This window comes from Schistocerca piceifrons, chromosome 3 (genome assembly GCF_021461385.2).
Source record: "Schistocerca piceifrons isolate TAMUIC-IGC-003096 chromosome 3, iqSchPice1.1, whole genome shotgun sequence".
Lineage (NCBI taxonomy): Eukaryota > Metazoa > Arthropoda > Insecta > Orthoptera > Acrididae > Schistocerca > Schistocerca piceifrons.
Window position 1 is genome coordinate 470214909 of NC_060140.1, and position 72089 is coordinate 470286997.

Consider the following 72089-nt stretch of genomic DNA (forward strand, 5'->3'; position numbering starts at 1 on the left):
GCGTGACCGCTACGGTCGCAGGTTCGAATCCTGCCTCGGGCATGGATGTGTGTTATGTCCTTACGTTAGTTACGTTTAAGTAGTTCTAAGTCCTAGGGGACTGATGACCACAGATGTTAAGTCCTGTAGTGCTCAGAGTCATTTGAACCTTTTGCAAAGCATAGTTCCAAAAATTTGTAATCATTTCACACTTTCTGCAAAAAGAAGAGAGGAATTGAAATCTTTTTTTTCATTTCGTGGAACTGGAATGGACAGAGAAACTGAGACAAGTCCTCACACGATGGCTTTCTTTGACAACAGCTGTAAACAGGATTCTTCTGCACTGTATGCCATCAAGAGCTATTTCCAATGTACTGGTGAGTGTCCAAAATCTTTGAGGTCAGTATTTCTAAATGAAAACTGAGAGGAGGATATCATGCCAGAAATATACCACCATTTTGTCAGCAATGTTAGAAATCTTTTGGATACTGTTAAGAGAACATTAGAAGGTTGTGATTTGAGTGTCTTGGAGACTTTTAGACAAATGCATTTTCTAACTGATAAGTTTAAGTACAGGTAGAAGTATGGTTTTTATGGCTGCAAGACAAAGGAACTATTGGGTGGCTTTTCTCCTTATTTACAAAAGAAGTTTCATCACCAAATGGAATTTACTGTGTTTTACGTCAGTATCTGGAAAAAAGATATTACCGCCAGTAATCGATATGAAAGCAAGCTGGTTTTTTTCTTGGAAAATGAAATTGAATGTGAAGTATTTGAAACTGCAGTGGAAGTTCTTAACGTGAGAGATCACGTTTGTATTGATAGCTTGCATAAAGAATTCTCTGAAATAACTTGCTTGAAAGTGTGAACAACGACGGTAGTGGTGTATCGTAGTGGTTACGTTTCTTTTCAGCTGTACAAGAACGTAAAGTGCAGTATATGTATAAAATAGTGGGGTTCTTGTTCAGTATACCAGCATCTAATGCTTTTGTGGAAAATATGTTCTCATTAATGAATTACAAAAATGTGCGTGAAATCTTGTAGGACTTAACTGCTAAGGTCATCAGTCCCTAAGCTTACACACTACTTAACCTAAATTATCCTAAAGACACACACACACACACACACACACACACACACACACACACACACACACACACACACCCGAGGGAGGACTTGAACCTCCGCCGGGACCAATGAATAAGAAGTGGAATGAATCAAGAAGTAATGTAGTACAGAACTGATCGACACAGTGTTCCAAATTCTGGTGAATTTCAGTCATGTAAAGAATTTTTTAATACGTAAACTAGATCTTGCATTATTGAAACATGTGAAATCATATAAAAAACATCATTAAAGGTTAGATGAATTTGTACAAATGTCTTTCGCATTTGTAAATAAATCTCATTATTATAATACAAAGTGATAATTACACTGTACAACAAAGAACTTTTTTCAGTTACAGAGAAAAAACATGGTGGACCTAACTAATATGGACTTTGTGAATCTGAAAATGCAGTTAGATTTTCGGCATCACCCTCCAGTTTTTTGTGATGGAGGTTTTTAGAGGTCTGTCTCTAAAAACAGAGACTAGGGTGGTCTACACTAAATTTAGACAATATATAACATACTTAATGCCAAAAAAACTATCTTACTCCAGTGCCCTGGGCCTAATGTACATTTTTACAAGAAAAAGTGCAACATTCATTTGCTCGATGATGATGTTGATGGTGGAGGTTTGAGTCTTTTTGATGACAACTTCCTTCTGTGGGATATATATCCTTCACGCTTCAAAAACCAACAGAAGTCACTTAAAATTGAAGGGTTCCATCTACCTTTATAGTGGCTTTCAATTCACAAAATGTCCTGATGGAACCTTTCTCCGTGGTCGTCCCTAACCGCTCCCAAATTCGTAGGGAAGAAATCTAAATGAGAATGAAGGAAGTGCATTTTTAGTGACATTCTGCATCCAAGATTTTTTATAGTTCTGTAGAAGAGTTTCCACTAATATGTCACTGTTTTCAGCTCTTGTATTCCCTAGAAAACCTTCAACGACATCCTTAAAAGAACGCCAGACTGCAAGTTCTAACTGGCTTCATTTTTCTTCGAAGTTCTTATCCTGCATCAACTACCTAATTTGTGGCCCAAAAAAATTCCCTCTTTCAATTTGGCGTCACTTAATTCAGGGAACATTAGCATTTTTGTCCATTCCCTTGACAAAATTCTTCATAAGGCCGAACTTAAATTGCAGTGGGGAAGGAAAAACATTTTGAGAATCCACCAAAGGTACACATTTCACATTTTCTCTCCCTGGGGTCAATTTCTCTTGTGGTGGCTACTGTTTAACTGTATAATGGTTATCAGTTGCACGGCCGCCCCAAAGACAAAGGGAAAAAGCAATATTTCGTGAAACCACTTTGGAGACCAATTAGTAAACCAATCACCACATATTTTCCAATTTTCTTCCAACTGATCCTAGAAGATGGATCAAGGAAAGGCAAACCTACGTTTCTAGCATTTGTAGACTTAGAGAAAGCTTTTCATAATGTTGACTGGAATACTCTCTTTCAAATTCTGAAGGTGGCAAGGATGAAATACAGGGAAAGAAAGGCTATTTACAATTTGTACAGAAACCAGATGGCAGTTATACGAGTCGAGGGGCACGAAAGTGAAGCAGTGGTTGGGAAGGGAGTGAGAGAAGGTTGTAGCTTATCCCCGATGTTATTCAATCTGCAATCTGTATATTGAGCAAGCAGTAAAAAAAACAAAAGAGAAATTTGGTTTAGGAATTAAAATCCATGGAGAAGAAATAAAAACTTTGAGGTTTGCCGATGACATTGTAATTCTGTCAGAGACAGCAAAGGACCTGGAAGAGCAGCTGAACGGACAGTGTCTGGAAAGGAGGACATGAGATGGATATCAACAAAAGCAAAACTAGGATAATGGAATGTAGTCGAATCATATCAGGTGATGCTGAGGGAAGTATATTAGGAAAGAGACACAAAATAGTAAATAAGTTTTGCTGCTTGGGGAGTAAAATAACTGATGATGGTCGAAATAGAGAGGATATAAAATGTAGACTGGCAATGGCAAGGAAAGCGTTTCTGAAGAAGAAAAATTTGTTAACATCGAGTATAGATTTAAGTGTCAGGAAGTCGTTTCTGGAAGTATTTGTATGGAGTGTAGCCATGTATGGAAGAGAAACATGGACGATAAATAGTTTGGACAAGAAGAGAATAGAAGCTTTCGAAATGTGGTGCTACAGAATGCTTAAGATTAGATGGGTAAATCACATAACTAATGAGGAAGTACTGAATAGGATTGGGGAGAAGAGAAGTTTGTGGCACAACTTGGCTAGAAGAAGGGATCGGTTGGTAGGACATGTTCTGAGGCATCAAGGGATCGCCAATCTAGTATTGGAGGGCAGCGTGGAGGGTTAAAATCGTAGAGGGAGACCAAGAGATGAATACACTAAGCAGATTCAGAAGGATGTAGGTTGCAGTAAGTACTTGGAGATGAAGTAGTTTGCGCAGGATAGAGTAGCATGGAGAGGTGCATCAAACCAGTCTCTGGACTGAAGACAACAACAACAACGACAACGAGTATTTTTTTTTTAACACATGCATAGAAAAGGTCTTAAAATACCTCCAACTGCAAAACCTAGACGGCGAGTGTTTATGAGAAGCGAAACTACTTCTAACTTTACTAAAGAAAGTGCAATAAGACCTTATTTCCCTTTTTAATATATTGAAGTTATTAATCAGTCAGACTGGGCAGTGCTTTCAGATCTTTCTCCTGAAGCGTTGCTGTGTATAATTTTTTAAAATACTCTCGGTCATATATGTATCAGAAATGAGCTTTACACAACAAATTTGGTCTACAGAAGTGTACAGCATCTCTCAGTGTTACTTGAAGCCCCCCACACATTGATCAGAGCCTCTGAACGTCGTGGCATGGAATCAAAGAGAACCACGGTATTTCCCTGAAGAGTCTCATTCCCCACTATTTGTATGCGAGTCGTAACATAAACATCATCAGTGGTTACTAGAGGACCTAGCAACCAATCGTATCACAGACACTTTCGACGGGCGACATCATGCAAACCCGCAGATCAGGAAAGTCGCTGTACACGGCGTTCTTTGAAGAAAGTTAGCAAAACCCGCGGCAGATGGGCGGGCTGTTGCATTGTAGAAACGTAATGTAGAGTCGCCTGAAGGAGGAACTGTAAATAAAACTCTAAAATGTTCCTGATGTAATCTTCGCTATTCATATTGACATCATTACTCTCGTGTGGGAGCCCCAAACTATCGTATTTGTATAGGAAAATACACTTTACCACCGAGCACACCATCACCGGCGCCCATGTGTCAGTGGCCGTCCGAGGTGTTTGTGGTTTCTGGACAATGGCTACCGACATAATCCATGCATGCCACCAATCGAGACCGCTTCAGGCGTCGTGTCGTTGAAGAAACAATAGTGCACATCTGACTTCCCGATTTCCCAGCTTTTACTTAGTTGGCATACGTGGCTAAAAGCACCGGTTTTTATTGCAGAGAGGAGGGACTTTCACCTATGATACAATGAAAGTGAAGCTGAAAGAGTATCACGTAAGTTAAACGCGGTGGGAAAAGGGGTTAATTACGCGTAACTGCAAAAGAATGAAATGCCGCGTAACTGGGTGGTCGGAACCTCCGTAAGGCGGGCCCCAGACTATGCCGGTGTCTGTAGGAAGATGGCAACGCCAGAAGACTGTAGCGAAATGCTGGAAGAGCTGCAGAGGATCGACGTTTGGTGCGGTGACTGGCAGGTGTCACTCACATTTGAAAACATAAAGCCGCCTTCAGACGATACTTCCACTTTTTTTTTTTTTTGTTGAAAGGATAGCCTTACGAAATGCTGTCCATTTTCAGCAATTGAAGTCTTGACTCTAGAAATGTTTCCCAAAACGGAGAAATAGCTGTGCGCTGTAGCTGCGCGCACTTTTGTATTTATGCGACAAATCTGCAGTCGTATACGATGTATAGTTCCTTCAACTACTCAGCGTCTAACACTCGACGTGGGCATATACCATTGGGGTACTCCATCTACGAACCAAGCACCCTAGTCGCGCTGTACGATCGTTTCTGGCGATGCCGACGATGCGGCTGTCATCCCGTGCTGTGTATACAGGGTGTTACAAAAAGGTTCGGCCAAACTTTCAGGAAACATTCCTCACACACAAATAAAGAAAAGATGTTATGTGGACATGTGTCCGGAAACGCTTACTTTCCATGTGGAAAGTGTGAGAAGGCTGCCGGCCTAGCAGTAAAGTAAGATTACTGTAATTATTTTGGCTGCCACCCCCCGCCATTCACAATTACTTCGTGTAAGAACACGAGTAAAATTTCGAAAAAAAAGTCACAGATCTGTGTTTATTTCAAAGCGTAATAGACATGCAAAGAACAACAGCTTCCCCACTTTCCTATTCTCTTCCTACTTCTCACATCGACAGTCGAATTAGCGCAGGACCTCTACACAGAAAGAAAAGTAATGAAAGCACCAATTCTCAAAGTTGAAAGCACCATTGTAAAGGTACAAAAGAATAAAGATTTAGAGCCGCTTCAGTGCAACCAGTGAAACTTTTGCTGCATACTCGAAACTAGCTGCCAACAAAATGCCCGCCCACATGTCGCCAAGGTTGTTTCGACTACGCCACAGACGTTTCGTTGCGAAGTCTTTACACGTCCTCCATACAGTCCAGATCTCTCCCCGTGTGATTTCCATATTTTTGGAGCCTTGAAGAAATACGCTCGAAGCCGCAGATTTGCTCCTGACGAAGAGGTGCACGCGAGACATTCATGGTTCCTTAGGCAACCGCAAACATTTTTCCATGAAATCATAGATACTCTTTTCTCACAGTGGGATAAATGTAATAAAATTTATGGCGATTAGTTTTGAAATAATACACAGTTATTTTACTTTTTTCCGTGTGCCACGTATTCGTGTGACTGCCTCTTATATCACTGAATAAAAAGCGCATCTGTGGTGCAGCTCTAATGTTTTCATCACACCCCGGAAGACGCCCCAATCGCCTAAGACATATGACGTCAGCTGAAACTATACAACTACCGCAATCCTTGTAGTTTACTCTCTATGAAGGAGTGGATACTACACGTCAGCACCGTGAGATGTCGACTTAGGGGGCGGGTAAGGAGACCACTCGCCACCCAATCCGTTATCTTGAATCCGACGTGGACGGCAAAACGTCTCCGTTTCTATCACTGAACGTTAGACACTATAGAGATACACAAGGCCGTCAGTTTAACTTTTACACAGTGATCTTAGTTTTATACTTCAACAGCTGAATTTTGGTTGGCTAGTTAACCAGTCGAGTACCTAGTACGAAACATATGAAAGTTTGATTACTCTTAAAAAAATTGACTAGATGCGAGTAGTACTCGTGCACTAAGGGTTCCGCAGAAAGTTAATTCTATGTATAGACAGTTCATCCATTCCGGGAATCGTGAATCTCGACAATTTTTGCCTTTTATTGACATTGACATTGGTAAGATATCGGTCGAGAGACTGCAAGATTTTCGAGAATGTTTTAATTTTAATAATATAAATGTGACATCAAGTCACTCAGGGGGCAGGCGACCATTATTTCAATGCTCAGTAGTTCTTCATTCAGCTGACCGGGTCTCTATGGTAAAAGTCAAACATCGGGCAAGGTATGACTTCATTGCTCATGTCAAGCGTTCCGTAATTTATCCATCATCAAATAGCCAGACTAGTCTGCGAATGTTTGTTTCGTATACATCTTGAAGCGCCTTATCTGCGTGCAGCAATCGCTCGTCGATATCTGGTGATGGATAAATTCCGAAACACTTCATATGAGCAACAAAGTCATTCCTTGCCTGATATTTGACTTTTACCATTGTGACGCATATTGCCTGTATGCAGATGTACTGATTGTTTTAATTTCAAGTGTAACGTCCGATAACAAATGATAAAAGAAATATTTTTTCGTGTGATATAATTACAAATTAACAGTTTGAGGATTCTTTCGTTTACTTGTACCATGAAATGTTGTTTTATGTCAAATTTCATGATTCTGGATCAGCGGGTGCCCTGTAGGTTATGTGAATTTTCGTGTATCGAAATTTCTGACATAAACGGCGATATCTTTTGATTGCATTGTCTTAGAAGCTTAAATGTTTTAATCGCCAAGGGACCGTTAACCTTAGTATGTGACATAAATTTCAACTTGATACCTGTAACCGTTCCTGAGAAAAAGGGCTTTTAACAAAAATGGCTCTGAGCACTATGGGACTTAACATCTGAGGTCATCAGTCGCCTAGAACTTAGAACTAATTAAACCTAACTAACCTAAGGACATCACACACATCCATGCCCGAGGCAGGGTTCGGACCTGCGACCGTAGCGGTCGCGCAGTTCCAGACTGTAGCGCCTAGAACCGCTCGGCTACTCCGGCCGGCTGGGTTTTTAACAGTCAGACAGATAGATGGACAACGAAGTGACGCTATAAAGGCTCCGTTTTTACCGTCTCGCACGCCATGAGACGGTGGACGGACTAACTATCATTCATTACAGTTGTTTTATGTTTACTATCATCGTCATGCTCTCGTACATCGTGACAGGGGAAGTGTATGGCAAGACATATGGAACATATTTAAAATCTTTATGCATACTAATATACACAGGAATGAGACGAGAGGAAGTGGCGAAAAGTGTCACGACAATCCAGTATTGGGACCATTATTACGATCCAGTTTCACGGGGAACAGCATCATTGTAGTGTGCTACATTTCAAACTGTATATGCTGTAACTCATGTACGCACTTAGGTGCAGCGTGGCGTCTCAGGAGTCGTAGATGAAAGCCGAAACTGTCAGTGATACCCGCCAATCCAACCTCCTTGCGATCCGGTTGCTCTTGACCTGTTTCCGAGGCTTTGCCGCCACCAGCGGCACCTGTAGGAAGACGCCTTAGCACTGTAACTAGCCTGAACTCGGGTAGCAAGACATTGTCTGAAGTAGCTTAAAACACTGGTTTAAAAGGAAAAAAAGGAAAGTTGACAGAGACAACGCTAACTCGGAGAAATATTACAGTTTGCAACACACAATAAGACAAAAGTTAAACATGATAACACGTGTACAGACAAAGAAACGCAACGCGTGCTTAGAGCGTGTTATTAAAATGTACAAACCGCATGTTCCAGATTGATATATAGGATGTGTAAAGTCACAGCCGAATGCGATTACTCCCATAAAAAGGAAGTGTGATGTTGCAAATTATGATGTCTTGTGAGTCCCGTAGGAAGTGAGTACTATCTTCGCCACACTCCAAAACTGAGCTGACCGTGGTAAGGCTCTAGGGAGCAGAACTGCAAGCGGTAACACGCCTCTGGAGAGCGTCGCAAACATCCTCTTAGGCCCCTAGAAATTATTAATACACTGGTGTGCAAATTTTAAAAACGTAAGTAACTTCCACATCATGTGTCACTGCCAAGTACCGTAACATAGCTCTATGAAACTTGTACCCTGCATATAAAGAACTGCTACAGTGTAGTGCAAAGAGGTAACAAAGAAATAACCAATGGGACGAACAAAAATGACATTTTTATTAAAGTCAATAATTACGTTGAAGTCTCCGCCATTTATGATAATCACTTGGGTACACGGTTCGTAATAGAATGTGAGATCACCATGAACGGCAGTGCATGCTCTGCTGACAAGAAGTTTGATGCCGAGTTCTTGTGATAGTGCATTCCATTGTTCCACCAGTACGGTTGACGACTGCTGGGTGGTCGTTGGTGCATGTGGACGTGCATGGAATATTTCTCCCCAATGCATCCCACATGTGTTCAGTGTGATTTAAAACTGGAAAAGGGCAGATCAGTCCATTCGCCGAATATCCCCTCGTTCCAAGAGCTGCAACACCTGCGCAGTCGAATGCGATCGCGCGTTGTCGTCCATAAAAATTAAGTCAGGGCCGAATGTAATCCTGAAAAAATTCACATGGGGAAAAAGAACTTTGTCACAAATACGTTGAGCAATGAATGTACCGCGTTCAAAGATTTGGACGTTACTACACCGACGCAACATTACCATCCCTCTCCATACCAAACCGATTTTGGACAATGTACGTGGGTGCATTACGTATTCCCCTCACTGCCATACAAGAGTGAATCACTACTGAAACAAATTCTGCTCTCATCCACGAAAAGCTCGTGACTCCACTGCTCGTTGGTTCAGTCCCTATACTCTTGGCTCATCACAAACGGTACTGCCGATGCTGGTGTCAGCGGAACACAACAGAGCCTTTTTGCGTGAAATCTCAAAAAACACACGTAAGTGACAGCAACTTCATACGCATTCACCATTGTCACATGCACTCGACGCGTAGAGTTACGCCGCAGGAACTCTAGCTCGCTAGAGGGGTCGAGGGAGAAGGGGGGTATGTGGTTTTGTGGTGAATGACCATATAGTTTTAAGACACACACACACACACACACACACACACACACACACACACACACACACACACAACCAAATATCACGTAGTATGCTATGCAAATGCATTACAAAGTCAGTGGCCGGTGTGTGTGTGTGTGTGTGTGTGTCAGTGTCATCGGTCTTCTCACTGGTTTGACGCCGCCCGCCTCGAATTCCTCTCCTGTGCCAACCTTTTAATCTTAGAGAATAGCACTTGCAGTATACATTCTCAGTTATCGGGCTTGAGGTATTCCAATCTCTGTCTTCCCGTACACTTTTTTTACCGTCTACAGATCCCTCTAGTATTATCAGTTACTCCCCGATGTTTTAAAGGAACTCCTTCATCCTGTCCTTTCTTCTTGTCGGTGTTTTCCATATATTCCTTTTCTTGTAGATTCTGCAGAGAACCTCATCGTTCGTTAACTTATCAGTCCACCTAATTTTTCAACATCCTTCAGTAGCACCACATCTCAGATGCTTCGATTCACTACTGTTCCGGTTTTCTCACAGTCCACTGTTCACTACCATACAATTCTGTGCTCCAAACGTATATTCTCAGAAATTTCTTCCTCAAAATATGGCCTATGTTTGATATTAGTAAACTACTCTCGAGTGCTAATCAGTATGTATGTATTGAACTGGGGACCTAGAAACGACGGAGAGGCTTCGTCCCCACAACAGGCTACAGTAGTCCACTCACCCCACTGCCGCCCCACACCGAACCCAGGGTTATTGTCCGGTTCGGCCCCCCAGTGTCCCCCCCCCCCCCCCCCCCCCTCCGCGGGAACGTCTCATTCCAGACGAGTGTAGATGTTTGCGTGGTAGAGTAATTATGGTGTACGCGTACGTGGAGACAGTGTTTGCGCAACAATCGCTGACATAGTGTAACTGAGGGAACCAGCCCGCATTCGCCGAGGCAGATGGAAAACTGCCTTAAAAACCATCCACAGTCTGCCCCCCCCCCCTCCTCTGAATTCTAATACTGCACTTGAATCTTCCTTTTATTTCCGTCATTGCTGCTTCGCTGTGTAGATTGAACAATAGGAGCGAAAGGCTACAACCGAACAATCCGTTCTTGACTCCCACCTCTTATTTTATTTGTCCCAGATTTTAGAAAAGGGTATAGAAGAATTTTGCTCCCCCCCCCCCCTTTCCCCGCTAAGTAACAAAATTACTTTAGTGAAAATGGCGTCAACCGCATTTGTGGTACTGTATTGATACTAATCCCGGTTCCCTTATATACGTGGTTGCTACATGAAGTCCATTTCAGTAATAAGTAGAAAGTCTGGAATCTTACCTATAATCCTTTCATCAAATGGTAGTTACATCTCATTAGTATGTCATTATTATGCGCTGCATGAGCATTGGTTCACAGTTTCAAGTGTTTCAGACATGGAAGCTAATTAATTATCGTGTGCATCGTTGCCCGAAAATTAACTACGAGGTATAATTTAAAATATGAGTTTGTGTGGTGGAGATACATGTCACAAGGAGAGAACCTAACTATGGGATCGACTTTTTGAAACCAAACGCTTAAACCATAATCTAAAAATCTATTGTATGATGGACAAAGTAAAGCAGATGAAGATTTAAATGAAATACGGTTTTATAGGTAAACAAAATTCAAACAAAATGGGAAACATGTAAAGAACGCCATAATGTGAACGAAAAAACAAGGGTGACAAAACAAAAAAAATTAAATCGAAACTAATACATAAAATTAATTTAAAACGCATGAACTAAGATTTCAAGTGGAAAAAGAATGATAAGAAGAAAAATGAGAGCAAAAGAAGAAGGTATTACGATTAGGATGATGTGACAAAGGAATAAAAACAAAAAATTACATTTAAATCAATTAATTGAATAAAAATTATGATCAAAGTCATTTCGATAAAGATTTAAAAATAAAAGATCTACTGAAGCTGGCGAGATTCGAACCCACAACCTCCTTCATATAAAACTACTGTCCTATCCATTATACCAAGCAACCAAACTATGTGATGCAACTTTTTTGACGCAATTGTCACACAATATTCCGAAATGTTTTTCATCAATTATTCGCAAATGAGGGCCCACCAGGGTAATGGCTACAGTGTGTGATACCTGGGCTCTTAACCTACGTAACCGTATAGATGGTTTCAAAAAGTCGATCGCATCGCGGGGGACCTCTCCATGTCTGTGCAAAACAGACTCTGAACGTTTATCAGCGGATAGCAAAAGGAAAGTGAAATCATTAGAGACAGAGGATAAGGAGGATATCAACCGCAGGATAACCAATTGGAACATCCCAAAATTCATCTTAAATAATCTATCCTTACAACACGATGCATCTAAATTGGAATGGCTGGATGAAGATTTTCAATACCACATGTTCCCAATGCGAATCCACTGCCTCAACCATCGCATCATCTCGCTCGGTAAAACCCGGCAGGCAGGAGCGAAAGGGAAAGTAAAGGAAGATGGAAAAAAATGAATTTAACAGAGAAGCTGCTGTGCGGATGTTCGTGGTTTTGCAGATTTTCATAGGTTTGTAGCAAACGTATCTCACATGCCACTGGCACTCTCAGAAGAATACACTGACTTAAGACAACCGTCATAAACTTATTTCAATCACGGAAATATTTGAGGAGAACTCAAACATAAAAAACATGGACTCCTGAGGTACAAATATAAGACAAGCAGTGCATCGTTTCTGTAATTTTCAATCTCAGTTGGGAAAAATAGTTAGGTTCATCACAGTCAATTAACTGTGGAAAGTGATCAAACAAGCAGATGACTACAGTGCCTTAATATACATTAGAGCACATTTAGAAGAATTGCGTTACAAGATTGACGAAGTTGCACAGAATTGGGCTCGTATTTCAATACGTTGTGACAAAGAACAAAACCAGCAATTATAGGAACAGTAAATAACGCATAAAAAAACTTTCGAACTTACTTAAGGTTTGTATGCTTGGGAAGAACGATTTCGGACGAAATTAGAATGAGAGACCGAATCGAAGTACGTATAAAGTTAAGGAAGCAGTCTTCGGGAAGGTGTGTGAACAATTAGAATTTACGGGTAGAGAAACAGTAATTCATACCGTCGAAAAGAAAATACGAAATTCAGTGATGTGTGTACAGCCGTGACAAAGGTCTGACGGTCATGAGGCGAAATAAACGTTTACGCTTAAATCAGTTAACAAGAAAGTTACATAGACACGAATAACATCCTTTATTTTATAGGGCCGTTAGGCTTTTTGCGGTTAATAGGAAGAGAAGCTAAGTGGTCCACATAGCGGTGGAAGAACATAGAGAAAGGCGTTTTGGATACGACAGGTCGTAGTGGTGGGAAATAGAAGTCACAAAAGAAGTAAATACGAAGTTGGACATGACCCAAGACATTACCTGCGTTGTTTGCACAAGGGAAGGAACAACCGCTATACATATACATCCTGTTACACATGATCGCAAAAATTCAGTGTTGTTTACTAAGAGGTAAATTATTTTGTGTAGTAAGTGTGGTAGATCTGTTTCAGAAGACTGGAGCTGGGGAAACAATGATACCTTGTATCCTCGAACAAATTTCGCAACTTGTATTTCCACCTCTGGCAGTGATTTGTTAAAGTGAAAATGATCGAGTTGCAACGTTGTTTGGAGTCCAACTTTAAGAGGTACCCCAATCACTGGCGGGGCAAGTTAGTTTAAAGTTCGCAGGAAGGCAGGTGCCAAGCAAAGCTTTGCTATGTACAGCTTTCTTATACAGTAAAGCTTCGTTAACACGAATCTGAAGGTACCGAAAAAACAGGAGTTCGTGTTAAAAAAATTCGTGTTTAGTGAAAACACAGAAAAGTATACATGTACAGCAGTACACTAAAGTGTAATATACTACACTATCAATCACGTTATTGTAGACTTATAACACTATAAAGTGATTGTAAAGTTACAAGTACTCACAAATTATGTACGTTACTTTCTTGGAAAAAATTCGGTCATGGTTCGCTGACGTTCATGGGAACGATAATATTTTGTAATTTCACAACCAATTGTAATGATAGCGTCTGTAAACTCAACAGTGACGTCGGATGTTGAAGCGAACCGTTCTACAGTCCAAGGCTGTAAACATCTCCTGACGGGTAGGTGGAATGGTATCTGTATTCTCTTCCTCTACACTTTCTTGTGATGGACCTTCTTGCACCTCGTTCACAGCTTTTGGCACATCCGATTCCACAGAAGCACGTACGGCAACATCGTCGTCTACACTAATGAATTCTTCGAAACTAATCCCAGGGTTCGCAACGTCCTGCAGAACTGTCCCTTCATCAGGTGAAGTGGCATCTTCTAACTCGTGGACATCTTCAGTGTTGCTATGTCTCCAAGCTGTGTTAAAGCACCCCCCTGTATGATGTTGCGACACTGAGTTCCAGGCTGCTGCGATGGCTTTTATTGCGTCAAGCAGGTTCCAATTTGGGGTTGCACTATTGTTTTCAGCAGCACGAATTGCATCTCTTACAAGTCGCTTGCGATAAGCTCTCTTTGTGAGAGAAATTGCCGGCCGGTGTGGCCGTGCGGTTAAAGGCGCTTCAGTCTGGAACCGCGTGACCGCTACGGTCGCAGGTTCGAATCCTGCCTCGGGCATGGATGTGTGTGATGTCCATAGGTTAGTTAGGTTTAAGTAGTTCTAAGTGCTATGGGACTGATGACCTCATGTTAAGTCCCATAGTGCCCAGAGCCATCTGAACCATTTGAGAGAAATTATGCATTGGTCCAAAGGCTGAAGGCGGCTTGTGGCGTTGGGTGGAAAAAACTGAACCTTTATGTTGGATAGGTTCAGATCATGAACGTTATGGGCAGTTCATCTGTCCAATGTAAGAAGAACACGTCTATTTTGAGCAACCATTCGACTGTTGAAACGAAGAAGCCACTTACGAAATGATGTGCCATCGATCCAAGCTTTCTTGTGGTGAGAGTAGATGCAAGGTAAAGTGTCCATATTCATGTTTTTAAAACAACGTAGTTTCTCGGATTTACCGATAACCCAGGGACGAAACTTCTCACTGCCGTCAGCATTACAGCACAGTACAACAGTCACACGTTGTTTGCTTCGTGCTCCACCGTGACACTTATCACCTTTTATCCCCAGGGTGTGATTTGGAAAAAGATTGTAGAAAAATCCAGTTTCATCCATATTAAACACATCACACGAGACATATTTTTCCCTCACTCGGTTGAATTCATGCAACCAGCTGTTGGCACTTTCTTCATCAACTTTATTTGCTTCACCACAAATTTGTACAGATGAAATTGAATGTCTCTTTTGGAACCGATACAACCAACCAGCAGAACAACGGAAGTCTTCGATGTCCATATCTTTAGCAATATCATTTGCTTTTGAGTGAATCACAGGGCCAGTTAAAGGTATGTTAGATGCACGCATATGATTGAACAATTTTAGCTGTAACGTCTCGATGTCTTCATAGTTGGCGGTAGGATACGAATTTGTTTAGCTTTGTTTCCAGAACCTGTTGCCAAAGCATTAATAATTTTTTCTCGATTCTTAATAATCGTACATAAAGTAGATTAAGTATTCCAAACTGCTCTGCAATTGCTGTTTTCTTGGTACCACGGTCCACTTCATCTAGAATCTTAAGCTTTAACTGTACATTTAGAGCTGTCTGTTTTCTCTCTGCCATTTTCGCGTGCTACGGCACCGGTTGTGACTGTAGTTTTTATTCGGGATTCCAACTCGATACGTCTACGACTAACAGAACACCTGTGAGACTTGGCACTGAGTTCGTTCCTAAATGCTGCTGCGCACACTATTGAATGTCTTGCAGTGTACACCATACGCTGATTGTAGAGGTCATAATAACGAGTCAACAAAAAGTATAATTAACTTTGTAGCTACATTTCCTACATTCATTTCGGAAAAAAAATTACGCTTTAGATTACACTAAGGTCGGAAGTTTGTGTTACAGTGAAATTTAATTACGCTAGGAACTGAAACAAGAGTTCGTAATTCGCCTTAACCGAAATTCGTGTTAACCGATAAAACATACCATAAGAACTAATGTATTCCTGGTGGGACAAATTTTTTTTTTTTTTGCGTTAACCGCGAGTTCGTCTTATGCGAGTTCGCGCTAACGAGGTTATACTGTATTTGAATTTCTGTAAGTCAAAAACACAATGCTGCATCATAATAAATAAGCGAAACACAATTTTGAAGGTTCTTCTAGACAATGACTCATAATTAACATGTTGGTGCACTGCGAAAGTCATTACTAATTATAAATAAAGAATCCAAGATCTAAATTTGAGAACGACCCAAATGTGAGCAGTACCCACATCACTCGCATCACATGAATGGAACGAAAAATGACCTGACTAATAAAGAAAAGGGACGTTATTTTCAGCATATTGTCGGACAGAGTCGTTTTAAAACAATAAAATATTTTGCACCCTGAAATATGCAAAAAGTAATTGCTCATTCTTGATCCTGAACTGTATACTACTCACGAAAGCCGAAAAAAATAAATTGCCTCCTGTGAGGTTTGAACTCACGACCCCTGGTTTACGAGACCAGTGCTCTACCACTGAGCTAAAGAGGCCGATGCAAAGCGTAGGGTGTGCGCTAGTTGTACTGGAGGCCGCACAAGAAATTTTACTTACATGATAATGGCGAATTTTTAATGCGTGATCATTATTTATAAATAATATACACCAGTAAAATTTGAGAGTGATTGGTGCTCTTACATTTGTATGGAGCAATTTAATGGTCAACATTTCAAATATCTGTCTTACGTTCGTCTGCCGAAACGGCGAATAGCTCATACAGCCAAAGTAATACTAGGAAGCTAGAAACCAGTGTTTGTATAGATGAGCTAATTAATGAATCGAAGCTGAATATTGCAGAAACGTATGTTGAGAGTACAAAAGTGCCATCACAAAATAGTTCTTCGATTAGTACATAGTTTTTCATCTTCGAAGTATGGGAAAGTACGGCCGAGGATTTACCGAACGCCATTTTTCAGCGGAGCTGCACTATTTGAACCTCTGTATTAGCAGAAGGTAAATGTTTGTTCATCATCAACGCAGATAAACGTTTTCCTCGTCGTATTTGTTGCACATTGTACTGAAAATAAAGCTATCCCTGAAATTGCGCACTAAACACATATATTGACATCCTGCAACGGCTGTTCAGTGTGCTACAAAATAATGATTTACTGATGTATAATATCTCGACAAACCGAACCAGACATGACTTCAAGAAATGAAACGGAGGATCCAAATATCCCGCTGCCGCATCGTTCGGAAACCCGCATCAGAACTGAATACGCCCAGGGAGATAACGGAAGCTTTCACGTGTAACGCATGCACAGCAGAGAATTTGTAAGGATAAGAATGCAGGTCCTTTTTGATAACGTTCTTAAACAATGAGGTCTTAATTCTCACACAGCCATCAGGCGTTGCGATGTTTTGGAAGTTTACGTCAGGCTGTTCTTAATTTTAACCATGTTTGCTGTTCGGACTCGTTCTGGATATTTTTCTCTTTTTTGCTGTTTAGATTAAGTTGCCACAAAATCCCGAAAACACTTCTTTGAGCCAATTATATTTTGGGTACGTTGTGGTACATACTAGTTTCTGTTGATACCTTGCCATTCATTCCACGCCTCGTACTCGGCACAAATCCAGCTAGGAATCAACATATCAAAAGGTGAAGGTTTTAATGATACATGGGAATGCATGTCTTGGTAGTGTTTCAGCTTTTTAAATTATTCAGTATTGAAAGCTTCCGAACGTGTACTTTTGTTAAAATCAAATTACTGTCAAATATTTATGATCTAGATGAAAGTAAAAGTCCCACTAATACGATTGACAACATTAAGGTCGACGCTTTGTAGCTGTATTTTAACATGTCGTCACATAGACAACCAGACATAACACAAAGAGCGTTCAGAGTGGTGTCAGGAGACTTTGGTTCATAGAGTGCATTCGTAATTCGACCTCTCCGAATTGAGCGCAAAAGCATTTCATTGATAATACGATGCTCTTCAGAAGAGCAACCGAGTCAATATAGGCAGATGATACAAATTGTCGGTAATCGATAACCGGTTTGAGTTCACTTCTTTACGACGAATTTAATTTGCAGGCTGCCGTACGCTTTTGATCTACGTATTTTTGTGTGGAATGACGGTTACTACCATTGACACCGAAAAAAATCAGTTCAGCAATGCCACAAATAGACTCGCACAACAAACAACGTTGTAGAGCACTCCTTTGATAACAGTTTGCCTGTTCAACCCGAAATGATTTTTTTTTTTTTTTTTTTTATCCCTGTTTGAGGTTGGTCGTTGAGCCTTTGCTCTCCCGTAAGGCATACACCATGGTACTGGCGTTCGTAGTCGGATATCTCCTTCCATACACAATAAACCAGTGTACTGTGCCCCACTGTGAACTGTCAGAAGTATATAAAAGACAGTTACAATGGACATTTAAACACTGATCTTAGTTAAACTTTTAGCAAAGCATGTTAATCGTTACACTACATGGACATGTTGCTGAACATGTCCGGCTTCTGATACAACTCCGATTACGAGGGACACAAACATTTCAGTAGATCATTTAAAAAACAAAAAAAATTGATTTTCATGGACTCATTTCAATTCTGTAACACAACAATGCTTCTTAAAATATTGCTTTAATATTCTCATTAATATAAACGAATTTTGCTTGTTATGAATTCCATGCTAAGTTGTGTAATCAAGCTTTTTGAAAAAAATAATGTGACTTTTTGTTTTTTCACAGAACGTTTACTTGATTTCACTGGACTCTTGAGGCTCTACTTAGCCGAACCTGCAGTTTATACAAATTTCGATGGTTCTGGTGGGACAGCTTCTCATTTCCTTCTTATTTCATTGAACAACCTGTATGATGCTGTATTAAAGTTAGCCAGCGTTATCCTGTTGGAAAACATGCCCTGGGTGCTGTTCATGAATGGCAGCACAACAGGTCGAATCACCATATTGACGTTCGAATGTGTAGTCACGGTGGTATAACAACGTGAGTGCTCCTGCTGTCATACGAAATCGCACCCCAGATCATAACTCCAGATGTATGTCCAGTGTGTCTAGCACGCAGACAGGTTGGTTGCAGGCTCTCAACTGGCCTCCTCCTAACCAACACACGGCCAGCATTGACACCGAGGCGGAACCAGCTTTCATCAGAAAACACAACAAACCTTACCCTGCCCTCTAATAAGCTCTCGTTTTGAAACCACTGAAGTCGCAAATGGCGGTGGTTTGGGGGTCAGCGGAGGGCGCCTGGCTCGGAGCTGTCCTTAAAGTAACCGATTTGTATCAATTCATTGTGTCACTGTGGTGCCAACTGCTGCTGAAATTACTGCTGCAGATGCAGTACGATGCGGTGGAGCCATACGTCGAACACGATGGTCTTCTCTATCAGTAGTGCCACGTGGCCGTCTGGAGCCCGGTCTTCTTGCGACCTTACATTCTCGTAGCCACCGCTGCCAGCAGTCACGTACGGTGGCTACATTTCGGCCAGGTCTTTCTGCAGTATCACCGTAGGAACATCCAGCTTCTCGTAGCCTTATTACACGACCTCGCTCGAAGTCTGTGAGGTGTTGAAAATGACGTCTATGTCGCCTAAAGGCATTCTTGGCTAACATGAGCTCACCACGTCCAATTTCGACGGTAACTAACACTCACCACCGTTACAGCGCGTATTTAAAGCAAACCTGATTTGCATCCTCATAATGGTGCTACCAGTGCTAGTCCTATGCGACTGGCTCGAAATTGGTATAGACATCATCTTTCGTTTATATCGCACAGCCCCTTGGTGCTGCTATATTTTCCGTCATTGTATAAATGGGCATCGGCCACGAAGGGAGCCGAGTTATTGAGAGGACTATTGTCTCCACGTGAAGTGGCTGGGTTGTACACAATAATTCTCGAGAAGCTAATGTGCAAGATACTCCTTACTAACCAATGCCTTTTCTATTAAAAGTGTAAAAAGTCTTATACGTCATAGAGTATGAATATCTATGTGGTATTTGTTCAAGAACGATTTGGTGTGGATATATGTACACGTTATGCCTACCAGTGGCCGTTTCTTATATTCCAGACATATTATTCTTAAATCCTTTCGGGACTACGCTAATTACAGCAAGGAAAAAATTGAAGAAGCATGATAACCCAGCGAAGGTAGAACACTGGTAAGGCAAGAGGCTTGTATCCCGGAAGACGTTTCAAATCCCCCTCTGGCCATGCAGATTTAGATTTTCCGTGATTTCACTAAATTGCTTAAGACAAACGTCGGGATGTTTCCACATTTTACTTCTCCAAAGCGAGCTTGAGCTTCGCATCTGTCGTCATCGTCGACACTGACATGCGAAACCCTGATACTCCGCTCTTTCTCGTATAAGGGTGTCCCACAAAGAGGTTTACATTGTTTGAACATAAATAATTGAGGAGGTATTAATGATACCCCGATCAAGTTGTGATTACGCACTGTCCAGTCAAATCAATGTGACCACATGTCAAAAGCTGGCAACCGCCTTCTGCAGCACGGACCGCTACGAGGCGTGCAGGAAGCCTGCCGGTGAAGTTCTGGAAGGTACCGACAGGGATGTGGAGCCATGCTGACTCCAGTGCCGTGGTCAGTTAGGCTATGTTTCTCTGTTGATGACCCGATCGAGGTGGTCCCACACACTCCCGTCGGGGTTTACACCCGGCAAGTCGGGTGCCCAGGGGAGTACGGTAAACTCATCTTGTCGCTTTTCGAACCACGCACGTACATTACAAGCTGTGTTAAACATTGCATTTTCTTGCTGGTAGATGGGATCAGACTGCATATGGGCCTGGATATGGTTCCTAAGGATAGATCCATACATATGATGATCCCTTCTCCTGTCCAGAACAACAATATCACCCAGGAAATACCAAGAAGACATTCCACAGACCATAACGCTCTGGCCTGGACCCTTCCGACAATTTCAGACGTTTCACGCCATACACGGCAACGGCCGTCTATCCGATGGAGCATAAAACGTGATTCATCTGAAGAGGCCACACGTCGCCTTTCAGTGGACGTCCAGTTGCGGTACTGGTGTGTAAATTCCATTCTTCGACGCTGATGATCGGTGCATGAACCAGGCGCATGATGCATGGGCCCATACGCAGCAAAGTTCGCTGAACGGTCGTTGAGAGAACACCGTTGGTAACCCCTTCGTTCATTTGAGCGGTCAGTTTCTCAAAAGTTGGCACCTTAATTCACCCGTACACGTCTCCGCAGCCATCGTTCACCTCTATGGCTCCCCAGTGCGCCATAGTTGCCTCTGTGCCGGTTTTGGACAGCGTGATTTTGCCATAAACGGTATACTTTAACCACGGCGGCACGCGAACAGTTTACAAACTTAGCCGTTTGGGAAATACGTCCATCCTTGCCCCGAAAGTCAGTGATAATGCTCTTTCGAACGATAGATAAATCGCTCCGTTCCCGCATTTTCTACACTGTTTTCCGGCTTTTCCTGGCACGCTTTATATACCGTCCACTTCCAGTGCTGCCACCTGCCGTCTGTGGAAGTTATTGCATGTTGATGTCACACGTATTTACAGTAGACAGTAACTGTACGTAAATAACAAGACTGGTGCAAACTTGTCCTTCGAGAAAAAAACGCGGGCTTTAGAAGTCAGTGGAAATGTGGAAAGATGATCGAAGTACAGAGACAATGGCGGCCAGAATTTGATACTGCTCCACCGTCACGTGTAACATGAACGAAATAACGCGACAGATTTGAGAGGGTAGGAAGTGTGCTTGACCTGATAAAGGGACGGTGTAGCACGAAGAAAAAAAAGCTGTCGAAAGAGCGGTAGATTCAGTGCTAAAAACTTCCACAATATCTCCCAAAGTAGTCCATACGGCAAGCTGCGCATGAATGAGGTGTAAGCAGATAGTGTTCAGCGCATTTTAAAGTAAGCAAATTGGAAACCCTACATTCACAAGTTGCTTCACGCGATGAATGTGCACGATCCTAATACGCGCCTCGAATTTTGTGACTATATTTGCGATACTGAACAGTTGACTGATGTCATTGTTTCGTTTGATGAGGAGGCATTTAATTTGAAAGGAACCATCAATCGTCATTACTGTGTGCACTGTGCAAGAGCGAATCCCCATGATACAGAATAACGAATTGTTGATAGCCCTGGATTATCAGTGTGGTGTGGTATGTACAAATATGTCAGAGGACTTGCAGGGCCATTTGTTTTGAAAAGGAACAGCGACAGGTGTCAAGGATCTTAAACCATGCGCAGGAACGAATTGTACCAACTGTTCTTAATCTGCACCGAGATAACATTTTTTTTTTTCAACAAGACGGTGCACCGTCATATTACCACCGTAATGTGCTGGATGAAACATTTGTTGGCAAGTGTTCCACCCAGATCTTCGGATCTAACGCCATTAAACTTCTTTCTGTGGAGAACTCTGAAGGACTCAGGATTCACCACGAAGCCACGTACGTTGGATGACGTGAGAGAGGCGGTTATGACTGCCTGTAGATCCATTCCGATGACAACTACAAGACGGGAGTGTCCATCTGTTTTGCAGAGTTCCAGACGCTGCATTGTTGCCGGTCGAGGACATTATGAACCTCAACAGTAAAACATAAGTAATAGCGTGGCCACCAGTGTGACTCAAAAATTTGTAGTTTTTATTACTTCTTTGTAGTTATTAAAGTTCGAACAGTGTTAACCAGTTTGTAGGACACCCTGTATATTATTTTACTATCTTATTTTTTCTTTATCACTTTATGTTGCCAAACTACATACACGGTATTTGCATCGAGTATCAGTGTGACTGGAAGAGTCGATTAATTCCTTTCGGGACGGGTTGGGCCGATGACAAGTGACACACATTGTTTGGTGGCATTAAGGGCACAGGTTCGCCACAGTGCAGCGCCTCCTCCGCCGTAAGCCGCCGTTAGCCCCCGCGAGGTCAGAGATAAGCCCTCCCGCTCAAAGCACTCGTTTGTCTGCCTCTGTATGCCAGGACGCAGCAGAGCTACTCTCCCCCACCAGTTGTCTGTGAACAGGGTGGCCCCTTACTAATATTTACGTAACAACGTATTCCTAAAAGATTACTTAAATTATAGGAATACTTTCTGTTCTGAGAATGTAATTAAGTTATATCACATCGTACCTTACTATGAAGTGTGCCATTGCATTGTTATTCCTCTTAGGAGATTTACATATTTCATGCATATAATAATACGAGGCGTGTTTTTTAAGTAAGTACCGTTTTGAAATTGAAAAAAGACGTGCTAAGATATCTCAATAATTTTATTTTTACGTGAAAGCCTGTACCTTAATCTACTTTCCTACATGATTTCCGTCAGTATTGAGGCACTTGTCATAACGTTGTACCACTTTTTGGATACCCTCCTCATAGAACTCTGCCGCCTGACTTGTTAACCACTGCATCACCACTGTTTTGACTTCGTCGTCGTCTTGAAGACGCTGACCGCCCAGGTGTTTCTTAAAGTGCAGGAACATATGGTAGTCACAGGGCGCAAGATCGGGGCTGTACGGAGGATGATTTCGAGTGTCCCATCGAAAAGATGTGATGAGATCTTTGGTCTGATTCGCCACATGCGGACGGGCATTGTCTTGAAGCAAAACGATGCTCTTGCTCAACTTCCATGGACTGTTGCTTTGATTCTGGTGTGACGTAGGCCACCCATGTTTCATCGCCCCTAACAGTCTGGCTTAAGAAATCATCACCGTTGTTGTGGTACCGCTCAAGGAAAGTCAATGAACTGTCCAAACGTTTGGTTTTGTGCACATCCGTCAACATTTTCGTTACTCAATGTGCACACAATTTTCGGTAATTCAAGTGATCGGTCACAATGCCATACAAAACACTACGAGAACCATAAGGAAAGTCATCCCATGCCATACAAAACACTACGAGAAACATTAGGAAAGTCGTCCCGCAAGGAGGAAATCGTAAAGCGTCTGTTTTCTCTCACCTTACTGTCCACTTCCAGCACCAATCTTTCATTAACGACCGAAGGACGCCCACTCCGAGGTTCATCATGTACATTTGTGCGGCCATCTTTGAATGCTCTCACCCACTTTCTTACCATTCCATCACTCATAATGTTTTCTCCGTAAACTTCACAGATCTCACGATGAATATCGATCGCTTTTAGGCCTTTGGCACAAAGAAATCTTATAACAGCCCGTACTTAACTGTCGGCGGGACTCACGATTACCGGAGGCATTTTAAACACTCAGTACACAACGTAAACAAGGAAGAATCAGACTGTAATGGCGTCAGTGTGTAGATTAAGGTACAGGCTTTCATGTAAAAATTAAATTTTTGAGATATCTTAGCACGTCTTTTTTAGTTTCAAAACGGTACTTACTTAAAAAACACGCCTCGTAATAATAATAATAATAATAATAATAATAATAATAATAATAATGACCTTTTTTCTTTTTTTATTGTCATTTCATTCCTGTACCCTGGGCGGACTGGTAGGAGCTATGTTGCTGCTCTTCAGGCTACAGCTTGGCAGGCCGCTGTGGCCGAGCGGTTCTAGGCGCTTCAGTCTGGAACCGCGCGACCGCTACGTCGCAGGTTCGAATCCTGCCTCGGGCATGGATGTGTGTGATGTCCTGAGGTTGGTTAGGTTCAAGTAGTTTTAAGTTCTAGGGGACTGATGACCTCAGATGTTAAGTCCCATAGCGCTCAGGGCCAACAGCTTGTAAAATGTTCAAAAAAATGGTTCAAATGGCTCTGAGCACTATGGGACTCAACTGCTGTGGTCATCAGTCACCTAGAACTTAGAACTACTTAAACCTAACTAACCTAAGGACATCACACACATCCATGCCCGAGGCAGGATTCGAACCTGCGACCGTAGCAGTCGCACGGTTCCGGACTGCGCGCCTAGAACCGCGAGACCACCGCGGCCGGCTGTAAAATGTAAACGTGGTTTTAAAAACATAAAAAGATGAGAAAAATATGATACTAAGAACAGGCTGATGCTAATGTTGTGAAATTGACGTTATGTGTCGAATTGCCCAAAGGCGATAAGTTGGGGAAGGTGATGCTGGTGTCTCTTCTTGCTTGACGACAAGCTCCAGAAAATGGGTAGTTGAGGAGAGAGAATGGTGGTGGACGGAGGATGAGGAGAGTTAACTGAATTGGAGTTACAGACGTAAAGAAGAGGTTGTTAGTTGCGGTTTCCGACGGTCGTGATTCCGGGAGGTGTGAGAATGAATAGTGTGGATTTGTTGCACAAGATCGAGTGGGAAAATAGTATCCGACGGTGTGTAGTCGTGAAAATAGAAAGTGGGACTGGATTTGGGAGGACGTGGCAGGCGCATTTAAATGGAACGTGGACTGGGTAGCTGGGAGACTTGGTGGGAAATAGGTGAACGCTCAAATGGATGGATATTTATGAAGGACAATGGTAATGAAGTGGCTGATTTCTTCAGTTCGGGGAGCAGGACACAGCGAGCTTTCTGGTTGAAGTGATGTGTCGATGGAGCATATTGGTCAGACAGTCCAGGTTTGGTGGCGTGGGATTCTTTGCATGTGTTACAGAGGTCTAGGGACTGAAGGTTAGGACAATGTCCGTAATACAGGTAGTTGGCTTCGCAGTGAGGCATGTGGGTGAGGTTTTACAATCAGCAGTTGAATGGTGGTTGTAGATTTAGCAGTTCTGACAACAGTAAGTTTGGACTTTAGATCGGGAAGGTTCTGCTTTGTGTTTTTCGTTATATGCGCGTGTTCCATTCAGAAGGAGATGTCTATGGTAGATGGATCATCGGAGAGGACACGCATGAGGAATGTGAGGACAGAGCGGAAGTGAATTCGGAGGGTTTTTGGCTCCTTCCTTCACTGTGATCTCGGAGTGAGTTGGGGATGGGAGAAGTGGGTTATGTGACTGCGAGGGTCGTGATGGGCCAAGTGGTGGGAGCAGGGATACATGTGGGGTGAAAGTTAAAGTTATGGCAAGAAGTCTGTGCAGCAAATACATGTGAAAAAGAGGATAAGAGGATTTGGTGGCGTGAAAACGGGTGCGAAGACGATGGCTCGCTGGTAGCAAAGATGACGACTGGCGATTACTGGCAGCGAGAGCAATGACTGGCGGCAGTGGTGATGAGGAAAACAGAAACCAGTAGATTACGCTTGAAAACTTTTTCACTCTCGAGTTTTCAGTCCTGAGAGCAGCCCAGCAGTTGTTTTACCGAGCAAAAGAAGGTTTCCAACCCCTGGACGTCGATAGTACTGGATTGCTGTTCACTTACATACTCCCTCCGTCAGAAAAGTTCCAGGATATGTTTTTATTATTACTATTATTATTATTTGTGAGTCTGCAGTACCACAGAGGAACCAATGTTGTTTTTATGTTACCTGGTATGTGTGCGTCCATTAAATGTCCTTGGCCATTTTCCGCGCAAACTCACTAGGTGGGAGGAGTTCGCTTAGCAGCGCACTGGGTTCTTGGCGCATTAGTTACGGTGACACAATGGATGCTGATTGTGAGCAAAGAGCGAACATCAAGTTCTGCTAACGAAATGTCGACAGTTATTAAGCAAGCATATGCGGGCGAGGCATTTTCAAGAAGTCGTGTTTTCGAGTGGCGCAAAGGTTTCCTGAAGGTAGAGACTCAGTGCAAGACCATCCCAGAGATGGTAGCCCGTCTACAACACATACCGGTGCTAACGTGGAGCGTGTAAGGCAGTTATTGCAAGGAGACCGTCATGTAATTATGTGTGCGATGACAGAAGAACTTAATTTGAATCGTGATATGCCATAAGATTTTACGCGAAGATATAAGGAAACGGAAACTTGATGCAAAGCTCAACCCTCAGACACTAACAGACAAACAGAAAGAGGAAAGACGAAGAATTTCTGCTGAACTATTGGATAGAGTCAGTCGTGATGCCACGTTTCTGTCAAATATTATTGCTGGGGATGAAAGTTGGTGCTACCAGTAAGACCTTTACACGAAGCATCAAAGTGCCGAATGACGGAGTCCTGGATCCCCAGCCTCAAAGAAATTCGAACAACAACCATCGAGAAGAAAGATAATGTTGATCGCATTCTTGGACAGTAAAGGATTAGTCACCATAGTATGTTCCTCCTGGTCAAACAATAAACCAAGCTCTTTATATCGAAGTCTTGAAACGTTTGCGACAATAAATTCGACGTCGCCGCCCTGATTTGTGCGTTCTCAGGACTGGTTCTTACTGCATGACAATGCAAGGACCCATATTGTTGCCACGTATCTGGCCAGATATTCTGTTATTGCCATCTCACATCCGTCATATTCGTCCGACCTCTCTCCTAGCGAATTTTTCTTGTTTCTGCGTGTGGAAAGGTGACTGAAAGAAAAGTTAAATCAATATATCGCAGACATCCAACGGGCTGTAACAACTGAGCTTAAAAGCGTCGCAGTTGAAAATTTCCCTGCTTGCTTGCAAGACCTCCAGAAACGTTGGCAACTATGCATAGATAGCCAACGGGACGGCTTCGATAGGAGCTAGGATCATTACTTGGTAAATGCAATTTTCTATTTTTTTAAAAAAAAGACCTATCATGGTAGTTTCCTAACAGAGGGAGGAGAAGAACGTAGGACTTTTCTAAAAGCGAGATTATTGTTTCAAATCAGCTGTTTAAGCATGAATCCACTCAACATGTCACAAATACGTGACTTAATCTAATAAATCGTATCGAATTCACGTCACACTGCGTTCTTTTTTATCAATGTACGTGCACATTTGATAACTGAAACTCTGTGCATGAACTGAATGATGCGTACCAAAGCTTACGCTTGCCTACTAGCAGTTTGTCTTGTTACAGCGGTTACTTAAGACTCACTGAAATCGCAGTCGTAAATAAATGTGTATAACATAATCTTTTTCCTAGAGGAGTTTATTTGCCCATATTGCACTAAATACGTATGTAGACAATTAGTCTCGGCCAGTGAAATTGCCATTTTCAGATCATGTACGTACAAAGACTATTGTGCCATTCTTTGTAGTGCGCTGTCATTTAGTCGTGGACATATTAGGGACAACTCGTTGAAACATTATACATTGTACAGTAAAACCATGATTGTGCCAAACACTCATAAACGTTTTCAACCAAATACATTTGTGACATTCTTTTCAGAGGATATTTTTAAACGGTGTAATTTGTTCCCTAGCCTGAGAAAACTAAGAGTCTTTCTTCTAAGTAGTTTCACTGCTGTTAATAAAATGGATTTCTATTTATTGGTTACTGTGTACCGAACAAAGCCAGTAATATTGAAAATCAACAATGATTATTCCGACAGTTTATAACGCGTCGGGTTCTCAGTGCCTGGATTACAGTAGAAGAAACGTTGCTCGTAAGCCCCAACTGCAGTTGTTTAATTTTCATCTCCCATAAACTCGTAAATATCAGGATCAGCCTGCCTCTGGAGTTGAGTGGGCGGCGAGTCCGACTGTCATGCAGAGGACACAGATTCAGTCCTGGGACTGGGAGTGCTTTTTCCTTGGTGAGACAGGGTAGCCGGGAATTCTCAGGGAATTACGTTTAACCCGGAAAAATCAGGGAAATCTCAGGAATTTAGTAAAATCCCGGGGAAGTCTGTATTTTTAAACTAATACTGGAATTTATTTTTATTGAGCTTCATAAATGACAAATTTTGAAGTACTTAATATTTCAGAGTGCATTTAGCATATGAATGTTAGTCCGTATAAATTATCATCTTTAAAAAATGTGGTTAAACTACAGCTAAGAGGAAAGAAAAGTCGTTATTTTGCGGTGCACAAACCCCATCCTTCCCCCGTTCACCGTTAATTTCTCAGGAGCTTCTTATGACATCTCCATACCTGACAGTCTCAGGATCTTCTTTTTCTCCATGTTTGAGTAGCCGCCCTGTGGGAGGACTGTAAGAGGGTGCCCCCAGCCTCGTGAGACCAGCTGAGGAGCCACTTCAGCTGAGGAGCTATTTGAGTGTGAATTAGCGGCTTTAACGTTTAAAAAGATAGCGACGTATGAGACAGCGTGTTACTTACGACTATTATGGGACCTCTTCTCAGGACGTCAGAACATACTTGAAGTCCTAATCGAAGGCTCCTTCAAATATCACAGTTAAGTTGTTAATCCATTAAAAAAATCGGCTTCCCAATTCAAAAGCTGTAAACGTTGAAAATTAATTGCGTACATCGGAAAATTCGCCACAGTGTCCACTATAATTAACGAAAACAACGTCTCAACATATTACTCGCTTTGGATACATACGAAGCCTGTTTTAGCTTCCTCGTCTTGTATAAAGGGTATCACATCTCCTCCAAAAGATTACTTCAAAATGGCTCTGAGCACTATTGGACTTTTTAACTTCAGAGGTCATCAGTCCCCTAGAACTTAGAACTACTTAAACCTAAATAACTAAGGACATCACACACATCCATGCCCGAGGCAGGATTCGAACCTGCGACCGTAGCGGTCAGACTGTAGCGCCTAGAAATGCTCGGCCACTACGGACGGCCAAAAGATTACCGTTGAAATTCATTAAGATTGCAAAATTCTTTTCTAGAATAATGCTGCGAACTTCAGCCGGTTTAGCAGTAACAAATATTGGATAACGTTATAAAAACGGGCAAAATTTACCAGATCCCCATACTGACAAGGGGGATATAAGTTGCGTACATTACACTGTGGTGACAAAAGTCGTGGGATACCAGTATCGTGTCGGACTTCCTTGTACCCGGACTAGTGCAGCAGCGCGATATGCCATGGACTCAACAAGTCGTTGGAAGTCCCTGCAGAAATACTGGGCCTGCTTCCTTTGTAGCCGTCCATAACTGCGAAAGTGTTGCCGGTGCCAGATTTTGTGCACGAAGTGACTTCTCGATTATATCGTATGAATGTTCGGTGGGTTTCATTTCGGACGATCCGGATGGCCAGACCATTCGCGAGAATTATCCAGAATGTTCTTCAAACCAATCGGGCTTAATAGTGATCCGGTGACTTTGCGCACTGTCATCCACAAAAATTCCATCGTTATTTGGGAAAATGAAGTTCACGAATGGCTGCAAATGGCCTACAAGTAGCCGAACATCGATTTCCTGTAAATGATCGCTTCATTTGGACCAGAGAACCCAGTCTGTACCACGAAAACACGGCCCACACTCGTATGGAGCCGTTACCAGCTTGCACAGTGCCTCGTTGACAACTGTAATCCATTTCTTTGTGTGGGCTGTGCCATACCCGAACGGTAACATCAGCTCTTACCACCTGAAATCGGGATTCATGTGACCACGACACGGTTTTCCAGTCGCCTGGGGTCCAATTGACATGGTCACGAGCCAAGGAGAGGCGCCGCATGCTATGCCGTGGTGTTAACCAGGGTACTCGCGTCGGTCGTCTTTTGCCATAGACTATCAACGCCACGTTTGGGGGGACTGTTCTAACGGGTACGTTCGCCGCACGTCCCACATTGATTTCTGCGGTTATTTTACGTAGTGTTGCATGTCTGTTAACACTGACGACTCTACGCAAATCCGCTGCTCTCTGTCGCTAAGCGAAGGCCATCGGCCACTCCGTCGTGATATTCTCGAAATATTGAATTCACTAACGATTTCCGAAATGAAATGCCCCATGCGTCTAACTGCAACTACCATTCCGCGTTCAAAGTCTTTTTAATTCCCGTCGTGCAACCACAGTCACGTCGGAAACCTTTTCACATGAATCACCTGAGTACAAATGACAGCTCCGCCAATGCACCGCTCTTTTATATCTTGTGCCCTGCGCCTTTATACCTTGAGTGTGAATGTGCATATCGCTATCTCATGACGTTTGTCATCTTAGTGTACTTTAAAGACGATTGCTTCACTCTGCGCAGTCGTTATAAGCGTCTGTTGGGGTTGTGAGATACGCGGAAGACAACTGAAAAATGCGCGCACGAGGCATCAGGTAAAAACATCAGTCGCAGAGGCACCTGAATTATGTAAACAGGGCGCAGCGCACGTGCTAAGCAGCTGTAAACTGTTAGCAGGCGGGCGATAAGCCGCCTCGTGTTGTGCATTTCAGTTTTCTGCGATAACCGTTCAGTCAACACCTCCCGCCTGTAGCGGTTTAAGTAGTAGGCGTCCCAACTTGTAGGCGACAAAACGTTCACAGTTCATTTTGCTCTACAGTAAAAATTATTTCGTTCACCACAAAGTTCTGTACTGGAAACAACAATCAGCAGCAACCAAACATTCCAGTCCGTCTGAGCGAATACTTTCTGTAATTCTTCTGGAATTAACTAAACAAACGCTTCCTCCATTACTAAACTGACGATTCTTTGATGACTCAGAATTGTCCTGTAAACCGAACCCGTCTTTTAGTTAATTTGTGCCACTAATTTCTTTTTTCATCAGCTCTATTCAGGACCAACCACCTCATTTGATATTTGATCTACCCATCTAATCTTCAGCATTCTTCTATAGCATCACATTTCCAAAGCTTATATTGTCATCTTGTCTGAACTACTTATTCCCTATGTTTCACTCCCACACAAGGCTACATTCTGGACAAACGCCTTCTGAAAAAAACTTCGTAACACGTAAGTCTATATTCGATATTAACAAATTTATCTTCTTCAGGAGCACGTTTCTTGTAATTGCCAATCTGCGTTTTATATCCTCTGTCTCTTGCCCATCAGTAGTTATTTCGCAGCCCAATTAGCAAAACTCATTGGCTACTTGTGGTTACAGAGTACTTTTGAATGACTAAAAATCATGATTTTTAACTTTATAATGATGATTTTTAACTTTATAATGATGATTTTTATAACTTCATTAAATTTATTAAAATATTAGTCTTTCCTGGTTGCACTTACGTACACTTGATAGGGTTTAGAATGAAGTATGACCGCTATATACTAAATAGAAAACTATTAGTATTTCTCAAACAACAGGAAATTTTTTTCTTATAGCGGTTCTCTTGGGGGTATACTGTTCATGTTGTTAACACTGCTGGTTTCCCACATCTGTAAATAATCATCTTTACCCTTGTTTAGTTTTGCTTTGGTAAAATGTTTTGCGTACATCCTACTGAAAGTTTGTTGCCTACGTGCTACAAGTATTTTAGATTGGAAGTGTTGAGAAATTTGGGCATAAAGTGTCTCGTAATATGAATGATCTATTGATTGCCTGAGATGAGCTACGGTGCAAGAAGTTCAAAGATTCCCTATTCGTCACAAAAGAAGCCAGAAGAGGAACCTCTTAAGACAACGAAATGTAGCAAAATGGAAACTACACTTCAGCAATTTTTCTCGGGCACAGTTTAATAGAATTCATATCTTCGTTTGCAGTTATCCGGAAATTGTATTTTTCAGAATTCAGCGACACATATCTCCTCAAGTTTATAAAGCATTGCACAATTTTTTTCCGTAATCTGCAAGTGTCTATATCTATCTAGTAGAACTAAGCTTTATTGCAGTTTCAACTAAATAATAGAGGAATAAGTTTTTTTTACTAGAAGAATATTCTAAAATTTGAAATATAAAATATAATCATTCTTCTGGTTAATATACAAGTACGTAATACGCGGAAACATAATATGCGAAACTGAATAGATCTGGTATCTCAGATATCTGATAAAAAAAATTTTCTCCCTCATACGTGTTTTATGGAGTGAAGTGACACCTGCATTTGAAAAAGCGTTTTAGTGAATTTTGTACATAAATTTTTCTGTTACTGTTTTTATAAACGTCAATACATCCTAATTTGTTCAAAATGCCTGAAAATTGTTTGGAAACTGTTCTGCGTTAACTATGATAAACTAAAAAATTGTAAAACATATGTAAAGTAAATAGTGTAGGAAAGAAACATGGGCTGATTTTCACGCAGTGTGGAGCCGAAAAAGTACCTTGTGACCTTAAAACAGCCTCGTTTCATAATCTGAATCTATCAGCATTAGCTGATTTAATTCGATTATATTCCATTACCCTTACGTCACATCGGTTGATGTTCATCTCATAACCTCTTTTCAAATCTGTATTCTGTGAAGAACACAAACGATCGAGCGATGTGACTTATTGGCTTAGCTGCACTTTAACGACGACTGGGATAAACCATTTCACAGAAATGCGGAGATGGCTTTGAAAATGGCCACGTTCTCTCTTATAATTGCCCAGTACTCTTCTGTATTCCGGAGAAAACTTGACAGAAGTGAATTTAGAGTACACCTTTTAGCCGTTCACTACTATTTACAAGATTTCGCAACAACTCTCCACAGCGGCCTAGCGAGAAGTTGTTCAGAATGAAATTCTGAAGTTAAAGTAAAATTGGATTGGATAGAAAGGGCGAATGTAACTTTGAAAATGGAAGCTGCATCATTGTATGCAGCGAAGCACGCGTTCCTACTGCCGTCAGATGATTCAGCAATGTGTTACATTATACCAACTCCCGTACCTGATTATTTTAATATGACTATTTTATTTGCTTTTAGGATGGAATTTTTTTTTACACAGGAACATTTTGTTCCACGTAGTAGCAAGGGAGAGAAAATATTTTTTAAAAAATGTATGGCGCTAGAATTTTCTTTAATGACAAAGTTGTTACTGGTCTGCAGAATAAGAGGACCACTTTTTATTACTTGTTTTTGTATTTCTCTCTTTTGCAGCTGATAAACCAAATGGATATACTGTTTAAGCATTACATTCAATTAGAGATGTACTTCATGTGTGAAGATATTTTTTGAATGGAAATTCTGTGTTGTCATTTTAGCTGTGTCAGTGCAAATATAAGGGAGTGATTGTGAAATTAATAAAAAAAAAAAACTGTTCCGCGAATTATTGCTTCGATTCTCTGTGAGATGGATACGCCCAGAAATCTTATAACGTCTTTGCACTAAGTTTAAGAAAGAATATTAAATTCCGTCTTTGTTACACCAGAATTTAACGGATGACTTTCCCTGAAGTTTCAGAAATTTTAACTCCTGCATGTTATTTGTTACATTGCTGGTGTCTTTGGAACCAACATCAGTTGGTATTTAAATACTCTTGACCATAAAATGCAGATAAACTTCCGCCTGCTTAGAACTACTTGAATCGTCACTGTTAGATCGATGATATTCCTTGGTTGGAAAATTGATACTTCCGCTGGTCAGCGGTCGGTGTACAGTGATCTACTGGAATTCGATGTCTATCTGATCGCTCATGGGTACTACGTCTGGTGTGTTAAGCGGTGTTGAACGATGAAAGCGGTAAACCTTCGTTTTTTAATGTGATGAGAAACACTTTAAAATAACATACCTTGGTATCCAAGAGTTAAGTATCAATAACAATGATAAGAATGAAAAACTTCTGTCAAATGAGTTCAAATGGTTAATGCGTTCAGAAATCGCGATATGGCAAAAAAAAAATGGAAAACTACAAAACCAGCATTTTGTTCTACTGTGCATAGAACATGTATGAAATAAGAATGTGAATGTGTTAGTTTATTATAGCACAAGTGGTGTCTGTGTACTGACCATAAGATAGAAAGGATTGCAAATAAGGAATACTTACTTTTTGTGCGTAAGATTAAATCATTATATCTGTAGGTGACTTGGGGAGCACAGGGTGCAAAATTTAGTAGACACAACTTCCGCCTCTGGCAGAAAGAACGGCTCCAACCATTTTGGACACCGAGTCGAACTCCGCGTGGATGAGAGATCGGAATACGTCATCTCTGCACCCCAATCATATTGATACGTAACGGAAAATCCTAGATAGCTAAAATACGTAATTTGTTCTAACATTTCATTATCGACAACAATTTTTGATCATTTGGAGCCTTTTTCTTCAAAAGCAATTGCTTTTTTATTTTCCTGGCATTATACTGAGGCTGAATTCTTTACATGTTTTGCCCAAAAAATACACTCACTGAGAAAACATTTGACAAAGTGCATTAACTTACAAAAGTCTGCATCTGTGGATATTTTACTAACTGAAATGAACTCATCGGTGAAGTGAAGGTCTGCTACTGATATGCAACCCGGTTTACGCCTTGGTGTGTCCATTACAAACGATCTTTCCTGCAAGGAACCACGAACAGAACGCACATGGCTGCTGCCTTACCGTAGACAGTTACACACCACCTTTCTGAAGCGTGCTGGGCACTATACTCGACGAAATCAGCCTCCCAGTTACTGCAGCAAGAGCACACCGTAATATGAATTGGATCGCCAGTACTACTCCTCCTAGTTCATAAAACCGTTTGCACTGGATTCTTCTGACTGTCAAGCTAGTGATTATAGACTGTTGACGTAGGTTATAGATAACAGAAGGAAGAACATTTAACACAGCCAAATTTATCTTTTCCTCGGCTGCCTCCAGTGTTTTCCGTATAGCAATCAGTAGTAAAACAATGGTCTTCCAGTTGCTTAAATGTATTTTACGGCCCTGTAATCAGGAGTGTTTTGTGTGGCGCAACATGGTCATGTGTCACACTTCCTTCATCTTTTGAGTATCTTAATTTACACGTAAATCAGCTGCGACATATTTTCATACGTTCTTGTTTAATGATCTGACGTCAACGAAATGCTGAACTTAGCTTCCGTTCCTATTCTAATACCCGAATTCATAAATAATTTTTGGTCAAATCATCTGAATATCGTAGCGAAGAAATTAGTTATTTTGGGGAACAAAGAAAGGTTTTTTGTTTAGTTACTATTAAGTGTATATCACAGTCGTTTTGCTTTACAAAGTCGCAAATGTAAAGTTCTAAATAGTAACAGCATGTTAGAACGGCGAGTAATAAGTTACTTGTGTGGGTTTCGTATTTCCTTAAATTAAGTGGTGTACTGAATTATGTAGAATCGATCGTACTACTTTCACTGCACTCGCACTTGGAACGAAAAGTATAATCACCTGTAACGCTTCTCAAATCATTTGATGAAAGGTTTCCGTGACAATAGCCTGCAAAGGAATCAAATGTTAATGGCAAAGGCATTGTAAAACAGACGGTCAATAGTTCCCACTACTTTCAGAACCTCACCATAATAGCGGTGGATGCCTTCGTCACATTTACCATTTTTCCAAGTTACTTTTCTAAAAAGTAAAATATTTCTAATTTTTTATTGTATAATTGCTCACTTCGTTTTTAGAATATCATTAAGGCTATAGTTGCAAGAAGAATATAATAATTCCAACCCCAAAGAAAGCAGGTGTTGACAGATGTGAAAATTACCGAACTATCAGTTTAATAAGACACAGCTGCAAAATACTAACACGAATTCTTTACAGACGAATGGAAAAACTGGTAGAAGCCGACCTCGGGGAAGATCAGTTTGGATTCCGTAGAAATGTTGGAACACGTGAGGCGCAATACTGACATTACGACGTTTCTTAGAAGAAAGATTAAGGAAAGGCAAACCTACGTTTCTAGCATTTGTAGACTTAGAGAAAGCTTTTGACAATGTTGACTGGAATACTCTCTTTCAAATTCTAAAGGTGGCAGGGGTAAAATACAGGGAGCGTAAGGCTATTTGCAATTTGTGCAGAAACCAGATGGCAGTTGTAAGAGTCGAGGGGCACGAAAGGGAAGCAGTGGTTGGGAAGGGAGCGAGACAGGGTTTTAGCCTCTCCCCGTGTTATTCAATCTGTATATTGAGCAAGCACTAAAGCAAACAAAAGAAAAATTAGGAGTAGGTATTAAAATCCATGGAGAAGAAATAAAAACTTTGAGGTTCGCCGATGACATTGTAATTCTGCCAGAGACAGCAAAGGACTTGGAAGAGCAGTTGAACGGAATGGACAGTGTCTTGAAAGGAGGATATAAGATGAACATCAACAAAAGCAAAACGAGGATAATGGAATGTAGTCGAATTAAGTCGGGTGATGCTGAGGGAATTAGATTAGGAAATGAGACACTTAAAGTAGTAAAGGAGTTTTGCTATTTGGGGAGCAAAATAACTGATGATGGTCGAAGTAGAGAGGATATAAAATGTAGACTGGCAATGGCAAGGAAAGCGTTTCTGAAGAAGAAAAATTTGTTAACATCGAGTATAGATTTAAGTGTCAGGAAGTCGTTTCTGAAAGTATTTGTTTGGATTGTAGCCGTGTATGGAAGTGAAACGTGGACGATAAATAGTTTGGACACGAAGGGAATAGAATCTTTCGAAATGTGGTGCTACAGAAGAATGCTGAAGGTTAGAAGGGTAGATCACATAAATAATGAGGAGGTATTGAATAGAATTGGGGAGAAGAGGAGTTTGTGGCACAGCTTGACAAGAAGAAGGGACCGGTTGGTAGGACATGTTCTGAGGCATCAGGGGATCACAAATTTAGCATTAGAGGGCAGCGTGGAGGTTAAAAATCATAGAGGGAGACCAAGAGATGAATACACTAAGCAGATTCAGAAGGATGTAGGTTGCAGTAAGTACTGGGAGATGAAGAAGCTTGCACAGGATAGAGTAGCATGGAGAGGTGCATCAAACCAGTCTCAGGACTGAAGACCACAACAACAACAATAGTCTCATTAAATTTACTTGACAGTTGACACTTCACGCGTTGGAGCTGGTTTCCTCCAATAAGAGCACTCAACGTCACGCCCGAACCGTTGGCCGTTGCGAAAGTGCCTAACAATTGGTCAGTTCACTTCCAGTTCCTTACACGGCAATCTTTCTTGATATGTTTGGGTCCCGAATCGAGTGCGCGGCACTTCTATTTCGTATATCACCATATATGATAACTACACAAAAAACCACACACACACACACAGCCGGCCGACGTGGCCTAATGGTTCTAGGCGCTACATTCTGGAACCATGCGACCGCTACGGTCGCAGGTTCGAATCCTGCCTCGGGCATGAATGAGTGTGATGTCCTTAGGTTAGTTACGTTTAAGTAGTTCTAAGTTCTAAGGGACTGATGACCTCAGAAGTTAAGTCCCATAGTGCTCAGAGCCATTTGAACCATTTGAAAACACACACACACACACACACACACACACACACACACAACGATGCTAATGACATTTGCACGTTTCATACGCTGCGCTGACCAAACACTACTGGTTTCTTCCGCACAAGGCGCGATTTACAGTTGTCATAATGACAGCGATCGGCTCATTAGATAAACTTCGCACGACATTGCGTGAAGCCGAATTTTTTAAGGCCACAGTTCATCGTTGCGGCTGGGTCACCACAGTTGTTAAGTACTGAATTCGGTGTTGCGGCTGAGTGCAGGAGTTAGCTAATAAACTTGACGTGTAGAAGCATGTAGGTTCGAAACTCGTCAAATGCAGAGGAATTTTCTTTTATTTCTAAATCAAATCTAGAGAGTTTCATTATATTTGTTATCCGATTAAGCGGTTTGAATGTAATTTTTTATTTCTAACACTTTGCCGCGCCATTTTCATAATCATATTGACTCTTTTTAGTTGCTCTTATTTTTCTTCCTGTCATTCTTTTTTCGTTTGAAATCTGTGTCGTATGCAATCATTTGCCAACGAGTACTGCTTATCGGTTGGTAGTTGGTGCCTCTGTATCATGGGGTCCCGGGTTCGATTACCGGCCGGGATGGTGATTTTCTCTGCCCTGGGACTGGGTTTTTGTCTTGTCCTCATCATCATCATTATCATCATTCGTGTAATTGGCTCGATTGCACTTTGTAAAAAAACTGGACTGTGAAAATTTGGGATTTTGTACGTGCGCTGAGTTCAGCGCCCCACAAATTAAACATCATCATCATTATCAATTGGTAACGCGACAGCTTGTGTTGCCAGTGTGAGGTTAGTTTCATGTAGCCAATGGATGATAGCGATATATTACTGAATTTTTTGTGTCTTGAGTTTGCTCGTAGAGTTTAGTTAAATCGCCGTGAACAAAGCGATTGTAATTTTAGTTCTGCCGCAGAATGTTCACCACCGTTTTCTCGAATACACTGCACATCAAGAGGTTATGATTAGCTTAGGACATGAGTTTAAATTCAAGGCTACAAAATGCGTCGTCTGCCGCAACTCAGTCGTCGGTCGCTTTAAAATCAACTGTCGAAAGAGTATCTCACATTTCCGACAAACCACACGGCTGCCACTTCGAACATTGCTCCTCGGTTACAGATTAAGAGCATTTGTGAAGTTACCCGTCACGTTTCTGTATCATCTATAGCCGACCGGTAGGCGGCAGCCAACGTGGCAACATTATAGCCGTAAGCGACAGACATCAACTATCGAGTAATTTTAATCGGACTATAGTAAACTAACCCATTCTATCGGTAATAAGACCTCTTCCGCTGAAAACTTGGTTGTTCAATATCTAAAACGTCGAAAAGCCTAAACGATGTAGAAAACTAAAATTTTCATTACCCCATTGGTCACAATTATCATTCAACAGCTAGTTCAGTTGGAGACATTACGAAAATGAATGCTAGCAGGGATCTCTGATACATTTAATTGCAGTTGACGAGCAACATTGCGTTAGTGAAGACTGTCACAAAATTTTAGATAATATTTACGGGTTATGTAACTAACGAGATGAATAAATTTCTAATTGAAAAATTTATAGTGTTGTTGATTTTCATGTTTTAACAAAATCAACAGGAGACCGTGATAGTTTCGACGGATCGTGGACATCCAGGTCATTAGGGATGGAGTCGAAAAGACTGGATAGGGAGTGGCCGAAGTCGTATGTACAGATATTTGCATCAAATGATTTAGGGAAACTAAAGAAAATCTCATGCAGAACACTTGCACAATGTTACTGTTGCCTAATTCGAATCCAGAAGCCTCATCACAACGTTGCTTCTTCAGAATTTGCAAATGCTTATGGAGCTCAGAGTGATCTTTGAAATAAAATCAAGTTTACACTTAAGCTTCGCGTTGTATAACCTCTAGAAAACATATTGTGTGTATGAGGTCTTTCTTTACCCGAAAGTGAGTCTAGCAACTATGTGGCGATAACATGTAAAATATTTCCACAAAAATAATAATGACTTATTGTGAGACCCATGAATGTTGTTGAAATTACAACTTCATTGTTGCATGCTATAATTAATTGTAAAACTTGTAAAATAATTATCAGTGGAAATATTCCCACCACTTCTACTCAGCTGTTCAACTAAATCATATAGCACTCGTTTCCTTCGGTTTATTTCCTTTCATTCATCAGATTTCCCTGTATACAGTTGTGAATTTCCGAGATAATTGGTCTCACAATCTACAGCAGGGTATACGTTTGTCCTGTATTGTCCAGGTTTTGAAGGAATGTACACCATGAATGTACGCCGTTGTGTCAGGGCGCTGATGACCTCGACGTTGAGCGCCCATCGCCCATAAGCCCCCCCCCCCCCCCCTCCCCGCCGCACACAACCCTGGAAGTACACAGGTGGTCGTCAGCAGTAATATAAAGCCTAGACAAAAATGCGTGCGTCAATGGACATTAGAAACAGCCCGTATTGGTTCAGCCTTGGCTCTAGAAACTGCTTTTCTTTTTCCACTCGAAGAGGCGACGCATCGGAATATCACGAAATCTTGAAAAGCTCTTTGTGGCTCGAAAAATGGGTAGGCCATACTCGTTGTTGTTGTTATTATTGTTGTTGTGGTCTTCAGTCCTGAGACTGGTTTGATGCACTCTCCATGCTACTTACTCTATCCTGTGCAAGCTTCATCTCCCAGTACCTACTGCAACCTACATCCTTCTGAATCTGCTTAGTGTATTCATCCCTTGGTCGCCGACTACGATTTTTACCCTCCACACTGCCCTCCAATACTAAATTGGTGATCCTTTGATGCCTCAGAACATGTCCTACCAACCGGTCCCTTCTTCTTGTCAAGTTGTGCCACAAACTCCTCTTCTCCCCAATTCTATTCAATACCTCCTCATTAGTTATGTGATCTACCCATCTAATCTTCAGCATTCTTCTGTAGCACCACATTTCGAAAGCTTCTATTCTCTTTGTGTCCAAACTATTTATCGTCCATGTTTCACTTCCATACACGGCTACAATCCAAACAAATACTTTCAGAAACGACTTCCTGACACTTAAATCTATACTCGATGTTAACAAATTTTTCTTCTTCAGAAACGCTTTCCTTGCCATTGCCAGTCTACATTTTATGTCCTCTCTATTTCGACCATCATAATTATTTTGTTCCCCAAATAGCAAAACTCATCTATTACTTAGAGTGTGTCTTTTCCTAATCTAATTCCCTCAGCATCACCCGATTTCACCCGAGTAGATTCTGTTATCCTCGTTTTGCTTTTGTTGATGTTTGTTGGAATTGTGTGAGCAATATATTTCGTGTGTGACGGCGCAAAGTGCACTGTGTAAAATAGACCTCTTTGGCATTGTCTAACACTCTTTGTGTGCGCTAATTATTCTGTTGTGTTCGCTGTAAATTATTTGTTCTTGAGTGTGCAAATATAGTTATTGGTAAAATGTCCTTTTTTTCTCCTTAATACTTATTCAGCTGCGCAAATTCCAACAGGTTATGGGCCCAGGCTGCATTTGGAATAAGTATATCAATTAAATAGTGGGGAGAAAGTATTGGAAAAGTTCCAATTTACGTGAAGTGCGAGTTATCCTTGCAAGACGATCGCAATTTTTTTCCGCATTATTTTTCGGTGTTCTTTACGGCAATAAAAAGCAAGTTACCGTTAAGAATGAGTGCGGCACAAATTCCACAGATTGAAAGACTTATAGGTCGCGAAAACTATGCAACCTGGAAGTTCGCAGTAGAAGCGTATTTGCGTTTAGACGACCTATGGGACGTGGTAGATGGGACAATGAAATCCACAGATCAGAATTTTTCAAATAAGGATAGGAAAGCAAAATCAAAATTGATATTACTGATTGATTCGGTGAATTATGTTCACGTTGAAAAAGCTGCTACAGCGAAAGAAGCCTGGGACAATTTACGAAGTGCATTCGAGGATGGTGGTCTTACGAGAAAAGTAGGATTATTACACGAGTTATTTACCACTCGTCTGGACAAATGTAAGAGTGTAGACGAATACGTTAACAAAATAATAACCACGTCGAACCGACTGAGAAACATCAGATTCGAGATCTCTGACGAATGGATAGGAACATTGCTGTTGGCAGGACTGCCCGAAAGGTATGCACCTATGATTATGGGACTTGAAAGCTCGGGTATACCAATCACAGGTGACAGTGTTAAGGTGAAAATCCTGCAGGACGTAAAGAGTGCTCCAAGCTGTTGTACATTGAAGAAGGAAGGTGCGTCTGCTCTCTACTCAAAAAACAAAAAGAAGAAATCGGTGAGGTGCTATAAATGTCAGAAGATGGGACATATTGCGTCTCAGTGCAAAGAAAAAGTAAGCCCAAGATCAGACACTCAGCAAAAGAGGTATGTTACTGATAGCCCAGAGAGAAGGACCAATAACAAAGGTGAAGCACTCTCATGTTTTTATTCTTTTGGTGGGATGAGTAATCGTGATATGGAATGGATTTTAGACTCAGGTGCATCTGTGCATATTGTTAAAGATAAATCACTTCTTTGTGACACCAAAGATAAGACTCATATGGGAATATCTACTGTTGATGGCAACAAGCTCCAGTGTCACCTGGCTGGGAAACTAGATCTACGTGTAAGTGTAAATGGTGAATCAGATATGGTTACAGCACACAATGTTCATTGTGTGAAAAATGTGGCAACTAACCTGCTGTCTGTAGGGGAAATTGTCAAGAAAGGAAATACAGTCACTTTTGACATGCAGGGTGCAAGAGTAATCAGTGAAAGTGGTGAAGTTATAGCTACAGCAAGTAACGAAAGGGGTATTTTTTAAGTTGGATACCATTGACAGTAAACATAAAAATGTTAGTGATTCAGTATATTCAGCAGAAGGTTTTTTATGGCACCGGAGACTTGGACATCTAAATAGAAAGAGTATGTCTATAATAAAGGATATGGTAAAGGAAATACAGAATTTTAGTGTGTCCAAGGATCCTTGTAAGACATATATAAAGGTAAAACAAGCAAGGTTACCCTTCAAGACTAGTAAGAGTAAATCCACAGAAGTCTTACAGTTAATCCACACAGATGTATGTGGCCCGATGGAGTGTGAATCCATAGGTGGGAGTAATTATTTTCTTACGTTTATTGATGATTACTCACGATATACTCATGTTTATTTTCTTAGTTCTAAAGACCAAGTGAGAGATATCTTTGAGGAATATTGCAATATGGTTGTAAGGTGGACGGGAAAGAAGATCAAGATCATCAGGTCTGATAATGGGAGAGAATATATTAACCAGAAATTGAAGAAACTTCTGGCAGAAAAGGAAATCAGGCATCAAACTACCATAAGGTACAGCCCATCTCAAAATGGGGTTGCTGAGAGGGCTAACAGGACCATTGTTGAGAAAGCAAGGAGCATGATGACTGACGCTGAATTATCCAAAGATTTTTGGGCAGAGGCAGTGTCAACAGCTGTATATTTTAACAATAGATCACCTACAAAAGCATTAAAGAATAGAACCCCTTATGAGATGTGGTTAGGAAAGAAACCAGATCTAAGCATTATAAGGGTTTTTGGGTGTGATGCAATGGCACATATTCCAAAACAGCTAAGAGGAAAATGGGATCCGAAAGCTAAAAAGTATATTTTGTAGGCTATTGTGACAATTCAAAGGGCTACCGATTAATGGATGCATTGACTAAAAAGATTGTCACAAGTAGAGATGTAATATTCTTTGAAAATAGAAAGGACTCAAAAGAGAGCAAAACCAATAAGTCAACTGCACCTAGTCCAGAAGGTGAAACCTTGTGTGAGGAAATAGAAAGTGAAGAAGAGGAAGACAACAGCCAAGGACAAATGGATACAATTTATGATGACAATGAGTTAGAGGATGAAAAAAATGAAGAAAACAATGTAAGGCGTTCTTCTCGTGTACCAAAACCGAAGGAATATCCGGATTTTGAGATGTGTACAGCACAGTCTTTTAATGATGAGCCAAGAACAGCAGAAGAAGCAATGAGTGGCCCAAACTCTCAAGAATGGAAAGAAGCGATGAAGAGAGAATTAGAATCTTTGTATCAGAACGAAACCTTTGAATGGGTAGATATGCCAGGAGATAAGAAACCACTGCAGGCAAGATGGGTATTCAATTTGAAGAACCCGGAAAGCTCATCACCAAAATACAAAGCATATTGATATACGGCACCATTTCATTCGGGACCACATAGAGTGACAGAACATTGCCGTGGACTATATGCGCACAGCCCGCCGAAGTGGCCGTGCGGTTAAAGGCGCTGCAGTCTGGAACCGCAAGGCCGCTACGGTCGCAGGTTCGAATCCTGCCTCGGGCATGGATGTTTGTGATGTCCTTAGGTTAGTTAGGTTTAACTAGTTCTAAGTTCTAGGGGACTAATGACCTCAGCAGTTGAGTCCCATAGTGCTCAGAGCCATTTGAACCATTTATCTGCGCACAGAAGACATGTTAGCTGACCTTCTGACCAAACCCTTGGAAAGGGAGAAGTTTGAGAAGATTGTGGGACTATTTGGTTTATCTTGTGGAAGCAACACACAAAATATAAGTTCAAGGAGGGGTGTTGGAATTGTGTGAACAATATATTTCGTGTGTGACGGCGCAAAGTGCACTGTGTAAAATAGACCTCTTTGGCATTGTCTAACACTCTTTGTGTGCGCTAATTATTCTGTTGTGTTCGCTGTAAATTATTTGTTCTTGAATGTGCAAATATAGTTATTAGTAAAATGTCCTTTTTTTTCTCCTTAATACTTACACAACTGCGCAAATTCCAATAATGTTCATCTTATATCCTCCCTTCAAGACGCTGTCCATTCCGTTCAACTGCTCTTCCAAGTCCTTTGCTGTCTCTGACAGAATTACAATGTCATCGGCGAACCTCAAAGTTTTTATTTCTTCTCCATGGATTTTAATTCCTACTCCGAATTTTTCTTTTGTTTCCTTTACTGCTTGCATCTGATAGAAATTCTCGCAAAGGTTTCCCACAAACATTATGTAAACCAGCTATTATTGGTAGAATTGGTAGACCAAAGAATGTCTGTAGTTCCGTAGAGTCAAGTTCAATCCAGCGTTCAAGATATCTGTGCATTACTGTTACTTTGTGATTGGCAATAAAAAGTCTGAGACAATCTCACCTTTTCTGTATTTGTGGTCTAAGGCGACCTGGAATGTCCTGTTCCACCAATTATACTCCTGCAAGCCTGCTTGCACAAATCATTTGGTAGTATATCATATGTTACAGTCAACTTCTAGATACAAGAGTAGGCGCACCAGTTTCCCGAATACCATTACCATCTTCTTCACATTCATTAACACCCATCTCATACCTGACCTGTATCTTCCTGTCACATCATCACCACTCTCATCCCCATTTCCAGAAATGGATTCATTATCACTATCACTCATCTGTTAAAACCTACTCGAGTCTGTAGCTGCTTTCAAAGCGCGTATCATGATCCATTTTGAGCAAAATGTAACACCACGCCTTACTTCACAAAATGCAATTCCTAACTACGAATTGGTTACAGCAGTGGACATATAATAGTTGGTTGAGAAGGTGCATTATTGTCAAGTATTTATTTTACAAAGTTGAAATATAACATTGATAATCACATGTTATATACCTGGGGTATTTTCTGACCCCACTCGAACAATTTCAAATTATTGTGCTATGAACAGTGATGTAACCATAGATATTTTGTCAAAATAATAAAAGGTTCATGAAAGGCATATCTAGAGAATGAGAAAAGCATATCCACGCTCAAACTATTCCTTTATAGTTAAAAGAGCTTCGGGGTCTAAAAAGACCGCTGATATAAAGCAAAGTTAATGGAGAACAAAAAGTCTGAACTGGAATGACCAAAAGTTATACTGAAATACGGCAGTGTTTTCTTTTATATTAACTTGTGTGCTTTTTTAGTGTAAAACTGACGAGGATAAACTGATAGATTAATGAAACATGTGCATAACGCATTTATCTAATTTTAAAAGTCTAAAACCTTTTACTGAAATTGAATTAGAATTGGACACACCACAGCGAGTCTACTAGAAAGTTCACATCAGCGAGCGGAGCTCTCTCTTCAAGCGAGCGCTTCTGCACGTGCGAGACATATAGACGTGTTAAGTAGCAGTGTAAATAGTTCGACGTCACGTCATTCACGCAAGTAGCTGCCAAGAGAGGCACGGCGCCTGAGGTCAAGGAAATCAGTGCGTCAGCCGCGGCAGAAAGCGGCCGAGCCGTGACGCAGAGACCAGGGACGTCACGGTGCTCTGTACCAAAGCGCTGCGCCTACACCATTTGTTCCACGTCATTAGCCAGTGGGAGTGGATGTTCACAGTATCTCATAAGCACATATTTGACACTTCGAATGTGGCTATAAAGTTTATGAGGATGAAACAAACCGTGATAATATCTACATTACTAAATAGCTAACCCAGAGCACTGTGCGTGATCCTACTTCAGGTTGTCCGCCTTACGGCTTCCAGGCCGGCCGCTGGTGGCCGACCGGTTCTAGGCGCTCCAGTCTGGAACTGCGCGACCGCTACGGTCGCAGGTTCGAATCCTGCCTCGGGCATGGATGTGTGAGATGTCCTTAGGTTTAAGTAGTTCTAAGTTCTAGGGGACTGATGACCTTAGAAGTTAAGTCCCATAGTGCTCAGAGCCATTTGAACCATTTGAACGGCTTCCAGGGGCAGTAAAAATTTGATTTTCAATATTTCGTATAATTATAGACCAAATCTAAAAATTTAAAATTACTCATTAGAAGTTGTAATCTTATGTTACAAGTTTAACACAGTAAAACAAATATTAATTTTTGTTAGTATTTGCAGCCATTTTCCTCGGCTGATAACTGTAGTTGTTTCTTATCATACGGATAAGAAAAAGTCCGTCTTTGGAGCTTAATTTATTATTTGGTGTGCCATACTTTTCCGCTTATTCATGCTAGGTATCTTCAGTGGTCTGTAATACAAATAAAAATCATTTAATGATTCATATTTCGATATGAGATTTGCAGTGATTATTTGGCAGTTCATTTTAAGTATTGCTATTTCTTCTCCAGCTAAGGAGATGTGTTTTTTACTTATATTCATTTCATGTCCTGTTCATGCGTCCATTTGTTGTTGTATATGTGCTAAATGCACATAGTACGGGTCCACGTAATCTACCCTGTAGCCTACTACATGCTGCACACTGCTAACATACTTCATAGCTGTCTGAGGGGTCACGTACAGATGCGCAGACGATATCATAAGTCTCATAGATGTACCACAAGAACATGAAAATAGTTTACACAAACAGATAAATAATACAACACAGCGTTCAGTTCACTATGCAAACAGAAACAGAGGAGGCAGTACTTTACCGCGACCTCAAAATCATAAAATCCAACAACTTTTTTAGAAAGGAAGGAATTACAGGCATGATAATTCACAAGCAATCAGTCCACCTACATTCGAAAAAAAGCAGCCATCAAACATATTGTATACAGACTGTGCAGAATAGCTCTAAGCGAGAAGAACTACCAAGAAGAATTAATCAAGATCTTCAACACAGCACAAAACAATCTATACTTCAGTGACGTAGTACACAAACTGCATGACACTATTAAAAGGAAAATACGGACAGAAGGCGATAAAATTAAAAACCTCCCACATATACCAACAACCAACTCACACAAAAGATTGGTAACATCTCAAAAAAAAAGTCCTCAGGACAAAGAACACAAGACAAAAAACTAATAACTGTGACGTAAGGGAAAGATGAATACAATACTTCAGGAATAAAGTAATTAATGAGATACAAAGAACATATTAGAGCATCTTAACAGTGAATTTACCCATATGCCCTCCATATATCCAGAACATACAATAAAAGAAGATCACCATAAAAACAAATGTGGCTGTCTTATGCCATAAAAGCAAGAGAAAGGGAATGCTCACCTTGCGTGAAGGATAATTCGTACAGTAGGCCATAAATAAAAATGAAAATGTTCTGAATGACCAAAAGAGTAATAACAGAAGACCAGTCTAAAAATTAATTCAGTTTTCCATAGAAAAAAGTAAACAAAAAGTCTAAAATGAAGCGCGCGCGTTTACACACACACACACACACAAACGCTGCCCCACCAGCCACCCTTCCTCCATGCGCAACCCACTCCACTCTCCCTTTCTACAGCTTCCGTTATCCCTCAAGTCAGTTCTAAAGCATGTGAGCTGTTCGTAGTGTGCTACAGTACAGGTTATGTGCAAAGAAATATTAAGAAGGAACATTTGCTATAAGGGGCAGTCAAGTGAAAGAGGAATATTGGAAAAAAAGTAAGAAAACTGTTTATTATTTCAGATGTAATCGCCATAACTCGTAGTACATTTATCGCACTGCGAACAAACCGGTAAATGCCTTCATTGAAAAATGTTTGCAGTTGCCTACTGAACCCTGATAGTACCCAGGCGTGCATCTCTTCGTCCAGAGTAAATCTACGGTCACTAAGGTCTTTCTTCATAGCTGCAGTGATAACAAAATCGCATGGGTAGAGATGGGCATTGTGCGGACGATGTGTAAGGGCTTCCCAGCGAAACTTCTGTGGCATACTCGAAACAACTACATGTTGCCAAGATTGTTTCGAGTACGCCGAAGAAGTTTCGCTGGGATGCCCTTACACATCGTTCACGCAGGACCCATCTCTGCCCATGCAATTTCGATATAATTGGAGCTCTGAAGAAAGACCTTAGTGGCCATCGATTTGCTTTGGGCGGAGAGGTGCACTGCTGGGTATAATCAAACTTCCGCAGGCAGCTACAAACATTTTTCCATGAAGGAACTGACCGTTTTGTTTTACAGGGGATAAATGTATTAACAGTCAGGCGATTAAATTTGAAATACTAAACAGTTTACTTACTTTTATCCATCTGCTTCATTTTCATTTGACTGCCCTGTATATGTGCATGCAGAATAACAATTCGGATTCATGATTAGGACATGAAATGAATGTAAGCAGAAAATGCACCCATATAGTTGTAAACAAAAGTAGCTAGATTTAAAATGAGGTGCCAAAGAATCAGCACAAATCTGATATCAAAATACGTATAAATTAGGGCAAGATTGCACACATAGGGTTTAATTAGCGATATACTGAAGGAAAATCCACAAATTACTTTATATTTTAACTGACATTGCATCTGAACTTTGCCTGTTTCTTAACAGAGTCCGAAAGTCTTATGTACAATATAAACTGTAATTCGCACTTACTAAAAAAAGTAATGCAAATGCGCAGTCTTACCCGACCGTGGGTTAAGAGTGCATTTCTAGTGGGGTAAATTTACATATTATTACTAAATGAGAAAAACATATGTGCCATTCAGATCTTCTTCTTTATTTAATTTATAGAGTACGTAAACATAATATGCCATGTTTCTCAGCATATAGCAGTTACTGTTGATACAAGATTTGATGTAATGAAAAATTCTGGGGTCTGTGAAGAAAAACCTGCCAAAATTTTCCAGTCGGAGCAAAAGCTGTTTAACAGAGATCACAAATAAATTGTCCATAACTTCATAACAAGAGCAGGATTCACGCCACCACTCCTCGCATTTGAGACATTGAAACCAACATTCTGTTGGTGGATTATTGTACTGAAATGTTTGTGATTTTCAGTCGACGTATTTAATTTTTGCAGTGCTTCCTTGTTGTTTGCTTCATCTGAATCAAACAGTTTCCTCTTTGATTTCTTTACTTCGTGTTCTGTAGACTGGGATTGCAGTTGCTTCGTATATGGAGTCTCGGATACTATTTCTGCCTACTTCTCTTTCTTCTATCTTTTTTGGCAATCTTTTCTTCTTGGCAAAGGAATTATTTCTTTTGGGGAAACGTAGGTTCTTGGTCCTGGTTGTGGTTCATCTGTAATGTCTCTGATCTTCGGCTCTGGAGAGATCCAGTGTCAACTGTGGATGCAACTTTAAATTTGTCATTTTGATCTGTAACAATCAAATGCAGGAAATCTTCCTCTTTCAATATGTGACGATCGATTGGATAAATTCCACAATCCTTAACGTCTTTGTTGCCGTCGTCATAGTGCCCATCCTTTGATAAGCGTTTCCAAACAATCCAGCAATAAATTCTTGCGTAGTTACATATCCAGGGTGGTTAATAAGCTACTGGTCGCATTCTTGTGAATGAAAGTCCTTCAGCGGCTTGAAAAAGCAGCGGTCCAATGGCTGCAGTGTATGACTGCTGTCTGGGGGAATAATAAGCACATGAATGGTTGGTCCCTGCAATAAAGGACGACATTCTCAGACTGGACGACATTCTCAGACTCAAACGTGACGAGTGATTATCCAAAATTAGCGAGACTGGATTTTCTTCTGATGGCTATGTATGTTCCTCGAAATGTTGTAGGGATCTACATCTACACTCCTGGAAATGGAAAAAAGAACACATTGACACCGGTGTGTCAGACCCACCATACTTGCTCCGGACACTGCGAGAGGGCTGTATAAGCAATGATCACACGCACGGCACAGCGGACACACCAGGAACCGCGGTGTTGGCCGTCGAATGGCGCTAGCTGCGCAGCATTTGTGCACCGCCGCCGTCAGTGTCAGCCAGTTTGCCGTGGCATACGGAGCTCCATCGCAGTCTTTAACAGTGGTAGCATGCCGCGACAGCGTGGACGTGAACCGTATGTGCAGTTGACGGACTTTGAGCGAGGGCGTATAGTGGGCATGCGGGAGGCCGGGTGGACGTACCGCCGAATTGCTCAACACGTGGGGCGTGAGGTCTCCACAGTACATCGATGTTGTCGCCAGTGGTCAGCGGAAGGTGCACGTGCCCGTCGACCTGGGACCGGACCGCAGCGACGCACGGATGCACGCCAAGACCGTAGGATCCTACGCAGTGCCATAGGGGACCGCACCGCCACTTCCCAGCAAATTAGGGACACTGTTGCTCCTGGGGTATCGGCGAGGACCATTCGCAACCGTCTCCATGAAGCTGGGCTACGGTCCCGCACACCGTTAGGCCGTCTTCCGCTCACGCCCCAACATCGTGCAGCCCGCCTCCAGTGGTGTCGCGACAGGCGTGAATGGAGGGACGAATGGAGACGTGTCGTCTTCAGCGATGAGAGTCGCTTCTGGCTTGGTGCCAATGATGGTCGTATGCGTGTTTGGCGCCGTGCAGGTGAGCGCCACAATCAGGACTGCATACGACCGAGGCACACAGGGCCAACACCCGGCATCATGGTGTGGGGAGCGATCTCCTACACTGGCCGTACACCACTGGTGATCGTCGAGGGGACACTGAATAGTGCACGGTACATCCAGACCGTCATCGAACCCATCGTTCTACCATTCCTAGACCGGCAAGGGAACTTGCTGTTCCAACAGGACAATGCACGTCCGCATGTATCCCGTGCCACCCAACGTGCTCTAGAAGGTGTAAGTCAACTACCCTGGCCAGCAAGATCTCCGGATCTGTCCCCCATTGAGCATGTTTGGGACTGGATGAAGCGTCGTCTCACGCGGTCTGCACGTCCAGCACGAACGCTGGTCCAACTGAGGCGCCAGGTGGAAATGGCATGGCAAGCCGTTCCACAGGACTACATCCAGCATCTCTACGATCGTCTCCATGGGAGAATAGCAGCCTGCATTGCTGCGAAAGGTGGATATACACTGTACTAGTGCCGACATTGTGCATGCTCTGTTGCCTGTATCTATGTGCCTGTGGTTCTGTCAGTGTGATCATGTGATGTATCTGACCCCAGGAATGTGTCAATAAAGTTTCCCCTTCCTGGGACAATGAATTCACGGTGTTCTTATTTCAATTTCCAGGAGTGTACATCTGTGTGGCGGAGGGCACTTTACGTGCCACTGTCATTACCTCCCTTTCCTGTTCCAGTCGCGTATGGTTCGCGGGAAGAACGACTGCCGGAAAGCCTCCATGCGCGCTCGAATCTCTCTAATTTTACATTCGTGATCTCCTCGGAAGGTATAAGTAGGGGGAAGCAATATATTCGATACCTCATCCAGAAAAGCACTCTCCCAGGGATGAGAGATACAGATCTGAGTTGACGAACCCAGCGTCCCAACACATCATTAGTGCCCCAGGAGGAGCACCATTCTTCAAACTCCCCTTCATCCATTTCCGAGGAAATATTATTCCTGGAGGAATGTACCTTCCCGCACCTCCTATAAAACATACAGCAGTTATGAACTGACCACTTTCTCCAGATGCAATTTTACCTATGTGCTACTCACCACATGTTGCAATCACTTTCGGAACTTTGTTAGGAATATTATCAGAGAAGATGCTCGTCTACTGTTTGTTGAACCCCATCACATGATCAAGACTAGTTTTCTGTGGTATCTGAAGGCTAAGATTTCGACTCTGCAAGAAACTATAAGCCCAGTCCTTTCCGGCCAACTTAGTGTTTTTGTCAAATTTTGTTTTTATATTATTCCTCCCAGAGTAGTCAGGAACTAATCTGAAATATTTCAATGTCATACCATAGTAAAATCCGTCCAAAGATCTGCAGTGTTCGCGAGTGCCAACTCCTTCTCATTATTAAAAGTTCTTGCGAGTCGTCCCAGTTTGTTTCCCCCAAAATCCTGAAAAAAGTGGGTGTAGGAGTATTAATTTTAAGCTTATATTCTCTTAGGCTACAGTGCGGCAGCTTCACTTATTCCAAGCTCCCTCGCTACTTGTGTTTAGACTTCACATTTTTCAAGCCCTCTTTTCCAGCTTCCAGCATTTCTGGAGTGCATGGCTTCCGTTCGGTTTTCCCTGTGTAGAAGACTACGATTGGTGTGTAATGTCCACTTGGCACGTTCATAAACATCTCCAGCTCCATATCAAGGAAAAAGTTGGTGATTATAACGGGATGGTACGCGCCGCACAGTTTTACCCCACCCGCGACGCGTAAAATTGCCCCGTACTACGAGACTGCAGCTTTCGTCTGCGCATGGAAATGCTTTGTAGGAATGTCGATGTGATAATATACTGTATCAGAAGACTGACAGTACATCGTAATACACCGTGGAATAAATTTGAAATTCGTGAGCCCATTATTGCCTCAGTTTTAGCTTATTTCTGCAACATAAAGTTTTATATGAATGTAACGTAAAACCGTTCTTACCGTATTGCGCAATCGTTAACTCCAGGACCACAACCTAACTACGGCAACAAAGCGTCAGGCACAGGCTATTTCGTACCCTGCAGAGTAGCCAACTGCTGGATTAGCAAAACTGATTGGCTAGCTGATTTGGGTGAGGGGACCAAACAGTGAGGTCATCGGTCCCATCGGATGAAGGAAATAAGCCGTGCCCTGTCAAAGGAACCATCCCGAGGCCGAGCCCTGTCAAAGGAACCTTCTCCGCATTTGCTTCAAGCAATTTAGGGAAGTCACGGAATCCCTATGTCAGGATTGCCGGACGCGGGTTTGAATCATCGTCCTCCCGAATGCGAGTCAGTCTGCTAGCCGCTGCGCCACCTCGCACGGTATTAAAACTGAGACCCAAGTGCTGCGCAGTCTTATCCGCGGCGCAGACTTACCCCATTATTTTCTTTATATTACAGATCACTGAAGATGCCTGGCTTGAATAGGCTAAACATGTATGGTGCACACAAATTCACTTGCAAAAGACGGAATTCTTCTTATCTATTTGATAAAACAATTACAAATACTGGACCTAGACACTGTGTATACAGGGTGAACCAGAACTCCACCAACAAACGTTCCGAGTTGATAGTATGGACCGAAATAAGAAAAAAAAGTCAAGTAAACATGGGCTCCAAAATCCATACGTTAAGAGGTATCAGCACTTTTTCATCTTCCCTACTGTGAAACACATCTCTTCTACTGAACAAGTGCTCATAGCTCTTAACGTATACATTTTAGATTCTCCGTTTACTTCACATATTTTTCTTGTTTTGGCTCATACTACCACCTCCGAAAGTTTGTCAGTGGAGTTCTGGTTCACACTGCATGTCCCGATGCTACGTAACTCACGGCAAATTATTACCTCCACTTTATTAATTCAATATGTGAGATTGAGAGCACTTGCCGACTTCCAACTAACTTCCCAACTGTTTGCAACCATTTTACAGACAGTATCCAGATGCAACAATGAATATACCTGCAAAATTATTTCAGTGTACGAAACACAGTTTGGCAGTTACGACGTTTTATACATGGAGGTTCGATTCTTTAATCCTTTAAGTATCCTTTTTCGGCGTAACCGTGAAATACACATCAGGATGTATTCTTTGAGAACAGGCGGAATGAGCTGGATCCAAATATTATTGGTTGCTGCAGTGTGCTCGTCACTAAAGATATCTGAAAAATGTTTTAATAGCATGAAATTGTGTTGTCGCATTTCGTTGTAGTTATTGTTTTCCCTCTGTATTTCCATTTCGACATCCATTGTTACTGAAGGTAGTACTGGGTTTCGTATTTCCAAGTTACATATCATGTGAGTGTTTCCTCAGAAAACTACACAGGCATCGCAATCGGGAGCACAGCGTTTGTAATCCCCGTCTGGCCATACAGACTTAGGTTTTCCTATTTCGTCAAAGGCACACACTAGGATGGATCCTATAACAACAAACATAGGTTTTCCTTCCTCTCTTCTGACTTTTGCTCTGCCTTTAATAACCTTGCCATTCACACATGGTTAAACTCTAATCTTCATTCCTTTCTTTCTTCTCCAGGAAACAATACTATCGATGTAGGTACACGTTGGACTGCGGAAGGTTAACTTCTAGATAGCCAGCGCCACATCATCTGCAATGAAAGTACCTCAGCACCAAAATCCCAGGTGCAGTGAATATTGTTTCCTGTGCTGTGTTAATAGGCTAACAACTTTGTACCTGATTTACACCAGTGGACGATAAATGCACTACATTCTTGCTTTCTGTGGTAATGCCTTGTGCACACTTCCTTAGTCGAGGTAGGACATAAAAGGGATAGAACACTCTGTATCATTTTACTGTAACCGTAAACAGCATTTAGCTATTTCTAGTTTTCCGACTGCTCGGTGTACAACAGCGTTATTCGCGAACAACCTCCGGCAGCTTTCGAGTTATCCACTGAGCAATTTATATATTCAGGTCTGTTTTTCCTATCGTGGTTATGGAGTCTCATTCCCATAACATTGCCTGAAATGTATTAACTCAAAGCATAATACAGACTGGCGGTGTCGGATCTCGAATGCAGAAGCCTTAGGAAACGAACAGAACGCCTCACAGGCAACACCGCGCCGGCTCGCCTGAGCTGTTAGTGCCGCTTCAGGCTGTTGAGTCGACACCGCAGCCTTGCTGTCGTGCATCTGAATTGGTAATGCACCTAATGGAAATAGAAAGGCTCATTTTCGATTCGTGACGCCGTGTGACGCAGATACACTTCTTCAGTTTCGTTGACTGGGGGAGATTTCATACCTGGAAGCAGACGTTTTTATTGATGCCCCAATTTTTACACTTCCGCAAATATTTCAGTTAATGTATTTTTTATTTCTTTTTTTGGTTGTTATTGTTGATTTGATATTTCATTTGACTTATTCATTCTTCGGTCTCTCTTTGTTTAAGTATAGAAGCAGATGGGAATTGTGTTGTCGTCACTTTGATGAAACTACAAGAGGCGTTCAGTAAGTAAAGTCAAACATTATTATCTGAAAGCAGATTGATATTATTCAGAATTACAAAAAAACATATTATTCCCTCGTATTTTTCGACACAGTCTCCGTTCCACTGCGACGGCCTTACCCCACCCTACTGGGAGGTCCGGTATGCCTGCATAGTAATACTCTACTGGTCGGCGTCGGAACCAACGTCTTGCTGCATCAATAACTTCCCCACCGTCCCCGTACTGCTTCCCGCGAACGCATCCTTCGTTGGGACGAACAGACGGAAGTCGGAAGGTGCGAGATCCGGGCTGTATGGTGGATGCGGAAGAACAATCCACTGAAATGAAATGATAATTAAATCAAGACCCTTAGCTGTCGACGGGCTTTGATATACATAAACGGGGACAGTTGAAAATGTGTGCCCCGACCGGGACTCGAACCCGGGATCTCCTGCTTACATGGCAGACGCTCTATCAATCTGAGCCACCGAGAGCACAGATGATAGTGCGACTGCAAGGATTTGTCCCTTGCACGCTCCCCACATTCCCAACTTAATGTCCACACACTATTCGTAGTGCCCCTGCCCACTACACTCATTACTCGCGGCAGATAATCTGACCCGAGTCCCGTAAGCGTTCGGACAATGCGTGTGCATCCGCACAGACGAAGAAAGTCAATGGCCGGTTAGCTTTAATTACATATGAAGATGGTATCTGTTCTTTCGGACATGTCCGAAAGAACCGATATCATCTCCATATATAATCCACTGAAATTCCGTGAGCTCCTCTTGGATGCATAGACTTGTGAGGCTTTCCGTTGTCATGGAGGAGGAGGAGTTCGTTTCCATTTTGCTGACGACGGACACGCTGAAGTTGTTTCTTCAATTTCCTGAGGGCAGCACAATATACTTGAGGTTTGCGCGACCTTTTGTAACGACGACAGACGCCTTGCCCAACGACTCACCTTGCTTTTGTTCACTGCCAGGTCTCCTTAGACATTCTGCAAGCGCCTATGAATATCTGCGATGCTCTTGTTTTCCACCAAAAGAAACTCAATGACAGCTCTGTGCTTAGAATGGAACTCCGTTAGAGATGCCATTTTGAAGGCTACGTATAGCGCCGCCACCCATAAGAACTTCATGACACTATAGAGGGTGAAGCAGGAATATTGCACGTTGTCCCGTCTTTTTCAACTGAAATTTGCTTTTCAAATGAAATTTGCTGAGGAAAAAAAAAGTGCTGCATTCCTTACTGAACGCCCCTTGATTATGTTTGTGTAGAAGTGTCCACTTAGTTTTTTTTTCATTTTTGTTTTATGTGCAAAAATTTAAAATTTTTGTACGGTTTGCAAAGTACTGCTTTGTTAATCGGTCGCAGCTAACGGCTAGTACGCGAAGAATTCTTTGAAACTACACATATTTATATTTGGGTGTTGTTATAACATGTGAATTGTGGTGGAAATGTATTTACTAGAGTGTTACGGCTTCTTTGAGGAAATGTTGGGTAGTTTTTGTTGCTTCAGTCTGTCTGTCGGATTGTTAAAAACCCTTTTCCTCAGGAACGGGATAACGTATCAAGTTGACATTTATGCCACACACACACACACACACACACACACACACACACACACACACACCAGACTACATCCTTCTGAATCTGCTTAGTGTATTCATCTCTTGGTCTCCCTCTACGATTTTTACCCTCCACACTGCCCTCCAATACTAAATTTGTGATCCCTTGATGCCTCAGAACATGTCCTACCAACCGGTCCCTTCTTCTTGTCAAGTTATGCGACAAACTCCTCTTCTCCCCAATTCTATTCAATACCCCCTCATTAGTTATGTGATCTACCCATCTAATCTTCAGCATTCTTCTGTAGCACCACATTTCGAAAGCTTCTATTATCTTCTTGTCCAAATAATTTACCGTCCACGTTTCACTTCCATACATGGCTACACTCCATACAAATACTTTCAGAAACGACTTCCTAACACTTAAATCTATACTCGATGTTAACAATTTTTTCTTCTTCAGAAACGCTTTCCTTGCTATTGCCAGTCTACATTTTATATCCTCTCTACTTCGACCATCATCAGTTATTTTACTCCCCAAATAGCAAAACTCCTTTACTACTTTCATTGTCTCATTTCCTAATCTAGTTCCCTCAGCATCACCCGACTAAATTCGACTACATTCCATTATCCTCGTTTTGCTTTTGTTGATGTTCATCTTATACCCTCCTTTCAAAACACTGTCCATTCCGTTCAACTGCTCTTCCAAGTCCTTTGCTGTCTCTGACAGAATTACAATGTCATCGGCGAACCTCAAAGTTTTTATTCCTTCTCCATGGATTTTAATACCTACTCCGAACTTTTCTTTTGTTTCCTTTGTTGCTTGCTCAATATACAGATTGAATAGCATCGGGGATAGGCTACAACACTGTCTCACTCCCTTCCCAACCACTGCTTCCCTTTCGTGCCCCTCGACTCTTATAACTGCCATCTGCTTTCTGTACAAATTGTAAATAGCCTTTCGCTCCCTGTAGTTTACCCCTGCCACCTTTAGAATTTGAAAGAGAGTATTCCAATCAACATTGTCAAAAGCTTTCTCTAAGTCTACAAATGCTAGAAACGTAGGTTTGCCTTTCCTTCCAAACTGATCTTCCCCGAGGTCGGCTTCTATCAGTTTTTCCGTTCGTCTGTAAAGAATTCGCGTTAGTATTTTGCAGCTGTGACTTATTAAACTGATAGTTCGGTACATTTTCACATCTGTCAACACCTGATTTCTTTGGGATTGGAATTATTATATTCTTCTTGAAATCTGAGGGTATTTCACCTGTCTCATACATCTTGCTCACCAGATGGTAGAGTTTTGTCAGGACTGGCTCTCCCAAGGCCGTCAGTAGTTCCAATGGAATGTTGTCTACTCCGGGGGCCTTGTTTCGAGTCAGGTCCTTCAGTGCTCTGTCAAACTCTTCACGCAGTATCGTATCTCCCATTTCATCTTCATCTACATCCTCTTCCATTTCCATAATATTGTCCTCAAGTGCATCGCCCTTGTATAGACCCTCTATATACTCCTTCCACCTTTCTGCTTTCCCTTCTTTGCTTAGAACTGGGTTTCCATCTGAGCTCTTGATGTTCATACATGTGGTTCTCTTATCTCCAAAGGTCTCTTTAATTTTCCTGTAGGCAGTATCTATCTTACGCCTAGTGAGATAAGCCTCTACATCCTTACATTTGTCCTCTAGCCATCCCTGCTTAGCCATTTTGCACTTCCTGTCGATCTCATTTTTGAGACGTTTGTATTCCTTTTTGCCTGCTTCATTTACTGCATTTTTATATTTTCTCCTTTCATCAATTAAATTCAATATTTCTTTTGTTACCCAAGGGTTTCTACTAGCCCTCATCTTTTTACCTATTTGATCCTCTGCTGCCTTCACTATTTCATCCCTCAAAGTTACCCATTCTTCTTCTTCTACTGTATTTCGTTCCCCGATTCCTGTCAATGTTCGCTTATGCTCTCCTTGAAATTCTGTACAACCTCTGGTTCTTTCAGTTTATCCAGGTCCCATCTCCTTCAATTCCCACCTTTTTGCAGTTTCTTCAGTTTTAATCTACAGTTCATAACCAATAGATTGTGGTCAGAGTCCACATCTGCCCCTGGAAATGTCTTACAATTTCGTAAATCTCTGTCTTACCATTATATAATCTATCTGATACCTTTTAGTATCTCTAGGGTTCTTCCATGTATACTACCTTCTTTCATGATTCTTAAACCAAGTGTTAGCTATAATTAAGTTATGCTCTGCACAAAATTCTACCAGGCGGCTTCCTCTTTCATTTCTTAGCCCCAATCCATATTCACCTACTATGTTTCCTTCTTTCCCTTTTCCTACGCTTGTATTCCAGTCACCCATGACTATTACATTTTCGTCTCCCTTCACTATCTGAATAATTTCTTTTATATCATCATACATTTCTTCAATTTCTTCGTCATCTGCAGAGCTAGTTGGCATATAAACTTGTACTACTGTAGTAGGCGTGGGCTTCGTGTCTATCTTGGCCACAATAATGCGCTCACTATGCTGTTTGTAGTAGCTTACCCGTACTCCTGTTTTTTTATTCATTATTAAAACTACTACTGCATTAACCCTATTTGATTTCGTATTTATAACCCTGTATTCACCTGACAAGTCTTGTTCCTCATGCCAACGAACTTTACTAATTCCCACTATATCTAACTTTAACCTATCCATTTCTCTTTTTAAATTTTCTAACTTACCTGCCCGATTAAATGATCTGACATTCCACGCTCCGATCCGTAGAGGTTGAGTAGTCCCCGCCCGGAGATGCGAATGGGGGACTGTTTTACCTCCGGAATATTTTAACCAAGAGGTTGCCATCATTATTCAATCATACAGTAAAGCTGCATGCCCTCGGGAAAAATTACGGCTGTAGTTTCCCCTTACTTTCAGCCGTTCCCAGTACAAGAACAGCAAGGCTATTTTGGTTAGTGTTACAAGGCCAGATCAGTCAATCATCCAGACTGTTGCTCCTGCAACTACTGAAAAGGCTGCTGCCCCTCTTCAGGAACCACACGTTTGTCTGGCCTCTCAACAGATACCCCTCCGTTGTGGTTGCACGTACGGTACGGCTATCTGTATCGTTGAGGCACGCAAGCCTCCCCACCAACGCCAAGGTCCGTGACTCATGGGTATTGATGTGTATGGCTACTGTAAATTTGTATGTTTCTGGTTCGAGAATAAAATTTGTCACACACCGGTCCCTTGGTGCGTAAAAAAAATTGAAGCTTCTAAGTCAGTGCAATCGAAAATACTCGCCAACTCACTCTTCACAACCTAAAGGATACTTCCTGTTGGCCTAGGATCATGAATCTAGGTAAAAAGCAATGTTTCACAGTACAAGTAAAGGGGGAAAATCTGGAAATTGTTAATTTGTAATTATACCACAGGAAAAAAAGTTTGTCAATCTTTATCTGACAGTCTCTGTCCTTCTGTTAAGATGCCTTTTTCTCGGAAATGGGTAGAGATATATCTTGTCTGTGCCAATATCGGTAACAGGCAAAGATCGTCGAGATTCTCGATTCCAGGAATGGATGAACTGTCTGTGTACATTATTATGTTTGTACGGAACAGTCGGTGGGCGAGTCCTATTTGTTACGGCGTAAAGTCAAGCGCCGACACCCCAGTCGGGAACGATAGAGCAGAGATGGTTGTGAGAAGAAGTCAGCCAATCGCACGCTGACCGACACCTCTCCAGGACAACAGCGGCCCCTATGTGAAGAGGACAGAAGCGTCGCGGCCGACTGGTGACGCCCCAGTTGAATAGCAGCGTCTTCCGGGAGGGAAGGAGCGCCTGGTCCCCGGCACAAATCCCCCCGGCGGACTTGCGACGAGGTCCGGTGAGCCGGCCAGTCTGTGGATGGTTTTTAGGCGGTTTTCCATCTGCCTCGGCGAATGCGGACTGGTTCCCCTTATTCCGCCTCAGCTACACTATGTCGGCGATTTCTGCGCAAACAAGTTCTCCACGTACGCATACACCATCATTACTCTACCACGCAAACATAGGGGTTACGCTCGTCTGGTGTGAGACGCTCCCTGGGGTGTCCTCCGGGGGCCGAACCGCACAATAACCCTGGGTTCGGTGTGGGGCGGCGGAGGAATGAAGTGGACTGCAGCAGTCGCCGTCGGGTTGTGGACCACGGCGGCTGCGGCGGGGACGGAGCCTCTCCGTCGTTTCTAGGTCCCCGGTTAACATACAATACAATACAATAGATAACAGCGTCAATGCTAGATCACTTCGCTTGTACACTCTATGTAGCACAGACTTACTGTTTATACTGAAGAAGTCTGATTATTTTGTATGTCGCCCTATGCTTGCGACACATCTGTGTAATTGCAAAAGTTGAGTATTGTTATAAAACTCATTAGTATGGTTTCTTTGAATGTTTGTGTAGCGAACCGAATATGCAGGTTTCGTAGACACGACACTATTCGCACTTATCCGTATTTTTTATTTTGTTTATAATTACCAATTTTTTTCGAGTAATGCGATGGAGCTCTCTGCGTTTAATGGGCTACATTCGAATTTCCAAGGAATTCTGCATTTTTTTGCGATCCCGACACTTTTCATTATGACGATAAAATACAACGAGGTGCATAAGTTGGCACTTCCTGGTGTCACAGCTGTGCAGTAGATGGCGATCGAGGTCTCCTTCAGAGGATTTTGTTTGACTACCTCAGATTAATAAACGACGGTATTGTTCTGTGCTTGTGTTCTAACTAACTCATCTGCTCGAAAATTCTTTGCGTGTGCTTTCCCGTTTTGCTAAAGTTCTGCTGCTTCTTCTTCTTTTTTTCTATTCTCTTCGTCGTCCTCATAATCATCTCTAAGTTCTGCGCACGGGATGATAGTTTCTTTGATGCTTCCTTTGCAGTGTCGTCATCTTGGTTTGGCGATACGATCGTTCCTTTATGGGACTAGTAAATTAGTCTCTAAGTTTTCGGCGTGCACTTTTTTTTATGCCTCAGTAATATTCGTGCACCAGTTGGAGCGGTGAAGATGATCAGTGAAGCTATATTTTCTTTATTATTTCCACAGGGCTTCTTGTTCCCTTCATTCTTTTTAAAATCTATTTCTCACCCAGTGTATCCATGCTATTCATAGTGCTCGTTCCACAAGATAAATAAAAAGGCCTTTGTTTTTGTGCTCAGTACGCTACTAACTTCGAGATGACGAGCAGGATACCAATTGGTCAACAGCGAAAGGAAGGTACCAAGATCGCAGAGTAACACATGGGATCAGCAAAATGAGTTTAGCTGACGATTTTTGCATTACGGACATACTATTGTAATCGCGTAAGTGATATGATCCGTTCTGTGGGGAAAAAAGAATTAAAAAGTGTGGTTCGGAAGCGAGCGCGATGCATTTTCACTGAATTGTATTCCGCCATTAACGGGGACAGTAGTTCACGTCCCCACCCCGGCGTCGTTTAATCAAATACCGGCCCGCCAAGCGCATGGTTCGTTATGAATGCCATACCGATAGCTGGCAGAATTAGCGTTTTTCGATTAGTTATACTATTCTCTGACATGAGAGCACCCCTATACCCGTAACCAAGAAATTCATTTGCGTGTTTAATTAACGTTAGAAAGCGCGCAGCCCGTATGTATAGCTTCAAAATTTAAGATTAAATTTTCACGTTTCCCGTCAAGAATACAATACATCGCATTTTGAATAGTGAAACGAGCATTGTAACGCAAGATTCGCACCGTGAAGCTCAGTATTGACTTTCCTCTGCCTTCTGGCCGCAGTAGCTCACAGCCCACCTTGGATGTGGAAAGTGAAGACAATACTGTAATACTGTGTTATAGGTTGTTGAAACAAAAACTGCATGCATTATATACTGACCGTACTATCTGTCAACCTGCTGCTGGACGCGGAACATCCCGAAACGCCTTGCGTTATTGTAAAATACACTGACAGAAAAAAAATCATAACACTAAAAAATAATTGATGTAGAATAACGAATTTGCCTAGGTATCAGATTTAAGTGATTAACAATAAAATATCACAGGTTAACGTAAGTACGAGGTAAGCCACTACAAATGTGAAATGCTGGCACATCAAGGATGGTAAGTTTCAGATTCATTGTGTGATGGTAAGACAGAGATTTAGAAACCAGACTCGAAATCTTAAGACATTTCCAGGGGCAGATGTGGACTCTGACCACAGTTTACGGGTTATGGCCTGCCGATTAAAACTGGAGAAATTGCAAAGAGGTAAGAAAGTAAGGAGATGGGACCTGGATAAGCTGAAACCAGAGGTTGTTCAGAGTTTCGCAGGGGGCATTAGGCACAATTTTCAAGAACAGGGGTAAGAATAGAAGACGAATGGGTAAGTTTGAGAAATGAAATAATGAAGGCAAAAGAGGACCAAATAAGTAAACAAACAAGGCCAAGTAGACGTCCTTGGATAACTCAGGAGATATTGAATTTAGCTGTTGAAATGAGAAAATATAAAAATGAGTTAAATGAAGCAGCCAAAAGGGAATAGAAACGTCTACAAAATGAGATTGACAGAAAATGCGAAATGACTAAGTAGGAATGGCTAGATGACAAATGTTAGGATTTAGAAGCATATGTCACTAGGGGAAAAATAGATATCGCTTGCAGGAAAATTAAAGAGGTCTTTGGAGAAAAGAGGAGCAGCCGTTTGATCATCAAGAAATCAGATGGAAAACCAACCAGTCCTAAGCAAAGAAGGGAAAGCTGAAAAGTGGAAGGAGTATGTAGAGGGTCTATATAAGGGAGATAACTTGCGGACAGTATTATAGAAACAGAAGAGAAAGTAGAAGAAAATGCAGTGGGAGACATGATATTGCGTGAAGAATTGGACAGAGCGCTGAAAGACCTAAGTTGAAACAAGGCCCCAAGGGTAGACCATATTCCGTTAGAACTACTGATATTAGTAAGAGAGCCAGCCATAACGAAGCTCTTCTATGTGTGAGAAAGACGAAATACCCTCAGATATTCAAGAAGAATGTAGTAATTCCATTTTCAAAAAAGCAAGTGCTGATAGGTGTGAATATTGCCAAACCATCAGTTTAATTAGTCATGCTTGCAAAATACTAACACGAATTCTTTACAGGAGAATGAAAAAGCTGGTCGAAGCCGACTTCCGGGAGGATCATTTTGGATGCTGAAGAAATATACGAACACGCGAGGCAATACTGATCCTACGACGTACCTTAGAAGATAGGTTAAGGAAAAGCAAACCTATATTTATAGCCTTTGTAGACTTAGAGAAAGCTTTTGACAGTGTTGACTGGAATAATTTCTTTCAAATTCTGAAGGTGGCAGGGGTAACATACAGGGAGCGAAAGGCTATTTATAGTTTGTACAGAAACGCAAACGGCAGTTATAAGAGACGAGAGCCATATAAGGGTAGCAGTGGTTAAGAAGGGTCAGTGAACTCCTGACGACGATGGCGGGGATGGTCATCGAAAGCTCGAGGATTTTATTCGAATTGACGCGTCTTGAAAACCCATAACGTTTTATTCGAGCACTCATTAGTTCGTGACTTTAAAAAACCACGAAAAACTAAATATAATTTATTTTAACTTATTTTAAAAAAAGTTTTCAAAGAAAATTCTTTCATGTTAAAGTTTAGTTAGTCGCTAAATGGGCTGATATTGATGATGATGAGGTGGAAGGAGGGGTTATTAGGTAATGTCTGATAGCACTCAGGGGTACTGGTCCCGGCACTAACGGAAGTGTATTCCACGAACTTGCTACATCTGAAATGCGTCAGCATTTCGTAATTCACTCTCCCTCTGGGACGAGGCTGTGTGGTTCAAGAAGCACTTTCGCCACCAGGCGGTTGACTGTTGCTGCCTTCATGTTAAGCTGGGGTCAGACAGTTACCAGATTATAAAGCAGTTAAAATTTTAAGGAAAGCTTTCACAGCGTTAGTGTGCATATGAAGGTAACCTGTAGCTGGTTAGACAAAGAGCACTAAACAAGCAAAAATTGAAAAGAAAACAATCATCTGTGTTGTTGAAGTAACCATCGTGGAACTCGCCGAAGATGGTTTAGGAGTGTAACGGAAAAGCTAAAAAATGATCTGGGGATGATGTTCTATTCGTAACGAACCTTTCACTTTCCTAATGGAAGCTGATTGTCATGACCATATTACTCGTCGGTTTGTTTCCTGTCAATTTTAAATCAGACATGATTTTCGCTTACTTTCATTAAGGCTGCGTAAACCGCAGATACCCGTACTACGACATTTTGGTAAATTAAGCCGACGTTACACGACGAGCGAACGAGTTAACTTTAGTCCTGATTAGTAGTTTCGAACTGTGCGTCGCGGCTCTCCGGGTTGGCAGGCAGTACCACAGAGGCACCGAGAAAATATCGCAGCAATTAGAATCTTCTGCGACAGTTACGGCCACAGAGCAGACAGTTATAAACCCACTGACCTATGTTCTGGATTAGACCATAGACAATAATAAGGATACACATTAAGCATGTAAGCGGGAAGTTTAGAAAAAGTTTAAAATTATGTTCAAAATTTGTTGGAATTTTCTGTGTGCTCTTTCTCAGATGCTGGATAAATATAATTTGGATAATTTACGCATCTTCAGGTGCGCTGCCTAAGGGTATACACACAGAGCTTAACTGTAATACGTACGTTAATGCGTTAAGCCTTCAACATAGGCTTATCCCTCTTAATGAGTGTTTTATGACAGTATTTTAAATTCGATCAGTAATTATATGAAATATTAAAAATCTAATTTTTCTTGCTTATGGGGAGCCCCTAGACAGGCAACCTGCAAATGGTTCTACGAATCATGAACCGAATTAGCTTTTAATATTATAGGTGCCACTGTGAACAGCCTTCTTTATTGTAAAAGTATCACTGCAAGCACAAAACTCAAGCAGATAATACCAAATTGCCATGGAGCCTTATTGTTACCTTGCGTATGGATCGTTATTGTTTCGCGATAGTAAATTGTAGTAGTTGCTTGGAACTTCACATTTTTTTGGATATCTTTGATCGATAGATATCCGCTGCTCAGCAGTAAAAATCGACGACCACTAATTCCATTTGCTGTGTTCCGTTTGTGCGAAACTTGTGGTAAAGAGTAAATACCATGCGAAAATTGATGTGTACCAGGAAATAAGGGTAGTTGTATTCAGGTCGATTCCGAGACTTGAGAAGCTATGTAGTGAAGAAGCTCATCAAATGGTTCAAATGGCTCTGAGCACTATGGAACTTAACTGCTGTGGTCATCAGTCCCCTAGAACTTAGAACTACTTAAACCTAACTAACGTAAGGACATCACACACATCCATGCCCGAGGCAGGATTCGAACCTGCGACCGTAGCGGTCGTGCGGTTCCAGACTGTAGCAACTTTAACCGCTCGGCCACTCCGGCCGGCGAAGAAGCTCATCCATCACATTAATTACACTCCAAGGGAGAAGAAAAAACACACTACGCACCACGATGGACTTACCCGAATGGGACGGAAATCGGTAGATGTGATGTACATGTACAGACAAAAAATGATTACAGTTTCAGGAGCTTGAATGACTTATTCAAGAGAGAACTTCAAAAATTGAGCAAGTCAGTAACGCGTTTGTCCACTTCTGGCTACTATCCAAGCTGTTATTCAGCTTGGCATCGATAGACAGAGTTTTTGGGTGCCCTCTTCAGGGCTATCGTGCCAAATTCTGTCCAACTGGCGCGTTAGATCGCCAAAATCCCGAGCTGGTTGGAGGGCCCTGCCCATAACGCTCCAAACGTTTTAAATCGGGGAAAGATCCGGCGGCCTTGCTGGCCAGTGTTGGCCAGAAAAGCAGTACAAACTCTCACCATGTATGGGCGGACATTGTCTCGCTGAAATATAAGACCATGGTTTGCCTTGAAGGGCCACGAAATGGGGCTTCGAGTATGGTCGACGTGCCGCTGCGCTGTAAGGGTGTCGGGCATGGAGTGTACATTAATGATAAATCTGTTCAATAATTATTTTATAATTTAAAATACGTTTCATTTATTATTAAATTTTTAAACTTATCTAACTTCAGCGGTGCACTTAGACTGCCTTAGACAGACGAGCGCTTTGATTTGGGATGCAGCGGAAAAATTACGATAGTATTAATGGCGCTGGGAATAAAAAGAAGTTCGGCAACCGCTGGTCTAGATCGTATTTATACATATCGTGTAAGCTAGGCAGTAGGCGCACAGATTTTGAATGGCCTCGCGAATAAACATGCTACGTCGAAATGTTGTCTACCCTATCATTGCCTCGTTCTTTATGATTCTTCAGAATATTTATAAAGTTAGAGATACATAGAGGCAGTTCTGTGCAATCGTGCTAGTGGATGGAATGCTGAACACAGAATTATTTAAACTCAGTACTGTATGGAGCTATATTTTAAAAGAAGAAAGCTTACGGAGGAGCAAGTTCTCACGATGAAGTCCAAAAAGACAGAAGGTATGTTAAAGTGTTTTCGTTGAACCCAAAATTACACAGTTTTTTCGGTGTGACTGAAGGTGTGTCGTTTCCGTGTGTGGTTGTACAAGATTTCATTTCAGTATACACTGTATGATAGAAAGTATCCGCACACCCCTATATAATGCAGTATGTCCGCTAAATGTCACGAAGGACGAACCCTACACTAAAAAAGAGGCAGGGACTGTTGTGTTGTCAATATAGATGCAGTAAAAACAGAGTGGGTCGGGCAGGAGAGCTCATTGACTTCAGACGTGGACTAGTCGTTACATGTCACCCGATTAACAAATCCGTCAGGGACATTTCAACTCTTCTACATCTGTCCAAATCGCTTGTTAGTAATGTGATTGTGAAGTGGAAACACGGAAGAGGAACCATAGAGTGTCAACAACTGCGGAAGGTGGTTGTAAACCTTCGCATAAAATCAGCGGAAGGGATCACTCGTAATTTCCAAAATACTAGTAGCAGTGTGCATAGAGAATTAAAAGAAGTGAGTTAGAATAGTCGAACAGCTCCTCATAAACACACGTTTCGCAGAAACGTGTACTGCGTACAGTAAAGGAACAGTTCGGAGACGATGATTGGTTGTATCGACATGACAGTGTACCTTGTCATAAAGCAACATCTGTGAGGCAATGTTTTGTGGACAGTAACGGTCCCGACCTGAAACCAATGGAACAGCTGTGGGATAAGTTAGAACGTCGGTTTCAATCCAGACCCCAATGTCCATCACTACTACCTTCTCTAGTTTCGGCTCTTGAGGAAGAATGCGCTGCCATTCGCCTGGAGACATTCAGACAGCTCATTGAAAGTATCCCGAGCAGAGTTCAAGCCGTCGTAAAGGTGAAGAGTGGTCACACCCCATATTAATGTCTGCTAACATCTGTCTACATATTTTTGATCAGGTAGTGTGTACGAACGAGGTTAATCGGTTTCGCAGGAGCTTTCAACGTGGAAAAAGTAAAATTAGAGTAATCTGTACATACAAGGAGAAGGAGTGAAGACTCAGTCATTTTCTTATCGAACTATCGAGGAACGTTGACATTGCTAAGAACACAAGCAGACTGAATAACAATAATATCTTTTATGTTGTTGTTGTTGTTGTTGTTGTTGTCTTCAGTACAGAGACTGGTTTGATGCAGCTCTCGATGCTACTCTATCCTGTGCAAGCTTCATCTCCCAGTACCTACTACAACCTACATTCTTCTGAATCTGTTTAGTGTATTCATCTCTTGGTCTCCCTCTACGATTTTTACCCTCCCCGCTGCCCTCCAATACTAAATTGATCACTTGATGCTTCAGAACATGTCCTACCAGCCGATCCCTTCTTCTAGTCAAGTCGTGCCACAAATTTTTTCTTCTCCCCAATTCTATTCAATACCTTCTCATTAGTTATTTGGTCTACCCATCTAATCTTCAGCATTCTTCTGTAGCACCACATTTCGAAAGCTTCTATTCTCTTCTTGTCTAAACCATTTATCGTCGACGTTTCACTTCCATACATGGCTACACTCCATACAAATAGTTTCAGAAACGACTTCCTGACACTTAAATGTATACTCGATGTTAACAAATTTCTCTTCTTCAGAAACTCTTTCCTTGCCATTGCCAGTCTTTCAAAACACTGTCCATTCCGTTCAACTGCTCTTCCAAGTCCTTTGCTGTCTCTGACAGAATTACAATGTCATCGGCGAACCTCAAAGTTTTTATTTCTTCTCCATGGATTTTTAATTCCTGCTCCTAATTTTTCTTTTGTTTCCTTTACTGCTTGCTCAATATACAGATTGATTAACATCGGGGAGAGGCTAGAACCCTGTCTCTCTCCCTTCCCGGCCACTGCTTCCCTTTCATGGCCCTCGACTCTTATAACTGCCATCTGGTTTCTGTACAAATTGTAAATAACCTTTCACTCCCTGTATTTTACCCCTTCCACCTTCAGAATTTGAAAGAGAGTATTCCAGTCAACATTGTCAAAAGCTTTCTCTAAGATTACAAATGCTAGAAACGCAGGTTTGCCTTTCCTTAACCTATCTTCTAAGATGAAGTCGTAGGTTCAGTATAGCCGCGAGTGTTCCAACATTTCTACGGAATCCAAACTGATCTTCCCCGAGGTCGGCTTCTACTAGTTTCTCCATTCGTCTGTAAAGAATTCGCGTTAGTATTTTGCAGCCGTGACTTATTAAACTGATAGTTCTGTAATTTTCACATCTGTTAACACCTGATTTCTTTGTTGCCTGTCTCATACATCTTGTTCACCATATGGCAGAGGTTTGTCAGGACTGGCTCTCCCAAGGCTGTCAGTAGTTCTAATGGAATGTTTTCTACTCCCGGGGCCTTGTTTCGACTCAGGTCTTTCAGTGCTCTGTCAAACTCTTCACGCAGTATCATATCTCCCATTTCATCTTCACCTACATCCTCTTCCATTTCCATAATATTGTCCTCAAGTACATGATCCTTGTATAGACCCTCTATATACTCCTTCCACCTTTCTGCTTTCCCTTCTTTGCTTAGAACTGGGTTTCCATCTGAGCTCTTCATATTCATGCAAGTGGGTCTCCTTTCCCCAAAGGTCTCTTTAATTTTCCTGTATGCAGTATCTATCTTACCCCTAGTGAGATAAGCCTCTACATCCTTACATTTGTCCTGTAGCCAACCCTGCTTAGCCATTTTGCACTTCCTGTCGATCTCATTTTTGAGACGTTTGTATTCCTTTTTGCCTGCTTCATTTACTGCATTTTTATATTTTCTCCTTTCATCAATTAAATTCAATATTTCTTCTGTTACCCAAGGATTTCTATTAGCCCTCGTCTTTTTACCTACTTGATCCTCTGCTGCCTTCACTACTTCATCCCTCAAAGCTACCCATTCTTCTTCTACTGTATTTCTTTACCCCATTCCTGTTAATTGTTCCCTTATGCTCTCCCTGAAACTCCGTACAATCTCTGGTTCTTTCAGTTTATCCAGGTCCCATCTCCTTAAATTCCCACCTTTTTACAGTTTCTTCAGTTTTAATCTACAGGTCATAACCAATAGATTGTGGTCAGAGTCCACATCTGCCTCTGGAAATGTCTTACAATTTAAAACCTGGTTCCTAAATCTCTGTCTTACCATTATATAATCTATCAGATACCTTCCAGTATCTTCAGGCCTCTTCCATGTATACAGCCTTCGTTAATGGTTCTTGAACCAAGCGTTAGCTCTGATTAAGTTATGCTCTGTGCAAAATTCCACCAGGCGGCTTCCTCTTTCTTTCCTTACCTCCATTACATTTTCACCTACTACGTTTCCTTCTCCTCCTCTTCATACTATCGAATTCCAGTCACCCATGACTATTAAATTTTCGTCTCCCTTCACTAACTGAATAATTTCTTTTATCTCATCATACATTTCATCAATCTCTTCGTCATCTGCGGAGCTAGTTGGCATATAAACTTGTACTATTGTGGCAGGCGTGGGCTTCCTATCTGTCTTGGCTATAATAATGCATTCACTTTGCTGTTTGTAGTAGCTTACCCGCATTGCTATATTTTTTTCATTATTAAACCTACTCCTGCATTACCCCTATTTGATTTTGCATTTATAATCCTGTGTTCACCTGACCAGAACTCTTGTTCCTCCTGCCACCGAACTTCAATTATTCTCGCTATATCTAACTTTAACCTATCCATTTCCCTTTTTAAATTTTCTAACAAACCTGCCCTATTAAGGTATCTGACATTCCACGCTCCGATCCGTAGAACTCCAGTTTTCTTTCCCCTGATAACGACGTCGTCCTGAGTAGTCCCCGCCCGGAGATCCGAATGGGGGACTGTTTTACCTCCGGAATATTTTATCCAATAGGTCGCCATCATTATTTAACCATACAGTAAAGCTGCATGCCCTCGGGAAAAATTACGACTGCAGCTTCCTCTTGCTTTCAGCAGTACGCAGTACCAACACAGCAAGGCCGTTTTGGTTAGTGTTAAAAGGCCTGATCAGTCAGTCATCCAGACTGTTGCCCCTGCAACTACTGAAAAGGATGCTGCCCCTCTTCAGGAACCAGACGTTTGTCTGGCCTCTTAACAGATACCCGTCCTCGTTTTGGAGATTAGCATGTTCAAAGAGAGACAGATTTATTATTACTTTATATTTTATACAGATTTATTATTAGTATGTCTTTTATGCTAATAATAAATCTGTAAAACAGCCCTGTCTCTCTTTGAAGATGCTAATCAGCAAAATTACTTGACGTATTTTCATGGGGTTTTCGCAGGTAACGTGAGCATGGTTTGGGTCACCGTATAGGGTTTAGTTCGTTAAAATCGGATCACGAAAAAAAGATATGCTGATTTAAAGTTATAGTAAAACTTTCTAGGCTGTCTGAACCCGCTGAACTTCAAAACTACTAGATGCATTTTTATGGGGCTTTCACAGGTAATTTCAGCGTAGCTAGGGGCACCGCATAGGTTATATTTCATCAAAATCGGACCACGGAGAAAATGATATACATACATATATAAAAATGAATGTACGCTTGTTTGTGTATTGCACATCTTCTCCCAAATCACTGGAAAGCTTTCAAACATATTTGACACACACATCACTTATTGTATGCAAAGAATCGCTGTGGGAATAAGAACCACCTACCTAGCAAGAGAGCGGGGGGTTCGGGTAATAAAGAAGTGTAAGCTACGACGCGCGAATACTTATGTTTTATTCATCCACTATTTGGTAACGAGAGCTCTTAGTGACCTGTAACAAACTTTACACATAATTTCAAACCTTGACGAAACTTTTTCGCACTGACTCCCCCCCACATAATGACGAAAGGAAAAAATTTATCGGTTATTGCATTTTCGCTGTTCATTTTCGCATCAGGCATGACGTTTTAATGTATGACTACTTCACTGCTTATTGTTTTTGCGACACATTTTGTACCAGTATACACATATGCTGCTGAATGTACCTGCAAAATTATATTATTGGAAGTCACATA

At 41.7% G+C, this 72089-nt stretch overlaps 2 non-coding genes across 2 annotated transcripts; both read right to left on the reverse strand.

Annotated features, from left to right (window-relative positions):
- Positions 1-15990: 15990 nt before the first annotated feature.
- Positions 15991-16062, reverse strand: Trnat-cgu. Its single transcript has one exon. It is a non-coding gene; the product is annotated as a tRNA-Thr (tRNA).
- Positions 16063-55491: 39429 nt separating this feature from the next.
- On the reverse strand, positions 55492-55566 carry Trnat-ugu. The gene has a single exon. It is a non-coding gene; the product is annotated as a tRNA-Thr (tRNA).
- Positions 55567-72089: the final 16523 nt, after the last annotated feature.